Below are 72089 nucleotides of genomic sequence, written 5' to 3'. Positions count from 1 at the left end.
TAGTTCTGCAACATCTGAAGGGCCAGATGTTACAGAATTACAACTCCCAGCATGCCTGAACAGTCTGGTCATGCTGAGAGTTGTGGTTTTGCAACATCTGGAAGGACAGTGGTCTCCAAACTGTGGCCCTCCAGATGTTGCAAAACTACAACTCCCAGCATGCCCAGGCAGCCAAAGGCTGTCTGGGCATTGCTGGGAGTTGTAGTTTTGAAACTCCTAGATACAGCAGTGAAGATAACTTTATGGCAATCTTCACTGCTGCATCTGGGAAGCCGCTGCCTCCACTTGTCTTTGCCTCCTGTCAGCCGGTCCCCGCATGTAACCGGCACTGGCAGTCTCCGCCACATCCACAGGCCCCCCGCATCGCTGCCATCTTCCCCCGCTCTACCCCGACATCCAGGGGCGGGCAGAGCGGGGGAAATGAACGTTCAGGGCATAGGAGGAGGTGTCACCCCTGCCACCTCTCTCCTATCCTTTAGGATGATTGGGGCTGTCTCTGTCTGTCTCTGACCCCCCCCAGGCATTTTCACGGGATGCCTGCTGAATGATTTCAGCAGACATCCCGTTCCGATCACTGTGCGGCTAGCGGCGGGGTTCGAAATTCCCACAGGCGTACAAGTACGCCCTTGGTCCTTAAGTACCAGGACGCAAGAGCGTATCCATACGCCCGTGGTCTCCAACAGGTTAACCTGCTCTATTAGCTCTTTAACATTATTCTTAAGTCTACTCCTTTTTAAAGGATTTGTCTAGAACTTTGTTTTTAATAAACTAGTATTGTATTTACTTCAGCCTTCCTCAGGCTGAACATGATGCCACAGGATGTTTCATCAGGTGGTTGGGAGGCAGGCATCCCTCCCTTAGGCTGGCTGAAATTCCTCTTGAATTTTAGCCCCACCATTAAAGGCACACCTAACATCAGGGTCCAGTGTAAGTGCATCGTGATGTGGAGGAGATCAGTGGCTGATGACTGCCTTGTGGTGGCTTGGTAGCTTAGTGATTATCAATGTTACCTTGTAGAGCTGGAGTTGGTGTGGATTTTATCCCGTACTCTAAAACATAGAATTAGGTAATTTAGGAGTTTAGATTGTGAGCCCCTTTGGGGACAGGGACCAATGTAAGTGTTGACAATCTTTGTGCAGCAGTTTGAAATAAGTTGGCGCTATATAATTAAAGGTATTATTCTTATATTGTAAATATCCACATTGGCAGGGAACTGCTGCCCCTGTCTGTAATATTGAGAGTAGAGATGATACTTTAGCTCTATGCTTGTTAGAACTACATGTTACCATTCTATCTATTTACTGGTAAGGTAAACTTGTGACATAATTTTTGTCATGTAAGCTTGCAAGCCTGAGACTGCTGAAACCCAGCCGCTTTCCAAAACTATTGACAACTTTGGCCGCCGTCAGTAATGCTCTCACAAAGGCTGTACAGAGGTCTCAACCCTGTGCTCCAGAATTACTGTTTATCTACCATTATAGTGTGTATATATTTTTTAGGACTACAACACCTAGCATGCATTTAGGTGGGTATATGTCTAATATGACATTTTTGGGTGCTCCCACCAGATTTTGTGTCCTGGAATCCTACATGTACATGGTTCCTTGACTTTAAACCCTAATTTTTTATAGTCAATTACTTTTAAAGGGGCATGGAGGCAAAGAAGGTTGGAGAAAACAACTACCGGAAAGGGAGGAATTACAAATGATGGTCTTCCAAAAAGAAAAAAGGGTCGGACAACTGCTTTAAGGTGAAAAAGATGAGGTATAGCAGGTTGTATCAGGCTCCATGCCAGCAAGGAAGTGCAGATTATGGCCTCAGATAGCAGTTTAAAGAGTTTCTTCATGCAATTTAAACCCTTGCCACCACAGCCAGGCCATAACTTTTTGTTTCTGAAAAGAAACCAAAATTAGGTACTTTTTGTGGGATTTTATACTTTTATACAATAGAAACACTTACATTTTTTTGTTATATTGTGTCACTATATTCTGAAAGCTATAACTTGCTGTGGGAGGACTTTTTTATTTTTTGTGGAACAAGCTGTAATTTTCATTCTTACCATTTTTGGGTACATATATACTGTATTACTTTTTGATCAACAATGGTCATTGCTTAGCACCAGGGATCAGCGAACTGTTGAAAAATGTGCTTCGGTCGCGGTGAATGTGTAGTAAAAATGGCTATTTGTGGCATACAGTGAGCCTCAATAGGGGTGTAGAACACTTTATATAGGGAGTGTGCTGTGTTAGTAAAATAATACTGTTATTCAGTATGACATGCAGATTACAGGCATCGCTATTAGAATCACTGCCTCAGAGCGTCTGGATGTGGCAGATTTTTAATGTAATTTTTATTTAATTTTAATTTATTTTAATTTTTTGATTCCCCATTCTGGTGAGCATCAAGCTGGCAGTCCATTGCGAGGAGAGCTACCACCTGTTCCAGGCCCTGCCTCTCAGTGCACCCCCATACTCTGAGTGTCCACTTGAAAAGGGAGGGACTGCAGTACCACCAACTTCAACAGGAGCACATTCAGCTTCTGTGCCATTGGATAAGGGGGCGCATCATAAAGCTAGAAGTGGCTACAGTGAAAAAGCTCAAACTTGTATCTTAAAATCGAGCTAGTGGTCCTGTGCCAGTCGAGATACCACCTGTTCCAGCCTCTGCCTCTCAGCGCCCCCCTGACTGTGAAATTGTGAATGTTTCATTTAATCAGTTATGGTTCATTGTTATTGCTCCAAGCTGTTTAATTGGATTCTTGTGATAATTCTACAGGTAATATTACGGCGACGACCATAGGGCCTCAGTCTTGGAAAGATTACATTGATTTTTTTTAAATTTAAGATTTATATTGGATTCCCAAGTTTAATGTTCCTGTGTTTACTTTGAACTAATACTGTATGACCACAAAACCCAAACTAACAAGGATTCACATGGCGGCACAACGACAGAGCCTAGAGGTGGCAGCAGCATGAGGAGACCATAATCTGGCAGAATGAAACAGCCTGGGATTGGTGACAGCAAGAGGAGACCATGTAGTGGCTGAATGACACAGTTAGTGCTACCATAAACATTTGTAGGTAATATCCCAGGCCAAGCAGCATCATTAAACCATATAGTATCTGAATGACACAGCCTGCAGCTCGCGACAGCATGAGGAGTCCATAGGGCCTCACAATCCTTAAAATTAAAAGCGGAATTTTAAAAATGTATTTGAAGATTTATGGTAGCTAGTGCTACCATAAAAACTTGTAGGTATGTCCCAGGTCCAGCAGCATTAGTAAACCATATAGTGGCTAAATTACTCAGCCTGCAGCTATCGGCAGCATGAGGAGACCATAGGGCCTCACAATCCCTAAGATTAAGATGAATTTTAAAATGTAAATTGAAGATTTATGGTAGCGAGTGCTACCATAACAATTTGAAGGTAATGTCCCAGGCCCACCAGGATCAGTAAACCATATAGTGGCTGAAGGTCCCAGCCTGCAGCTCAACGCAGCATGAGGAGACCATAGGGCCTCACAATCCCTAAGATCAAAAGATACATTTTAAAATTTTAATTGAAGATTTATGGTGGCTAGTGCTACCATTAAAATTTGTAGGTAATGTCCCAGGCCCAGCAGCATCATTAAACCATACAGTAGCTGAATGGCACAGCCTGGAGGTGGCGTAAGCATGAGAAAACCAAATAGTGGCTGAATGGCACAGCCTGGAGGTGGCTGAAGCATGAAGAGACCATATAGTGGCTTAATGGCACAGCCCGGGGTTGGGAGAAGCATGAGGTGACCATATAGTGGCTCTATGACAGATCCTGCAGCTCGCAGCAGCATGAGTAGACCATAAGGCCTTACAATCCCTAAGATTAAAAGATGAATTAAAAATTTAAATTGAAGATGTATGGTAGCTAGTGCTACCATGAAAATATGTATGTAATGTCCCAGGCCCAGCAGCATCATTAAACCATATAGTGGCTGAATAGCACAGCCTGGAGGTGGCGAAGCATGAGAACACCATATAGTGGCTGAATGGCACAGCCTGGTGGTGGCTGAAGCATGAGAAGACCCTATAGTGGCTGAATGGCACAGCCTGGAGTTGGCAGAAGCACGAGGAGAACATATAGTGGCTGAATGGCACAGCCTGGAGGTGGCTGAAGCATGAGGAGACCATATAGTGGCTGACTGGCACAGCCTGGAGGTGGCTGAAACATGAGGAGACCATATAGTGGCTGAATGGCACAGCCTGGAGTTGGCTGAAGCATGAGGAAACCATAGAGCCTCACAATCCCTAAGATTTAGAGATGAATTTTAAAATTTAAATTGAAGATTTATGGTAGCTAGTGCTTCCAAAAAAATTTGTAGGTAATATCCCAGGCACAGCAACATCAGTAAACCATATAGTGGCTGAATGACACAGCCTGCAGCTCGCGGCAGCATGAGGAGTCCATAGGGCCTCACAATCCCTAAGATTAAAAGATGAATTTAAAAATTTAAATTGAAGATTTATGGTAGCTAGTGCTACCATGAAAATATGTATGTAATGTCGCAGGCCCAGCAGCATCATTAAACCATATAGTGGCTGAATAGCACAGCCTGGAGGTGGCGAAGCATGAGAACACCATATAGTGGCTGAATGGCACAGCCTGGTGGTGGCTGAAGCATGAGAAGACCCTATAGTGGCTGAATGGCACAGCCTGGAGTTGGCAGAAGCACGAGGAGACCATATAGTGGCTGAATGGCACAGCCTGGAGGTGGCTGAAGCATTAGGGGACAATATAGTGGCTGACTGGCACAGCCTGGAGGTGGCTGAAACATGAGAAGACCATATAGTGGCTGAATGGCACAGTCTGGAGTTGGCTGAAGCATGAGGAAACCATAGAGCCTCACAATCCCTAAGATTTAGAGATGAATTTTAAAATTTAAATTGAAGATTTATGGTAGCTAGTGCTTCCATAAAAAATTGTAGGTAAAATCCCAGGCACAGCAGCATCAGTAAACCATATAGTGGCTGAATGACACAGCCTGCAGCTCGCGGCAGCATGAGGAGTCCATAGGGCCTCACAATCCCTAAGATTAAAAGATGAATTTTAAAAATGTAATTTAAAATTTATGGTAGCTAGTGCTACCATAAAAACTTGTAGTTAATGTCCCAGGCCCAGCAGCATGAGTAAACCATAAAGTGGCTGAATGACACAGCCTGCAGCTATCGGCAGCATGAGGAGAACATGGGGCCTCACAATCTCTAAGATTAAGATATATTTTAAAATTTAAATTGAAGATTTATGGTAGCTAGTGCTACCATGAGAATTTGAAGGTAATGTGCCAGGCCCAGCAGCATCAGAAAACCATACAGTGGCTGAAGGAAAGCCTGGAGTTGGCTGAAGCATGAGGAAACCATATAGAGGCTGAATGGCACAGCCCGGAGTTGGCAGAAGCATGAGGAGACCATATAGTGGCTGACTGGCACAGCCTGCAGGTGGCTGAAACATGAGGAGACCATATAGTGGCTGAATGGCACAGCCTGGAGGTGGCTGAAGCATGAGGAGACCATATAGTGGCTGAATGGCACAGCCTGGAGGTGGCTGAAGCATGAGGAGACCATATAGTGGCTGAATGGCACAGCCTTGAGTTGGCAGAAGCATGAGGAGACTACATAGTGGCTAAATGGGACAGCCTGAAGGTAGCTGAAGCATCAGGAGACCATTTAGTGGCTGAAAGGCACAGCCTGGAGCTGGCAGAAGCATGAGGAGATGGTATAGAGGCTGAATGAGACAGCCTGGGGGTGGAAGCAGCAGCATCAGTAGTCCTGAAAGTGACCCAGTGACAGAGTGGTGCGGTGGGTGGCAATACCAGTACCAGGTGACGAAGGTGGGTGAAAAAAGGTCTAATGTGGAGAAATGTTTGTAACTGGTGAGCAGCGCCTTAAATCTGTTTGGCACTATCCGTATTTATGAAGTGTCTGTGTGGCACCATGGTCAATCTACTCTGATGCATCAGGCATTGGTGGGTGGAAATCCTGGCTTGTCCATGCCTGATTCATCTTCACAAAGGTCAGTCTCTCCACATTTTTGGTGGACAAACGAGTTCTCCTTCGGGTGACTATGGCCCCCACCGCAATAAACACCCCCTCTGATGGCACACTGCTGGCCGGGCGGGACAGCTTTTCCAGAGCAAACTCTGCTAGTTGTGGCCACAAATCAAATTTGGCTGCCCAGAAGTCCAGCGGATCTTCAAGGTGTGTTGGCATGGTCATATCAAGGCATGCCACTACCTGCTGGTTCAGGTCATGCTCCAGGTCTATCAGCTGATGATAAGTTGCTTCATTATGCGGGTGAAGAAAGATACTCATCAGTGACTATAGACTCAGGCTTCTGCTGATGGAGCTGGTACTGCTCCTGCCACCCCTCCCCAGCAGCCCTGGCAGTGGAAGGTGAGCGCGGAGGGCCCCCTGAGTCAGACCTGCGAGAGGATGGACGATGACGCAGATAGGCATCGGCCAACTGACTACGTAGGGTATCTCTGTAGTAGGTCAGTTTGTCCTCACTCTCAGTGGGTGTAAAAAAGGCCCCCATTTTGTGGCGGTAGGGAGGGTCCAATAAGGTGGAGAGCCAGAAGTCATCCCACTGCCGAATGGTGACAATTCGGCGGTCACTACACAAGCAAGTGAGAATGCATCATGACATTTGTGCAAGTGACTTGGAGGGACACCCTGCCTCCATCTCCACTGCATTCTGCCACGGTGTGTCTGGATCCTCTGTCTCGCCTTCCTCATAACCCTCTAGCTCCTCTGGCTGCTCCTGCTCCTCCTTTCCTGTCAGATGACTAGAAAAACTGCTCATTTGGCGAAACCTAAACTGTGCTCCACTGTGCCCCTCTACCTCCTCCTCCTCCAGTTCAGCCCCCCACAGGGCTCATGTGGCCGTGAGATGTAGGTGCCACGTCTCCATTGCCCTGACCAGTCATCATCTCCAACATGTGTTGTAGGAAAGGAAGCAGTGGAGTGACGTTGTTCATACCGTAATCCTGGCGACTTACTAATAATGTGGCTTCCTCAAAGGGTCTGAGCAATCGGCAGGTGTCACGTATGAGCTGCCACTGGTTGACATTAAAGTTACACAGGAATGTACCCCTATCCACTTGGTTCATCATGAAATTGGTGACGGCTTTTCTCTGTTCATATAGTCTGTCCACCATATGGAGGGTGGAATTCCAACGTGTAGCAACGTCGCAAATTAGACTATGTTGGGGGATACCGTTCTGATGCTGCATCTCAAGGAGAGTGTGCTTTGTGGTGTACGAGTGACTGAAGTACATGCAAAGTTTCCTTCCCATTGTTAAGATGCCTTGCAAATGGGGGTATGCTTCTGGAACCGCTTGACAACCAGATTGAACACGTGTTCAGACAAGATGTTTTTCCTGTTGTCAGTCACCATGGTTCCCATTTTCAGTTTTTATGGAGTAAGCCATGCTTTGATTTCTTTATGAATTACTTTTAGCAGTTCCTTCCCTGTTTGACTCCATTTGCCAAGGCAAACCATGTGAAGAACAGCGTGACACCGCCGTGCCCTGCACACATGGTATGCTGAAGGGCCACTGAGACTGGAGGCTGAGGACACAGTGAAGAATGAGGAGGCGGAGTAGCACTCTGTCACAGTACCAACGGCCTGAGAGCGTGGAGGATGAAGCGGCATGACCTTTCCAAGTTGGTGTTGTGGCTGTGCAGAAACCACATTCACCCAGTGTCCCTGGCCATAGTTAGAGCTCCAGACGTCGTCGCTGCCATGCACTTTAGTACACACCGACAGGCTCAAGGACTGGCACACCTTCTCTTCCACAAAAGTGTGCAGAGCTGGTACTGCCTTCTTCGCAAAGAAATGACGGCTCAAACCATCAGTTCTCTGAAAGGCGCAGAGTCTACCACTTGAAAAGGGAGGGATGAGTGGGCGTATACTGTTGTCTCTTGGACATTGCTTCGCTGATGGATTGTTGGCGGAATGACTGACTAAAAGTAGGAGGAGCAGGAGCATCTGGAGCGACAGAAGGAGAGTATGAGACACAGCTTCCTTCGGCTGAGGTGGTGGAGCATTGGCTGGCTGAAAGAGGGAGCGGATGGCCACTGGGTGATGCAGCAGGCTGGACCACTACATCGGAGTCATGGTTCTCCTAGGCCGCTTTATGGTGGCGCAGCATATGTTGACGCAGGGCCGTGATGCCAACATTGGGACCCTGGTCACGCTTCATCTTCTGCCGACACATCTTGCATGTGACTATGTTAACCTCCTCCGGATACTTGCCACACCGCCGAGTAGCTGATTTTCCCACAAACAGTCCACACTAATTGACTGCTACTGCCGCCGTCTCCAGGAACCCCTTTTCCACTACCTCCCGGGAAGGTAGGCTGCTGCAAATCGGGTCGTCTACCACGGGCACGTTTGGCTCCAGAATTTTCCCTTCTGCCACCATGCTGACTGCCAACCATGCTACCACCTTGCTGGCTCAGCTGCTGCCTAGGTAACCTACAACCCTCTTCTCCTGATGATGATAAAGCCCCTTCTGCTCCCAATTGCAATCGGCTTCATCATCATCAACAAGTGTCTGCACCTCACTGATGTCCTCCTCAGGTTCCTCAACAGTGTCTGCTTCAGGACCCTGAACCCTTGCAACACCACCTCCCACGTCACTCTCCTTATTACTACTTGCCCACCTAGCGTAGGAAGCGGTAGATGTCTCCTCCACTTCTTGGCTGGGCAGTAGCTGCTGACTGTCCTCTATTAGATCGTCCTCACTGAATAGTGGAGCTGAACCCACAGCATAAGATACTTCTTTAGAGGAGGGAAAAGCACAGTACAGAGGCAATGGGAGGACAGGGACTACTCCCGGGCCATGCCAACTGAGAGTTGTGTCTGAGGAACCCACCGACTGTTGACTGGGGGTATCAGATGTCACTTGTGAAGAGGTGAATGACCATGTTAACCAATCGATGGCAGCAGATGGGTTGCTGGTCGAGACACAACCGCTTGCTGATAATGGGAGCTCAGACCTTTTGCTGCAAATCCTGCAGCCACTCGCCCCTAGTCTGCTATGGCCTCTGCCACACCTCTGTGCACGTAATGACACTTCTCTGCCTTACATACTATATGAGGGGAGTATAATACGCTTCACTACGCTTAAAACAATATTTGTCTAGAATAGCAGTAGGTGTGTACTTTTGGCTTTCCCTTCACAGTATCTAGGCCCTTGACAGATTAACACGTACAAAATAGTACACTACTTAGATGTAAGTATGTGGCATGCACTTATAAGGGCAGAAAAATTGTATTCATCTTTGATTTACTGACATACTTAGTGCGTATATGAGGGGAGTACAATACGCTTCACTACGCTTAAAACAGTATTTGTCTAGAACAGCAGCAGGTGAGTACTTTTGGCTGTCCTTTCACAGTATCTTGGCCCTTGACAGATTAACAGGTACAAAATAGTACACTAGTTAGATGTAGGTATGTGGTATGCACTTATAAAGGCAGAAAAATTCGATACAGTACGCTTAAAAAAGTATTTGAGTACAACACCAGCCGGTGAGTACTTTTGCCTGGACTTTCACAGTATCTAGGCCCTTGAAAGATTAACAGGTACAAAATAGTGAACTATTTTGATTTATGTATGTGGTATGCAGTTATGAGGGCAGAAAATGCACTACAGTATGCTTAAAAAAAGTAATTTTTGCACAACACCAGCAGTACACAACAGTGCTGCAGCACACAGTCGCTGCGTACTAAAGCCAAAATTGCACTCTCTCAAAAGCTATTAGGAATGAACTGCTAGGTATTATACCATCTACAGACTAGTATAACCAGCAGACCATTTGTTGTGGAACGAAGACACAGAATTGCGCTAAAAAATTATTCCTCCATCCTCTGCTAAGGTTTATGAAGCTGAGGCAGCTTGGTCAAATGTATAAGGCAACATACAGCTCTATGCCCCTCTCTGTAATACAATGCTGTAGAAAGTGATTGGGAGGTTAATGACTGCAGTAAATTTATTTTAAGTGAAAAAAGCACTGCTCTCTGTCCACCAGAACGCTGATGTGACTAGGAGGTGAAATGCTGCTGGAAAAAGCTTTTCTGTGTCACACACACACACACACACACAGGCTGTCCGTCCTATTTCTCTGCAGTGTAATGTGTGAAGTGAATAGCCGGAAAATGGCTGCTGATTATATAGGGCTGTGACATAACAGGGGTCACTGGCTGCTGATAGGCTGCATCCTGCATGTGATTCAGTGTCATCCCGCCTACCCGCCTTACCGCCTTGCCTTCCCAGAGTTCCTTGCCCATGTCCTCACATATGGATCTGCCCTTTTAGATGCCCTGGAGCCTGGACTGCACTAAATGGAGTTTAATGAAGCGTGCTAGATTCGGCTATATTCGAATTCCTTGCAAATTGAATTTTTCCTGAAATTTGTAACAAATTCGGTTTTGTCAGTTTCGATTTGCTCATCACTACTTAGCACCACACCATGGAAACAAATTGCAAAAGCTTACCTTTTTATAATCTCTAAGCCTTGTGACAGACATATTGTATTGGCTACCCTTATGCAGTCTCCTGCTTGTTGAAATCACATAGGCCAAATTGGTAAGTGATGGTTCTACTGACAGGCAGCCTTTTAGAACCTATGAGGACTAAGTAGGCTCCCATACATGATATATGTAGGTGTCATTGTTAGAGACCTTAGCTGCCATGAAAACCAAGTGGCACACCAAAAAACATACTGATGGGCTGACAGGGGAATCCCCTCCTTCTGTTCAACCACCTAGATGCTGAGACCCCCATTAATAGCCAGCTCCTGTTCTGACTGCTGTGGATGATACCTGGATGGACAACCACCTCCTGCTGCGGACCTGTACACCAAGATGGTGAGTTATATCTTTTTTTTTCTTTCTTTCTTGGGAAAGGCTTAAATCAGAGGTCTCAAACCGTGGCCCTCAAGATGTTGTTGAGACAACTGTCTTAATGAATCTGCACCATGTTTCTGTTTACACTGAACCTTCCTAGTTGTAGTTAAATGCAACCAATCATCAGATTTTACCCTATATAATGCTTGGCATTATGGGGGGGGGGGGGGGTAAAATGTTTACCCTCACCATCCCCGGGGGGCGCTTCTGCCCCCAGAGATGGTCAGGATATGAACTTATAAACTGCTCCCCGCCACGCATGTAAGTAGTCTCCTGGGAACTCCTCTCACCTAGTCCTGTGTCTTCAGCTGTCATCGATGCCCCCTCCGCTTGATTGACAGCCCACGTCATCATTCTTCTCCGGCTGTTCAGTGAGCAGAGCCATGACACGGCCCGTCAATCAAGCCGAGGGGGTGTCGCTGCCGACCGAAGACACAGGACTAGGTGAGAGCTCCCCACACCGGCAGGGAGCATCTTATAAGTTCATATCCTGACCATCCCTTGGGGCAGGAGCGTCCCCTGGGGATGTGAGGATAAAGATTTTACCCTATATAACTCTTTGCCAAGCGTTATATAGGGTAAAATCTGATGATTGGTTTCCTTTAAGCAAAAGTAATAAAGTCTCAAGAAACCTCTGAAATATATACTTATTTTGTTTCAAACCCAAGCATGTTTGCAATGATTTCTGTATCTTAATCTCAATACAGATCGGAGTAATGGTCTCGTTATCCAAGGAGATGACCCCATTGTGGTACGGTGAACCTTAGTGCAGAAATGTTTTGCTTCTAGTTGAAGTAAATTCGCAGCTCTCTGGTGATAACAACACAGGAGACCATTCAGGGAATGCCCATGGATACAACATAATGCTTGGTTGTCAGCGTACCTGCAATTATATAAAACACCATCTGACCACACTGCTTTGACTGTCTGCAGCTGCCACTAACATATCAATTGCCTCTTCTAGCCATTGTTTGTATAATTGCAACTGTGAAAATTACATTACCGGGAAGCACACTGAGACTGAAGATCTCTTAGTCTTTCAGCATTATCACAATTTTAACACAAAAGAATCTCCTTCTGTCTTGAAAGCTTTTGAAAGACAATCATTTCTTCTAATATTCATTCATTTATTGGTGTCACAGACTGCTAGTAATTCACTCTTCCCAGGGCTAAGGCGACTCAAAACGGCCTTTAATAAACAGCCTTTCTGTTGCGATAGATAGATTTGTGTGGCCGAATAAGAAACTGGATTAAATAGGTTTATTTTCTGATTGGTCATAATTAATGCGCAAATGAAGCACCGCGTGGATATTATCATGCAAAAACATTGCCTTTTCTGAGCTCATTTTCTACCGCAGTCAGTGTCAGAGTGAAAAAGTGATTTGATCTAGTGAGGCATACACATGACACAGAAGTCATGAGGCAAGCATCCTCATACAACCCAGAGGCCTGCTGTTCCAAAGATACTTTTATCAGCAAAGAGACTCTTTAATGTTGTGTCACTGAAAAAGAATTCTAAAGTTGATGTTTTTTTCGTATGCAGGAACTAAAATAAAGGGCAGTGTGCCACAAACATACTTTGAAATAAAGAGCAAAGAACTTCTCCAGGATCCTCTCCTTTGAATGTGTTGTTTCAATTCTCCAGGGACTGGAACATATGAGACAGTGGATGGCGTTCCACAATGCAGAGGCCACACAAATCTCTTAGATTTATTTCCAGTTTATTTTTCAACATTTGCTTACATGTTGGACAAGTTTTAGAGATAAGTAACCTATGGGAAATATTATATTTTCCACAGTCAATCAATAACAGAAGAGGAATCGAAGCAATATAGTTTAGAAATTCATAATAGTTCGTAAGCTTAGACAGCAACATAAAATTAACCACAATGGGTAACATGGAGGATGCCATATATACCTTTTCCACATATAATTTTATATAATATTGTAATGTCAAATATTTAGAATTTTATTAAATATGATATATTAAAAATAACGATTGAAAGTCATTGTGTTTTTTACCCAGTTTTTAAAAAAGCTGAAAAATTGTGTGTGCAGAAGCCCTATGGGTATTTTTTGGGGTGACTTAAAAGTATGTTCACATATTTTCTGCAAAGTCCATTTCATACACTTGAATGGAGTTGTTTTTGCAGCATATGTAAGGATTTTTTTATTGTACCAAATCTGTAATGTGTAAACTTACCTGAAAGTTACTAAAGGTTATCTACCTAAGAAATTGTATAACATTATTGTGTGTACATACACAATAGGGGAACTTTTTTCAACCATACTAACTATATAACTATTCCTCATGTGCCACATTTTTGTCCAAAAGAGATTGGCAAGGGGCAGGTACACAACATTTCATGTTAACCTATAGTGTTTGGGTGCAAATTTTTCAAGATGTTCATTTTCAGAGTTTTAGTTCTTAAAAAAAGGGGGCATGGCTAGACGGATGTATGTTTTCCCAATTCAAAAAAATCTGAGGCGTAAATAACTCAGCATGTTGCATCCGGACAGAGATGTAATAACCGATGTGCACTAAAATAGTAAATGCTACACACAAAGCAGTATCGTACACTCAGCAAACAATAGTAAATTCCCCCAATACATGTGAATGAAGGGAACCAGCACTGTAAAAAACAGAGAATGGGCACCAGCAAGTCAAGCATTGATCTATAGTCTCCCACCATTTAAAAAACGAAGAAGACAAGATAAGGTTCACACTCTAAAAAAAAGGATGGTTATGCAAGTATAGTAATTAGGGATGAGCGAATAGAATCTGACAAATCCGTATTCGTTACGAATTTCTGGAAATATTTGATTCATAACGAATGCGAATATCGCCATTTAGTGCGGTCCACGGGCCAGGCATCTAAAATGGCAGATCCACATGTGAGGACATGGGCAAGGAATCCTGGGAAGGCGGGAACAAGGGTTGGCAGGATGACCCTGAATCACATGCAGCATGCAGCCTATCAGCAGCCAGCCACACCTGTGATGTCACAGCCGTATATAATCGGCAGCCATCTTGCGGCCAGTCACATCAACATTCTATTACAGAGAGAGAGGGACAGAGAGCAGTGTGTTGCACAGAAAAGCATTTTTACAGCAGCGATTCACCTCCCAGTCACATCCGCATTCTATTGCAGAGGGAGAGAGAGGGACAGAGAGCAGTGTGTGTTGCACAGAAAAGCATTTTTACAGCAGCGATTCACCTCCCAGTCACATCAGTGTTCTGTTGCAGAGAGAGAGGGACAGAGAGCAGTGTGTGTTGCACAGAAAAGCATTTTTACAGCAGCGATTCACCTCCCAGTCACATCAGCGTTCTATTGCAGAGAGAGGGACAGAGAGCAGTGTGTGTTGCACAGAAAAGCTTTTTTACAGCAGCGATTCACCTCAAGCCCAAATCCAGCCTAGAAGCACTGATAGGGAAGGGAGTGAGCAATTTAGCAATTTTGAGCAATTTTGGGTGTAATACACAGCGACTGTGTGCTGCAGCACTGGTGTGTACAACAACTGAAAAGCTAATAGTAGCCAGCCAGTTGGGGTGAGCAGAGCACTAAAAGCATCTTGTCCTCTATTAAGTGTAACCTGTGCATATATCTAAGTGGTGTACCATTTTGTTCCTGTTGAAGTCTTAAGGGCCTAGTAACTATGAAAGGCCAGGCAAAATTACACACCTGCTGGTGTGGTAGACAAATACTGTTTTAAGCGTACTGGAGCACATTGTCCCGCCCTCATAAGTGCATATCACATACGTACATCTAAGTGGTTTACCATTTTGTTCCATTTAAAGTCTTAAAGGCCTAGATAATGGGAAAGACCAGCCAAATGTACACACCTGCTGGTGTTGTAGGCCAATACTGTTTTAAGCGTACTGGAGTGCATTGTCCCCCTACCCATAAGTGCATACCACATAACTACATCTAAGTGGTGTACTATTTTGTTCCTGTTAAAATCTTAAGGGCCTAGATCAGTGATTCCCAACCGGGGTTCCCTGGAACCCTGGTGTTCCGTTGAAAACTGCCAGGGGTTCCACAGGCTGCTTAAATCTCCCACCCCGGCCTGCGCGCCCGTGAATCACGGCAACGCAGAGGGGAAGGGATAAATACAGGGGATGGTGCGCCAGGCCCCGGACTATGTTCCCACTGGCCCCCCCTGGACTATCCTGGTCCCCGGACTATGTTCCCGGCCCCATGGATTATCTTCCTGGTCCGCCTGATTCTTCTCGGCCCATTGATTCTTGCTGACCCCCGTAGAAGCATAGCTCATCTTAATTAAGGTAATGCACCCTCTGTCACCCATGTCCACCCCCCTTTGTCCACCCCTGTCACCCATTTTCACCACCCCTCTGACCACCCCCCTATCACCAATGTCCAACCCCCACTATTTACCCTTCTGTCCCTTTGTCACCCCTGTCCACCCCTCTGTTGCCACCTTGTCACTCCTGTCTCCACCCCTCTTTCACCCCCTACAACCCCTGTCATCCATGTACACACTTCTACACCTCTCTGTCACCCATGTACACCCTCAACACCCCTCGTCACCCATGTACACTCCCAACACCCCTCGTCACCCATGTACACCCCCAACACCCCTTGTTACCCATGTACACCCCTCTGTCACTCATGTACACTCCTTTACACCCCCAACACCCTTCTGTTACCCATGTACACCCCTTGGTCACCCATGTACACTCCTCTAGGCCCCCAACACCCCTGTCACCCATGTACACCCCTCTGTCACCCATGTAGACTACTTTCCACTCCCAACACCCATCTGTCACCCATGTACACCCCTCTGTCACCCATTTACACCCATCTGTCATCCATGTACATCCCTATAAACCCTTCTGTTATCCATGTACATCCCTCTACACACCTGTCACCCATGTACACCTTTCTGCACCCCTTTGTTACCCCTTTACAACTATACACCCCTGTATTTCCCCTCACTTGTAAAAGGGGAATCTGGAGTCTGATGTTTGAAAAGTGCGGAGCCTAGATGAAGGTTGGGAAACAGTGGCCTAGATACTGTGAAAGGCTAGCCAAAAGTACACACCTGTGGTAGACAAATACTGTTTTAAGTGTACTGAAGAGCATTGTCCTCCCCTCATAAGTACATAGCACATTCATACATCTAAGTGGTGTACCATTTTGCTCCTGTTAAAGTCTTAAGGGCCTAGATACCGTGAAGAGCCAGCCAAAAGTACACACCTGCTGGTGTTGTAGACAAATACTGTTTTAAGAGTAGTGGAGGGTATTGTACTCCCCTTATATACGCATATATATATATATATATATATATATATATATATATATGTCAGGCAGAGAAGTGCCAGGACATGCACAGAGGAGTGGCAGAAGCCTAAATTCATCAGGCAGCAGCAGACTAGGGGCGAGTGGCAGCGAGAGGCCTGAGCTCCCGTTATCGGCTATTGGTCATGTCTCGACCAGCAACCCATCTGCCGTCATCGATTGGTTAACACAGTCATCTACTTCATCACAAGTGACATCAGACACCCACCGTCAACATTCGGTGGGTTCCTCAGACACAATCCTTAGTTGGCATGGCCTGGGAACAGTCCCTGTCCTCCGATTGCCTCTGTCCTGTGCTGTTCCCTCCCACACAGAAGTATTTTATGCGGTGAATTCAGCAGCACTATTTAGTGAGGAAGATCTACTAGAGGACAGTTAGCAGCTACTGCCCAGCCAAGAAGTGGAGGAGAGTGGAGTGGGAGGTGGTGTTGCGAGCGTTCAGATTTCTGAAGCAGATACTGTTGAGGAACCTGAGGAGGACATCAGTGACATGAGGACACAACTCGATGATGATGAAGCCAATCGCACTTGGGAGCCGGGTGCAGAAGGGGCTTCTCTGGTAATAGTCAGCAGAACACTGATTAACAACTGGGCGGCTCCCGTGAATTCAAGCCAGGGCTCCTTACTCCCAAGCATAAGTTAAACACAATATGTAGTAAATGAATGCATAACAAATGGGGATTGTGCATATCCAAAATCTTTATCTATAAATTCTTCAACTGTCATACAAAAACAGGCATAGAATGGTTATAACCAGGATAGTCAGCCAGTGATAAAGTAACAAAAATCAGTCTGGCACTTTTAGAAATTCACCAGCCTCTCCAAGGTTTTCTTTTCCTGGTCGTGATTCATTGAATCTCCTGCGGGCTGAAAGTTGAGCTTCTCAAGAGATCCGAGCACCGACCATAATTCAGGCGACGTTTCAGGAGAATGAACTCCCTTTCTCAAGCCTCTCACGTGCACACCCACCACCATGATTAAATACAACATACTTCTTGCGAGAACATTAGTCCTATAACAAAGTAGAAAAGACATAAAAACATCAATAGACAGTGCACATTAAAAACAATACTATGGAGATCAGCAATTTTACAAAAACACATTAAATGAACAATTTTCATTGATCCCGTTCGGGGCTTCTGGATCCAATATACCTCATGCTTCAAAATGATTCTTCTAGCTAACTCTTCCTGTCCTGTACTCCCTAGCCAGACTTGTTTCACCAAAATTATCTTTCTTATCTTCATCTTTTTTCTCACATCTTCTCTTATAATTTCTAATAGAGCTTTCATGTTCATTTAGTCTGATTTTCACATCTCTGGATGTTTGCCCCATGTAACCCATTCCACAAGGGCATTTAATAAAATATATATAGTATTTTTGGTCTCGCATGTAAAAAAAACTTTTGATCATTATCTTTGTGCCCTCCAAAAGTGGTGAGCTCCTGATTAATATTTCATCGGTACAATTGACCAAAATGCAGGAGAAAGTCATGAATAGAAGACTTGGGTTCGTACTTGCAACTAATAATTCTAGTTTTGATTTTCTGGTTGATTTTTATAAGTTTTGCATGAATATACGCCTTAAAATGCATTTTTTTTACATTAACAGCAACAGGAGGCAAAATATAGATATGGAATGTATACCTGATAAACTGAAGAAAAAAAGTAGCTTTGATCCAAATGTGAACAGTAGCCTACTGGATAGTTTTCAACAGCTAGTTATTAGTGAGGTTCCTAAAGAATGGGATAAGGAGAAATATAAATTAAAACCAAATTTTTCTAAAAGTGAAAGGAGTGCACTTAGAGAGAGCACTTAGAGAGATCCAAGAAAAGGAAGAGATTATTGTAAAGAAGGCCGATAAATGGGGGGCTACGGTCATATGGGACCGATCTTTGTATGTGGCAGAGGCAGTTAAACAGTTGCAGGAACACAAGGTGTATTTAATTTAAAAAAATGATCCTACAGAAGAGATTAAAAAAATAGATTTAATGCTGGAAAATGCTACTAATAATGAAATTATATCCCATAAATAAAAAAATGCATTATCTAATGAAGCACCTCGTTTTCCTGTACTCTACTTGCTTCCTAAGGTTCATGAGGATCTGAGTTGTCCGCGGGACGTCCCATAGTCACGGGTGTCTACTTGGTCCTACATCCTCTGGCTGTGTATGTGGATAGTTTTTTTTTTTTTTTACAAAAGGTGGTAAAAAAAACTCCCTAACTGTTTGGCTGACACTAATGAATTTTTGGATCATTTGGAGGGAACTATGTTAGATGAAACATGTCTGTTTTATACTATGGATATAAAAAGTCTGTATACCAATATCCCGGTGGAAGAAGGGATGAATGTGATCAGGGAACAATAGATAAAAGGCAATACTCTGTATAATGCCAAAATAGGATTCCCAATGAGTGTGCTGGAGCTTATACTTACTAGAAATTATTTTAGGTTTGGAGAATAATTTTTTTTTGCAGAAACAAGGTGTTTCTATGGGGTCTCCAGTAGCCCCTAGCATGGCAAATATTTTTATTGCCAAATTTGAAGAGGGGTACGTTCCAGCTCACCCATTGGGAAACAAAATCAGGAAACGACTAAGATATGTGGATGACGTGTACGTCCTATTGATGGGCACGCATCAAGAATTGGATGAATATGTAGGTTACCTAAATCATTGTCATCCGTTAATTGAATTTACCTGTGAGGCAAGTGCTACTTGTATACATTATTTAGATGTGGAAGTTAAAAATGTGAATAATATAGTAGAAACCACACTTTTTGTGAAAGAAAGTGATAGAAATAATTTACTTCATAAAGAGAGTGCACATGCCCCACAGGTTTTCAAAGCGACACCAAAAGGACAAATAATTAGGACTAAGAGGATATGCAGTTCCGAGGATGAATACCAAAAAAATTTAAATTACATGATCGAGAAATTTGTACAGAGGGGTTACAAGAGGTCAGAATTGGAAGAAGTTGCACAGGAGGTAGACAAAATACCAAGGGAACGGTTGAGAAAAAAGAAGGATAAAAAGAAAGCATTTTTGAAAAAGGATAGATTTATGTTTCTAACTACCTATGATGGACATGCTAAACTAACGAAAAAAGTTATTAATAAGTATTTGGAACTATTGAAGGTTGATGAAAAATATGGGACGTTATTTAGAGAGCACCCGAGATGTATCTATAAAAAGGTTAAGTCAATAGCTAATAATTTAGTAAGATCTGATATGCGGCGAAAAAAGAAATCTATACAGGTGTTTTGAAAACAAGCAAAAGGGGCACGTTTCCATGTACAGCGTGCCAAAATTGTAATGGGATTATTAAAGGGGACACTGTGACACATTCCACGAAGGGCACAAAGATAATGATCAAACTTTTTTTTACATGCAAGACCAAAAATGTAATATATTTGATTAAATGCCCTTGTGGAATGGGTTACGTGGGCCAAACATTCAGAAATGTGAAAATCAGACTAAATGAAACAAGTCTGGCTAGACATTTTTCTGAAAATGGACATCAGGTATGTGATGTAAGGTGGATGATACTAGAAGAGGTAGAGAGTACAAGGCAGGAATAGTTAGCTAGAAGAAACCTATTGTAGCGCAAGGTATATTGGATCCAGAAGTTGGGAACGCTAGCCCCGAACGGGATCAATGAAAATTGTTCATTTAATGCAGTGGTTCTTAACCTTGTTGGAGGTACTGAACCCCACCAGTTTCATATGCGCATTCACCAAACCCTTCCTAATTGGAAAAATAAAATAGGATTTTTGCAAATTCAAAACATAGGTATATATTTAAGTATATATTTTTGCTGCCAACGCATGCCTGTGCAGAATACAATGCGTAACAATGATGTGTGGTGCATCGGCTTTCACTAGCGCACCAAAACCAGACCTTCTTCCCAGCATGGCTGGAGCTCCATCCGAGCAAACTGCAGAAACCATATCCCATGAAAGATTGTTGTCTTTGAAGAAGTCATCCACAACTTTCTTCACAACGGCTGCCTTAGTTGTTGTTGTAAGAAAAAATCTTCCTTTATTATGTCGTCTTTCACATAGCGCACGAATACTGCAAGCTAGCTTAGATTGGAAGTGTCTGTGGTCTCGTCGAGTTGAAGGCTAAATTTTGCCGGGCTTGAAATCAGATCTGACAACTACTTGAGCCAAGATGTCTTTGCTCATGTCCTCTATTCTGTCGTTGATGGTGTCATTTAAAAGAGGAATTTGGGATAACTTCAGCCGCTTTTCCCAGTATGATATTCGCCATCTTCAACACAGCTGGTTTTATGAGTGTTTCACCAATGGTGTGTGGTTTGCTCTGCTTTGCGATCAGGTAAGCAACTTCGTACGATGCTATGAGAATCCCATGTTGATGGGGACAAAGCCGAGAACAGGCAGACTAACATTTTCATCGAATCTGGCTCTCCTCATCTAGAATTCACCGAGCGTTGTGTTGAATTTTCCATCTCCATGCAGCTTAAGGAAGTGTTCTCTTAGTTTTGACGGTGCTAGACTAGAATTGCTCAACTTGGCATTTCAAATCATGCAGTTAGGACGCTGACTATTATCACGTTCCGTTATACATGTGAATCCATATTGTATATATTCGTCCGACCACTTTCTTTTTTTGCTCAACATAATTAGTTTGAAGGGATTAAAATATTCAGAAAGAAATCACACGATGTACCATCACGACACTTACAATTCGACTACTGGGCGCACCAAATTCCCTGCAGCACAGATAGGCCAAGCAATGTTGCGTGATCACCTGCAGAGAAATCAAGGACAACATATTCCATATGCAATATATATTTAATGATTAACAGCACTAAATAAAGCAGAGAAATCCCAGTCAGCAAGGGGGGAGTACCAGGTGTAGTGGAGTCCCAGAGATACGTGCTGGGTCCAATTCAGAGTTCCCAGAAGGGGTCCCGGGAGAGACTATAGGGTCCTAGTAGTAAAAGACAGAGGGTATGAGCAAACATGGACAAAATTGCTATATACAATGTGGTAACAGATGAAAAGATAACACCAAAGTAAACTAACTAATAGACCAGATAAGATTAGTCCGTACCGTGTCTAGGGGTGGGGGGTCAATACAAACACTGTCGGATAGAGTGGGGAGATGATGGAGTAAACGGTAATGAATGTACTAGTACTGTTAAGTCGGTAATGGGGGTAGTAGTAATACATTGGTAATGTATTGGATAATATGTGGTGTAGCGTGGGTAATATCCGGTGACAAGGATAAGTGGCCATCCTTGGTATAATATACTACCCATATTGGGTATGGTAAGGTGAACTATAGTAAAATGATGGTGGTGAGAGTAATGTAAAGGAGAAATTATATGGGTGGATATAGCCCAGGTTACACAAACAGTAGAATCTACTGAGTAGATAAAGGCAGTGGTGGTTTAGGTAAGTTACAAGGGCTGGAGGCAGTGATAGCTAGGTAGGGATAGGGTTAAAAAAAGATTATGGGCACAGATAAACAAATATTGAATATAGGCAGTGGTGAATCAGTGTAATGATAGTGTTAACTATGAACAGTTAGCCAGGCATTGAGTGAAGGCAGTGGTGGTTCAAGTGTGTCTACCTGTTCCCGCGGTGTCCGTGCATCCAGGCTGTCCACTTGTCAGAGGGATGTCTGGCTGAACCTGTTTAAGACGCTGCGGGACCGGAAGTGCGTCACGAGAGGCCGCTCCGGAAGTGGTGCGTTCCAGCGTGGGACGCATGCAGGCGATCGCGTAGGAGTGGAGCCACAAAGGATATGAGGCTTCCTTTACAGTAGGGTAAAACAGTACTCTGAGATCTGTTAGGTGGGACATGATCACCTGCAGCCAATGATGGACAAGGGGGGCTTGTCATCACGAATCATATGAGACGAGTGTGTGTCTTGACCTCCGCCGAACCCGTGAGACTGACTCACCGAACCCCTGGGGTTTGATCGAACCCAGGTTAAGAACCACTGCTCTAACAGGTTGGATGGTGAACATTGGTAGACAGCCATTTTAATGATAATAATAATAATCATAATCATAATATCTATTTACATACCGTCAATAACTTATGCAGCATTTGACAATTTTGAGGGTACAAATAAGGGCAAAATCAGACATTACAATTAAATACACTGATTGTTCAAACAAGAGGATTGACGACCCTGCTCGTGAGAGTTTACAGTCTTTGAGGAGTGGGATTGAGACAAATGGTAGTAAGGCTTGAATATTCAATGGTACAGCCATGTTTTATAAATAAGATAAATTAGGTGGGTGAACCAGTCAGAGATTGCTCTTAGGGTTTATTGTGCAAGAAGTCCTGTTTTAGAAAGATCTCATTTGAGAAATAAGGAGGACATAATTTTTGAAGCAGCAAAGAGACAAGTCACTGCTATTTTGGAGGAGTGAAGGAGTGGGTTGGGGACAACCCACTCCTGGTGGGTCTCTCAGGTCTCTGCAGAGATGTTCCATTGTGTTCAAGTCAGGGCTTTGGCTGAGCCATATTCTTTGAGAAGGGGAACCTTTGGCCCAGTCTGAGGTCCAGAGCAATCTGGATCAGGTTTGCCTTAGAAATATATCTGTACTTTGCTCCACTCAGCTTTCTCTTCTCTAAGCCACTGAACAGCCTTCCCCTGGGAATCATGCTACCACCACAACCTCTCTCACAAAGTCCCTTCTCCGATTATTATTTGTGGCTAGCTCTGGGAAGAATTTTTGTTGTTATAAATTCTTCCACTTAAGAATTATGAAGGCCAATGTGCTCTCCAAAACTTTCTAGTGCAGTAATAATTCCAGTTTCCAAATACTTTCTAGATCATGGACTAAAGTAGAGGAATCTATGCTTAATGATCCTTGATTAAATACCAGTATCAAGGAAGTGTGGTCACAGCTGAGATTTAAGTAAGAAAAGCTAGAACAGATAGTCTAGGTCTTCATTTATAATTTTGCTTAGTTTCACTTCACTAACTTCATGGTTTGCTGTGTGAACTCTTTCTTTCTGCACAGCCCATCTGATTCTCCTCTAACACTTGCCTATTGTAAGTCCTCCTTCCCCCAGCCTGTCAGAGCTGCTTTCCAAGGGGTCCATCTGATCGGCCAATGTTTCTCTGAGGAGCAGCTATGATAGAAAATGTTTGATCTATATATAAAACTCAATGTGTGTGTGTGTGTGTGTATGTGTGTGTGTGTGTATGTTTCAGCATCACATCCAAACGGCTAAAGATATTAACATGAAACTTGGCACACATGTTACTTATATGTCAACAATAAACATAGGATAGTTCATTTAACCCTTACTCATCCCCATTTGCCAGGGTCAGGGTTTTTGTTTAAAGTTCCATACAAGTCTATGGGAAATATATGTTACTGCATAACTTCCAAACGGCTGGAGATATTTTGATAATACTTGGTCACATGTTACTTATATATCCACTTATAATATAGGATAGTTAATTTAACCTTTAACTGCCCCCATTTGTGAGGGTTGGGGTTTTCATTTAAAGTCCCATGCAAATCAATGGGAAATGTATGTTCCCACATAACTTCCGTACGGCTGGAGATATTTCAATATCTGGTACACATATTACGGGTCGGGATATGAGGACCAGATATGAGGTCGGGATAGGAGGTCGAGATAGGAGGACGGTATATGAGGATGGGATAGGAGGTCGGGATAGGAGGACGGAATAGGAGGATGGGATAGGACAACAGGATAGGAGGTTGAGATAGGAGGTCGAGATAGAAGGACGGGATAGGAGGACGGGATATGAGGACGGGATAGGAAGTCGGAATAGATGGGTTGAGATAGGAGGTCGAGATAGGAGGACGGGATAGGAGGACGGGATAGGAGGACGGGATAGGAGGTTGGGATGGGAGGTCGGGATATGAGGACAGGATATGAGGACAGGATATGAGGACAGGATAGGTGGACGGGATAGGAAGTCGGGCTCGGAGGTTGAGATAGGAGGTCGAGATAGAAGGACGGGATAGGAGGACGGGATATGAGGACGGGATAGGAAGTCGCAACAGAAGGTCGAGATACGAGGTCGAGATAGGAGGACGGGATAGGAGGATGGGATAGGAGGTCGGGATAGGAGGTCGGGATAGGAGGAAGGGATAGGAGGATGGGATAGGAGGACAGATAGGAGGACGGGATAGGAGGTCGGGATAGGAGGTTGGGATATGAGGTCGGGATATGAGGACGAGATATGGGTTTGGGATATGACAACAATATATGAGGATGGGATATGAAGTCAAAAGCTTCCTTTGTTTATTTTCCTCCACAACAAGGATTAGGAAAGAAAAACCAGGCAACGCCGGGTACTCAGCTAGTAAAAACTATTTGGGAAGTGGCTTTATTTTGCATTTAGCAAACAAACAATAACAAAAGAAGACAAAATCAGCATTCTACCAATTAAAATTATTTTAAATATGCTATTTTAGGGTCTTGCCTCCTGGGCATGAATGTTCTATGTATGTTCCTAATAGGAAGAGAGGAATGCATAACACAAGACATTACTTTCTTTCCTTTTTTTTTTTTTTTGCAGATATCAGGACTGACGTCACACATTATCTGTGTCCGGTCCTCTTCAAGATATTTGTATCATACATCTAATTTCAAACATTTAGCTTCACTGATGGGTTGAGCATTGATATTCCTATTGAAGTTGTTTTTATAAGGTTCTTTATTGGCTTAGGCAGTCTTCAGAGAATTTAAGAGCAGAGAGTTATAGGTGTGCAAACGCCAGTAGCTGTAAAGAGATGTAGTCCAGGTTGAGGAAGACTCAAACTTTACTTTTTCACCTGGGTCCATAAGCCTGTAGCAAATCCCTGATAAAATCCTGATGTTTATTATCTCTAGCTTTCTATGACCCAATGGTCAATACCCATCTACATTAATTTGTTAATAATGCAGTTCCCTGGAGAAATCACTGTTTCTTAGCAATAGAAAAAAAAAATTGGACCAACCAGGGTGGAGCCCACTCTCTCCAAGGGCCCCATAGCTACCTCATGGTTTTCAACTTGTGTACAAACGCCCTTTCCTTTAGTGGTCTTGTGTAGTCGATGCAGATCCTAATTGGAAATCACAATTGATAAGTTAGAGATTCTAACTAGAGATGAGCGAATTGAAATTGATGAACCCGAATTCGTTACGAATTTCATGAAAAATTCGATTTGCAACCAATACGAATATCGCCGCGATTCTATCGCACGAATCGCTTCATTAAACTCCATTTTACAGCGTTCCAGGCTATTGGGGACCTAACATGGTGGATCCACATGTGAGTACATGGGGCAGGGGATTATGGGAGGGCGGGAATGAAGGTAGGCGGGCTGACCCTGAATCACATGTGAGATGCAGCCTATCAGTGTTCACTGACCCCTGTGATGTCACCGCCCCTATATAATCGGCAGCCATCTTGCCTCTCTTCATTTCATCTATGCACTCAGATGGAGAGGACGGGACTGCGTGTGTGTGAATAGCTCATACCACAGCGTTACACTGCAACTGCTAGTCACATCAGCATTAGGGAAAGGCAGGAGTGCAGAGTGCTGTGCTGTTACTGTGAGAAGGATCATTGATAGCTAAACCTCCTATTCACGTTATTGAGCATTGCAGCAGAGAGGGGCAGGTAGCTGTCAGCTGCCTCATACAGATCTCCAAGCTGCCTGAACTTTCTGAAGCATCTTATCTCCCCATTGTTCAGCCCAATTGAGTTTATTTTTATTTGCTCCACAAAACTTCTGCTGCTCAGAATTGTGTGACAGAGTGCAATTTAGGGTTTAATCCCTGGATTTTTTTTGTGGTGCTGCACAGTTCGATCCTGCTGCTGTTCAGAAATACGTGATTGTTCAGTGGACTGTAGTGCATTTGCACCATTTTGTACCTGTTAATCTGTCAAGGGGCTGGGTACATACTGTGCAAGTCCAAAAAATACTATTCACCGGCTGTTTTTTTTTAAAACAGTTTTTTCTGCTAATAGGCATATTACTGCCCTCATCAGTGCATACCGCATATATGTACATCTAAATATTGTACCATTTAGTACCTGTTAAGCTGTCAAGGTCCATACCGTCAAAGTCCAAACAATAGCATCCACCGGCTGGTGTTTTACAAAAAAACTGATTTTTTTTCTGCTAATAGTTAGGCATATTACTACCCTCATCAGTGCATACCGCATAGGTACATCCAAGTATTGTACCATTTAGTACCTGTTAAGCTGTCAAGGTGCTCCATACCGTCAAAGTCCAAACAATAGTATCCACCGGCTGGTGTTTTACAAAAATACAGAGTTTTTCCTGCTAATAGGCATATTACTGCCCTCATCAGTGCCTACCGCATAGGTACATCCAAGTATTGTACCATCTAGTACCTGTTAAGCTGTCAAGGTGCTCCATACCGTCAAAGTCCAAACAATAGTATCCACAGGCTAATGTTTTACAAAAATACAGAGTTTTTTCTGCTAATAGTTAGGCAGATTACTGCCCTCATCAGTGCATACCGCATACATACATCCAAGTATTGTACCATCTAGTACCTGTTAATCTGTCAAGGGCCTACATACTGTTCAAGGACAGCCGTAAGTAATCACCTGCTGCTGCTCTAGACCAATACTGTTTAAAGAGTAGTGTAGCGTATTGTAAAGCCCTCATAAACGCACTAAGTATGTCAGGCAGAGAAGTGCCAGGACGTCCACAGAGGAGTGGCTGAGGCCTAAATACTTCAGGTAGAGTTGGCAGCAGACTTGGGGCGAGTGGCAGCAGGAGTCGCAGCGAGAGGCCTGAGCTCCCGTTATCAGCCAGCGGTCGTGTCTCCACCAGCAACCCATCTGCCGTTGCCGATTGGTTAACACGCTCATCCACATCATCACAAGTGACATCTGACACCCCCAGTCAACAGTCGGTGGGTTCCTCAGACACAACCTTCAGTTGGCATGGCCCGGGAGCAGTCCGTGTCCTCCCATTGCCTTTGTCCTATGGTGTTCCCTCTCCTAAAGAAGTTTCTTATGCTGTGGGTTCAGTTCCACTATTTACTGAGGACGATCCAATAGAGGACAGTCAGCAGCTACTGGACAGCCAAGAAGGGGAGGAGAAATGCGCCGCTTGCTCCGCTAGGTGGCCAAGTAGGGATGCGGAGAGTGACGTGGGAGGCGGTGTTGCAAGTGTTCAGGGTCCTGAAGCAGACACTGTTGGGGAACCTGAGGAGGACATCAGTGACGTGCACACAACTGTTGATGATGATGAAGCCGATCGCAATTGGGAGCCGGGTGCAGAAGGGCTTCATCATCATCAGGAGAAGAGAGTTGCAGGTTGCCCTTGAGGCAGCAAGGCGGTAGCACGGTTGGCAGTCAGCGTGGTGTCAGTAGTGGAAATTCAGGAGCCAAACGTGCCGGGGGGAGACCACCTGCTTCCCGGCATCCTACCTTTCCGGGAGGTAGTGGAACAGGGGTTCCTGGAGACGGAGCCAGTAGCAGTCAATTAGTGCGGACTGCGGGTGGGAAAGTCAGCTACTCGGCGGTGTGGAAGTTTTTCATAAGGCATCCGGAGGAGGTTCACATAGCCACATGCAAGATCTGTCAGCAGAAGGTGAAGCGTGGCCAGGGTCCCAATGTCGGCACCACGGCCCTGCGTCAACACATGCTTCGTCATAACAAAGCGGCCTTGGAGAACCGTGGCTCCGATGTAGTGGTCCAGCCTGCTGCATCACCCAGTGGCCATCCGCTCCCTCCTTCATCCAGCCAAGGCTCCACCACCTCAGCTGAAGGGAGCTGTGTGTCAAACCCTCCTTCTGTCGCTCCAGCTTCTCACACTTTTAGTCAGCCATTACCCCAACAATGTTCAGCCATGTTCAAGAGACAACAGTATGCGCCCACTCATCCAATGGCGCAGAAGTTGAATGTGCTCCTGTCCAAGTTGCTGGTGTTGCAGTCCCTCCCTTTTCAAGTGGTGGACTCTGCACCTTTCAGAGAATTGATGGCTTGTGCCGAGCCGAGGTGGAAAGTCCCAAGCCATCATTTCTTTGCGAAGAAGGCAGTACCAGCTCTGCATACGTTTGTACAAGAGAAGGTGGGCCAGTCCTTGAGCCTGTCGGTGTGTTCAAAAGTGCACGGCAGCGCCGACGTGTGGAGTTGTAACTACGGGCAGGGACAATACTTGTCTTTTACGGCTCACTGGGTAAATGTAGTTCCTGCACATCCACAACAGCAACTTGGACAGGTCACACCGCTTCCTCCTCCACGCTCTCGCTCACAGGCAGTTGGTCCTGTTACAGTGTGCGACGCCGCCTCCTCATCCTCCACCGTGTCCTCGGCCTCCACTGCACGTCCAAATCTCAGTGGCCCTTCCTCGTATCATGTGTGTAGGGCACGGCGGTGTCAAGCTGTTCTTCACATGGTTTGCCTTGTTGAACAGAGTCACACAGGGGAGGAACTGCTAAAGTTTATTCGTAAAGAAATTCGAGTATGGCTTACTCCACGAAATCTGGAAATGGAAACCATGGTGACCGACAACGGGAAGAACATCGTGTCCGCGCTGCGACACGGAAGTGTGAAACATGCACCCTGCATGGCACACGTGTTGAATCTGGTTGTCAAGCGCTTCCTCAAGTCTTCACCCCATTTCACATCCTGAAAATGGCAAAGAAACTGTGCATGCACTTCAGCCACTCATACACCGCCAAGCACACCTTCCTTGAGCTGCAGCGTCAGAACGGTATCCCACAACATAGTCTTATTTGTGACGTTGCCACACGTTGGAATTCCGTCCTCCATATGTTGGACAGACTATACGATCAAAGAAAAGCCATCACCGATTTCTTGATGATCCAAGCAGATAGGAGTACTCCCCTGTGTAACTTCAATGTGAACCAGTGGCAGCTCATACATGACACCTGCCGTTTGCGGAGTCCCTTTGAGGAAGTCAAATTAACAACGTAATTACACTCCTACATTTCCTACAACAAATGATTGAAACCATGGCTGGTCACGGCAATGGAGACCTTGCGCCTACATCTCCAGGCTACATGGGCCCTGTGGGGGCTGAACTGGAGGAGGAGGATGATGAGGGGCAGAGTGGAGCACAGTTTAGGTTGGATGAGATGGCCGGTGTTTCTAGTCTTCGGACAGGAGAGGAGGAGCAGGAGCAGCCAGAGGAGCTGGAGGGTTATGAGGAAGTTAAGACAGAGGACCCAGACACACCGTGGCAGTATGCAGTGAAGATGGAGGCAGGTAGTCCCTCCGAGTCACTGGCGCAAATGGCATGATGCGTGCTCAGTTGCTTGTGTAGTGACCCCCGAATTGTCAAAATTCGTCAGCGGGATGACTTCTGGATCTCCACCTTATTAGACCCTCACTACCATCCCAAAATGGGGGCCTTTTATACACCCACTGAGAGGGAGGACAAACTGACCTACTACAGAGAGAATCTAGGTAGTCAGTTGGCTGATGCCTATCGGTCACATGGTCCATCCACTCGCAGGTCTGACTCGGGGGGCCCTCTGCGCTCACCTTTCACTGCCATGGCTGCTGGGGAGGGGAGGGGTGGCAGGAGCAGTACCAGCTCAATCAGCAGCAGCCCGAGTCTAAAGTCGCTGATGAGTAGCTTTCTTCACCCGCATAGTGAAGCAACTCATCAGCAGCAGGTAGACATGGAGCAGGACCTGAACCAGCAGGTGGTGGCATACCTTGATATGGCCATGCCAACAACCATTGAAGATCCGCTGGACTTCTAGGCAGCTAAACTTGATTTATGGCCACAACTAGCAGAGTTTGCCCTGGAAAAGCTGTCCTGCCCGGCCAGTAGTGTGCCATCAGAGCGGGTGTTTAGTGCGACCGGGGCCATAGTCACCCCAAGGCGAACTCGTCTGTCCACTAAAAATGTAGAGAGACTGACGTTTGTCAAGATGAATCAGGGATGGATCAGCCAGGATTACCAGCTACCAATGCCAGATGGCTCGAAGTAGATTGACCATGCTCCTACAACAAAAATTTCTCAATTATGGTTGGTTATGAAACCCTCTGGGGCAGACCTGGGCATTGTATGGCCCGCTTGCCATATACGGCCCTTTGATTGGCTCTGATCGGCCCGCGCTGACTGGGGGACAACTATGCTGCCTAATCTGGGGGACATCTATGCTGCCTAATCTGTGGGACATCTATGCTGCCTAATCTGGGGGACAAGTATGCTCCTAATCTGGGGGACATCTATGCTGCCTAATCTGGGGGACAACTATGCTCCTAATCTGGGGGACAACTATGCTCCTAATCTGAGGGACATCTATGCTGCCTAATCTGGGGGACAAATATGCTCCTAATATGGGGGAAACTGATGCTTCTGGCCTGGGGCCTATCATTTTTTGAAGTTTAGCAGTAGCTAAATACATGCTTAATCCAAATGTCAACATTGATCTTTAAATATAACGGGTTATGAAACCCTCTTGGGTATTGCAAATGACTGCTCTAGAATCATTCTGTGTCTTTCAGGAACTACTTGCCTCCCTGGTGCCTCAGGCCTTGGGCCTATAATTTTTTGAAGTTTAGCAGTAGCTAAATACATGCTTAATGCAAATTTCAACAGTGATCGTTAAATTCTCGGCGCTCTGCCAGGGCCTTCTCCTACCCCTCCGGGGCCAATCGGAGGACCTAACTAAACCATCCAATTGTTAGTAGAGACATGCAGTGTGTACAAGGGGCAGAGACTTAATGAACCCTAGCTTATGACCCTCACTTAGTTGTGATTCTTCTTTCCTGGCAGCAAAAAATTATCCCTATCGCCAACGGGAGCCGGGTGCAGAAGGGGCTTAATCATCATCAGGAGAAGAGAGTTGCAGGTTGCCCTTGAGTCAGGAAGGCGGTAGCACGGTTGGCAGTCAGCGTGGTTTGGCAGTAGTGGAAATTCAGGAGACAAACGTGCCCGGGGGAGAACACCTGCTTCGAGGCAGCTTACCTTTCAGAGAGGTAGTGGGTTACCCGCACCTGTCGGTGAAAGATAGAGACACGCTAATCCGTTCAGTGGAGCGCTAGTGCAGCCCACACATCTGAGGCCATAACACACCTGTTATTGCTCGATCTCGCAATTGATTGTGCAATGTAAGGGGTTATTAAAGCCTCTTGGGTACTGCTGAGGTCTACTCCTGACTGTTCCTGGTGCAATGCATGGGGTAATTAAACACTCTTGGGTAGTGTTATTTTTAAATTTACTGATAATTTTATCAGTAATAAAATAGAATTTTGCAGAATGCTAACCGTTACACAACGGAACGCTTGTTGCGTGTGATTTTTTAATAAAAAAAATAAATAAAAAATACGGAGAGGGATTAACTCTGCTTAATCATTTTTGGCAAAAAAAACTCCTTTGGTGATCTGATCTTTTAGAGACATGCGCTTACACACATATGTCATAATTTTTTTATTTTTATTTCAAACATTGTGTGGTTTATTATTTTTGAGAAGAAAGTCTTTGGTGGTCCACCGTCCTGCATTATAGAGTCTTCTGAACTGTTGCATATGCGCTTGTTTTTACACAAAGGTATACATTTAAAAAAAAATGATTTTGGGGGGGATTGTGAAGCCCTGTGTGTACTGGTGCATCAGCCAACTCCAGGCTGTGTCCTTGAGCCAATATATGGGTTACTGATGTGGCTGTGGTGGGGCCTGGGTCTGGTAATTTCAAATTTTCTCATAGGTAGCACCCGCTATCCAAATTCTTTTTCAAAAATTTCTAAAATTGTGGTGTTTTTTGTGGGGATTGTGAAGCCCTGGTGTGTACTCGTGCATCAAGCAACTCCAGGCTGTGTCATTCAGGCAATATATGGGTTACTGATGCCACTGTTGGGCCTGGGTCTGGTAATTTCATATTTTCTCATAGGTAGCACCCGCTATCCAAAATCTTTTTCAAAAATTTCTAAAATTGTGGTGTTTTTTTGGGGGGGGATTGTGAAGTCCTGGTATGTACTCGTGCATCAAGCAACTCCAGGCTGTGTCATTCAGGCAATATATGGGTTACTGATGCCGCTGTTGGGCCTGGGTCTGGAAATGTCAAATTTTCTCATAGGTAGCACCCGCTATCTTTTAAACTTAGGGATTGTGAAGGCCTAGTGCCTACTCATGCTACTGGCAACTCAGGGCTGTGCCATTCATCCACTATATGGTGTCCTCATGCTGCCAACACCTCCACGCTGTGTCATTCAGCCACTATATGGTCTCTTCATGCTGCCAACACCTCCACGCTGTGTCATTCAGCCACTATATGGTGTCCTCATGCTGCCAACACCTCCACGCTGTGTAATTCAGCCACTATATGGTCTCCTCATGCTGACAACCTGTCCATGCTGTGTCATTCAGCCACTATATGGTGTCCTCATGCTGCCAACACCTCCACGCTGTGTCATTCAGTCACTATATGGTCTCCTGACACTGATGCCACCACCAGGCTCTGTCATTGTGCTGCTGTGCGGCAGTGATTCTAAGAGCGATGCCGGTAATCTGCATGTTATTCTGAATAACAGTATTATTTCACTAACCCAGCACACTCCATATGCGTTTTAGAACACAGCAAAGTGTTCTATACCCCTATAGAGGCTGTATGTAGGCTAGAAATAGCCTTTTTTAATATAGATTCGCCGCAAAAAAATTAGAAACAAAACAAACTTTTTCGAAAAATTTGGCGAATCGGCCGAATCGAATTTTTGAAAAGTTCGCTCATCTCTAATTCTAACATTGAAAATTTTTTGAGAATGTTTAGAAAAAATAACATCAATAACAAAAGACTTATAAACATGTCTCTGGCCTAAAGATATAAACATTTATTGAGAATATGTAGAATTTTATTCAGTGAATCTTTCAGTTTAGGGAAATCTAGCTGACCATGCATTTCCACATGGATTCTGACTGTAGAATATTATAAGTGATGCAACCTGCCAGGCCTTTTTTCACGTATTCAAGTATTTCAAGTATTTCAGAAGGAGAAAAAAAAGCCTTTCCATAGTCAAGAACAAAAATAGAGAATCTTAGTGCTGCTCAAATGCGGTTCACATTACTGAAATTTTCCAGTGTATTTATATGTAATAATTACATTAGACTTATCTCTTCTCTCCATATGTTCTGTGTCCTTAATTTTGCAGCAGAAGTTAATTAAATTAACTGGTAAAATGCAGTATCATTTTGTGATACTTTTCTTCCCTGAATACATATCAAATCAGCTGTGATAGCCGGACATCAATATAGGCGAATCCTTTCGATACATCTATATTGTCCACAAAAGGTAGCTATGTCTTTCAATGATTTTCTTATCTGTACTATTTGAAGAAGCAGAAATGATAACTAAACTGTATGGTATTGCTTTCTAGATTCAGTGAAAATTGCTATGTGTGGTTACAATACAAGACAGAAAAATGACCTATTTTCACTGAGTTTATTTTTAACTCACACATACACAGGCAGAGGCATGCCCAAAATATGTCAGGAACAGATCTCTGGTTGGATTTTGGTGGGAGTAAATCCACTCACCAGCAAACTACAAAAATAGATGTTAGCAATTTTTAAATGTATGCGGGGGTAGGGTGTAGACAGCTCACAAATGTACTCTAGTGTGCGTCATTATCTTCGTGTGGAGCTTTTATTAAAAAATAAATTTTTATGATAATATGTATGAATTGAACTAGTAACAACATTATAAACCATTGTTTCTGGAGACGCATTGTGCACAACCAGGGTTTTATTTACCATTAGGCACTCAGGGGTCTGTGCCTAGGGCCGCAGTGTTGAGGAAGGCGGGGGGGGTTTGGGGGGCAGCAATTCAGTGAGTAAAAAATCGCCAAAAATGTTGATAAAGCTGCTGTAGCCATGTTGTGGCCTGAGACCCGCTATGTTAGTTAATTATGAGTCAGTCAATCAAATCTGACCTTTTTTGCCACCCAGGAAGTGGAACACAATGCCATGCACTTCCCCAGCTTATAACTAGCAAACGCAGCAGGTTTTAGGAGTGAGACCTGTTGCTATCAAAACATTTGAAATCTCTGGGCAACATTTTATTTTTTAAATATAAGCAACCCTTTCATTGATGTAGCAGGGGGCTTTTGGCCACCCTCACATACTAGGACGAGATGCAACTGCTACTACTATCTGAATTTCCAGTGAGAGCACGCAGAACAACAAATGATGATGTAGGCAATCTGACAAATCTTAACCCAGTGTATGCAACGTGCATTCAGAAAAGAATCGCATCATTTCAAAAAGTTCATTTAAAAGTTGGGGTTTATAAATCCATGTGCATAACAGGCAATGAATAAACAATGAATAAAAGTGTGAATAAACAACATCTTTAACTTGAAATATGCATTCTATGTTATCTCTCTCATATTTAATATAAAATTTAATTACATTTTCCAGCACAACATGTAGCAAAACTGGTGACAGCTCTAATTTGCCACCGGGGAGGGGAAAGTATACACATCTTTTTCAGCGCATTTTAATATCTCAGCCATCAGAGTGAGATGGGGGGGCCTTCTTCCAATCTACCTGTAATGGGAGTGTCTTCAGCCCCGTATGTCACCAGTGATTAATAGTTCTAGCATCCAGTCAGAAAACCAACAGAGCGCTTAATTTTTAGGGAGACCGGGTATGTGCACTCTCCCCTTACCAGTAAAGGAAAAAAAAAATTAAGGAAATCATTACAAAGTACAATTGGTGCCGCAAAAAAACAAGCATTCATGTGTGTAGATGAAAAAAAGTAAAATATTTTTGACTATTAAAGGGTGACGAGGAAAAATGAAAGTGCAAAAATTGGCAAGGTTCTTCAGGTGTTAAGCATGAAGTGCCATTATTCAACAACCTACAGTAACTTCTTTAAAGGGGACCCCATAATCCATGCCTAACACCTTACAGGTGTATGCTCGGCCATTTTTTTTATGCTTTAAAATGATCACCTTGCATACTTAACCTCTCAAGGACCATGGACGTGTATAAATGTCCGAACTATAAAAATATATTGTTAATTAAATTGCACGGTCAATGGCATACGAGCAGAAAAATTCCAAAGTCTAAAATAGTGTTTTTTTGGTCACTTTTTATACCATAAAAAAGGAATAAAAGCGATCAAAAAGTCTTATCAAAACAAAAATGATACCGATTAAAACTTCAGATCACGGTGCAAAAAATTAGCCCTCCTACCGCCCTGTATGCAGAAAAATAAAAAAGATAAAGGGGTTAGAAGAGGACAATTTTAAATGTATTAATTTTCCTGCATGTAGTTATGATTTTTTTCCAAAAGTACGACAAAATCAAACCGATATAAGTTGGGTATCATTTTAATCTTATGGACCTATAGAATAAAGATAAATTGTAATTTTTACCAAAAAATTTACTTCGTAGAAACAAAAGCCCCAAAAATTCACAAAATTTTGTTTTTTCTTAAATTTTTTCGCACAATGATTTTTCCCGTTTCGCCGTAGATTTTTGGGTAAAATGACTGATGCCATTACAAAGTAGAATTGGTGGCGCAAAAAATAAGCGCTCATATGGATTTTTAGGTGCAAAATTGAAAGGGTTATGATTTTTAAAAGGTAAGGAGGAAAAAAAAACAAAAGTGCAAAAACAGAAAAATGCTTGGTCCTTAAGGGGTTAAAGAAGACAGTCTAACAATGCTCCAAATACACTGCTCAAAAAGATAAAGGGAACACTTAAACAACACAATGTAACTCCAAATCAATCACACTTCTGTGAAATCACACTGTCCACTCAGGAAGCAACACTGATTGATAATCAATTTCACATGCTGTTGTACAAATGGAACAGACAATAGGTGGAAATTATAGGCAATTAACAAGACACCCCCAATAAAGGAGTGGTTCTGCAGGTGGTGACCACAGACCACTTCTCAGTTTGTATGCTTCCGGGCTGATGTTCTGGTCACTTTTGAATGCTGGTGGTGCTTTCACTCTAGTGGTAGCATGAGACGGAGTCTACAACCCACACAAGTAGCTCAGATAGTGCCGCTCATCCAGGATGGCACATCAATGTGAGCTGTGGCAGGAAGGTTTGCTGTGTCTGTCAGCATAGTGTCCAGAGCATGGAGGCGCTACCAGGAGACAGGCCAGTACATCAGTAGACGTGGAGAAGGCCATAGAAGGCCAACAACCCAGCAGCAGGACCGCTACCTCTGTCTTTGTGCAAGGAGAAGCACTGCCAAAGCCCTGCAAAATGACCTCCAGCAGGCCATAAATGTGCATGTGTCCGCTCAAACGGTCGGAAACAGACTCCATGAGGGTGGTTTGAGGGTCCGACATCTACAGGTGGGGGTTGTGCTTACAGCCCAACACCATGCAGGACATTTGGCATTTGCCAGAGAACACCAAGATTGGCAAATTCACCACTGGGGCCCTGTGCTCTACACAGATGAAAGCAGGTTCACACTGAGCACATGTGACACATGTGACAGAGTCTGGAGACGCCATGGAGAACATTCTGCTGCCTGCTACATCCTCCAGCATGACCAGTTTGGCGGTGGGTCAGTAATGGTGTGGGGCAGCATTTTCTTTGGGGGAGCTGCACAGCCCTCCATGTGCTTGCCAGAGGTAGCTGGACTGCCATTAGGTACCGAGATGAGGTCCTCAGAGCCCTTGTGAGACCATATGCCGGTGCGGTTAGCCCTGGTTTCCTCCTAATGTAAGACAATGCTAGACCTCATGTGATTGCAGTTTCTGCAAGAGGAAAGCATTGATGCTATGGACTGGCCCGCCCGTTCCCCAGACCTGAATCCGATTGAGCACATCTGGAACATCATGTCTCACTCCATCCACCAATGCCATGTTGCACCACAGACTGTCCAGGAGTTTGGGGATGCTTTAGTCCAGGTATGGGAGGAGATTCCTCAGGAGACCATCCGCCACCTCATCAGGAGCATGCCCAGGCATTGTAGGGAGGTCATACAGGCACGTGAAGGCCACACACACTACTGAGCCTCATTTTGACTTATTTTAAGGACATTACATCAAAGTTGGATCAGCCTGTAGTGTGGTTTTCCATTTTGACTTTGAGTGTGACTCCATATCTAGACCTCCATTGGTTGATAAATTTGATTTCCAGTGATAATTTTTGTGTGATTTTGTTGTCAGCACATTTAACTATGTAAAGATGAAAGTATTTCATACAATTAGTTCATTCATTAAAATCTAGGATGTGTTATCTTAGTGTTCCCTCTATTTTTTTGGCAGTGTATATCACTGTTGTCAGGCTGTTTGATAAATATGGTGACTCTTTATACTGTCTAAGTTTAGACATTCTATTACTTGGTTTACTTTAATCCAAAATTGTGTAGCAATATTTTGGAATTGTAAGCAGGTCATACCCCCTTTTTACCCATGCCTTTTTCTGTAAGCCATGCCTCTTGTTAAGGGAGGTGCAAATGTATCTAAATAGTGTCTAAATCACATAATAAATGTGGTGCATGACATATACACCAAATTTTTGGTGCACTTCAGTAAAAACACCTAAAAAATGCCACATTTGATGCTTATCCTTTTTTATGGGAATTATGAAATGCCAAATCCACTTGATGTTTTTTTTTTTGTTTTTTTTTACTGTTCTTGGTCATGTTTTCCTTTCTGATAGCTTTTATAAAATCATAGCATGCTGAGATTTGTTTTTAGAAATAAAAGTTGCCATTTTTCTCTCATAGAAGTCTAAAGAATGCAAAAAACACCATCAAAAATGCCATGTGGGTTTAACATTGGTGTTTTTTCTGGTGCCGCTCCCCCCTCCCCAAATTATTTAATAGATATCCTTGAGTCACCTAGTGAAAAAATCCAAAGACTTGCCATGAGAAAAAATGCATGGGAAAAACCACCAAGACTAAAAACTAACTATTTAAAAAACAAAAGCCACATAAACAGCATCTGCAAAGTGACGGGGCCATTTCTTTTTGGCCTTTTTTCATGTAAAGGGGGGAGGGACACAATTGAACTAGCCAAAAGCTATTTTATTTAAATAGCCAGCTTTAAAGTGCAAACTCGATTTTACATTTAACCCTTATTTAATTTCAATGAAGTGTTTCCTGCATTTGGTATGTTTATATTTCTATCACTTCCTGTTGTGTCTGTGGCAATAACGGTTTAGTGGACTTATCATCCATAATTGTTGTTATGTTCATTTTAATCCCACTGCAATGGTTTTATGGATGATACAAGGAAAGGGAAACTCACTTCTATGTGGAGGTATCATACACATCAATGTTATGAGCAATTTGCAGTGAATTAGAACCTTATAGGAACACGTGTAAAAGAGATTAGCACAAGCCATAATTCTATAGGTTTTGGTGAGTTTTTGTTGCAGTGTAGATTGTGGACCAAATTGCAGGATGTTAGTGCTTAGGGAATTACTGTGTTGGGGGAACCTTGCCCTTGTTAAAGTTCATCTCTTTTCAGTGCAGAGGTCAAATCTTAGTAAAAGGTTCATGCTCTTGAACTGTGACATCCCCCTGAGGCCTGTTATGGAACAGAGTGGGGGATGAATGTCGAAATACCATTCTCCAATGTATAAAATCTTTTTTAGTTTTATTGTATGGCTAGGACTGCTCAGCTACAATTAGTCCTCTATCCTTCCAGTAGGCGCAGTAGAACAGCTGGAAATGTATCACTCTGAGAGAGGTATAGTTGTAGGCGATTAATGATAAACACCCTAACAGCATCGTAAGTGTTTCACTTTGCTAGGCTAATCTATGGTGTTTGCGGATCAATACAGTTATTTCAGAGGAACTCATTTACACCTTGTTAATACAAGATTCAATGAGTGGCAGTATATCATCCAATACATATTACATGCACTCCAACCTATTCCTCTCCAGAATTATTCTTGGAAGCTAACTGCAGATGTATGACATGTTTAAAAAGATAGGTGTAGTATTTAGGAACACACTGACTGACTGACTTTTAGAATTATTTAGAATTCTGGATATCTAATTGAATAGCTGTAAATGGTAAGGAATTTGATCTAATTTATTTTAATTTAATTTTAATTTAATTTTATAAAATTATTAGTCATTTATTATTGTCTATTTAAATAAGAAGATAAGCACACAGGTTAGGATTCTCCAAATGACTGCAAAAAGCAAAAAAAATAACTAAAGGGGTATTTCTGCAATTAGAAATGTATCCCCTATACACAGGTTAGGGAATAAGTGACTGATTAGGAGGTATCCGACCTGAGCCTCTCACCCGATCATTGCCGGGTTTGCGTTCCATGCATTGTCTATGGCTCATCAGTCCATAGGATGGCTGTCTATGAAAGAGCAAATGATGATACATGTCATTCTATCTCATGCATTGTGCTTGCTCTCCTCACTTTTATGCAGTGTAATTCTATGAAGGAGGCAGAGTGACGTATATTATCAAGTGCTCTAACATAGACAGCCATCTTATGGATGAACGAGCCATCTGGCCACCACACAAGGATGGGGAATGAGGAGTGAAGCTGCATGATAATAAAAATGGGGGTTGCAGAACTAAGGTAACCTACTTACTCATTGAACCTAACTTCTGGGGGGACCTACCTACTGGGGGACCTATCTTCCTACTAGAGGGAACCTACCTACATATTAGGGGTACCTACCTGCCTAATGGTGGTGGGAGGACCTACCTATCAGGCAAAATATATATTTTTATAATACCTAGTGATGCCACTAGTGGTGCCTGGATGTCAATTCCCTTTCAGTAGTGTCCACATGTCAGTGAGGGTCTCACAGCGCTGAGTGGAATCATATGGCTGCAAACAGATTTGATTCTGCCTACATACAAATAGTAGGTTAGCAAGAGGTAGAGGACACGTGGAAGAGGGTGAGACTGCAGACTACATCAGACTTTGCGTGTTGTCTGTTATCTTGGAGACATGTAAATCTGTATAGGAGCTGTAGGCATAAAAAGGAAAGACATTTTTCATAAAGATGTCATTAAATCATTTAATAGTAGATTAAATAGAAGAATAAAAAATGGTTATAAAGTATTAATATTAAAAACAACAATGTATATTTAATATAATTTTACATGTTATTGATATGCAGCACTTTATGTAGACAAATACAAACTTATGTAAAAAAAAAAACTGCTTAGCTAAACTGTTTGGAGCCCTTTAATATTTACTGAAATTTACCGTACATTTATGCCACTTAAAGTCAGGGTCTTGGCAGTTAGGCAAGTGTGACATCTACTGCAACAAAATGAGCCTTGTTTAGTTACCTTACACATTTAAGTTTGTTTAATGTGGCAATGATTATCACTGAGAATATAATATCCAATAATACACTGGGAGAAGACATACTTTACTGAGAGTCTAATAGGTTCATAAAATTACCTTCAAATTTAGAGGCTAAACCGTGTTGATCTTTTTTCTGTTTAATTCACAGGCCTCTTACTGGTAAAACAGTGGAAAGAAATTGGTGCTGTGGAGAAGCTAAGTGCTCAGATAATTATTTATGTGTGTTTTAAGTTGCATTTAATAGTTCTGTCTTTGACATCATCCTTGAGCAGTTCGAACTGAATAATACTTATTTTATTCATATAGATCTGGAAATGTGAATCTTGTTTTGCATATGTTTAGAAGGAAAACATATATTTGTCATTTGCAAACTTTATTGCATTTATATGCTTTAACTGGAACTGGAAATTTTTATTTTTTGTAAATTACAGATTTGTAAATAACTTCTAATTACTATTTAAAAAATCTTAATCCTTTCAGTACTTATCAGCTGCTATATTCTCCACAGGAAGTTCTTTTCTTTTTGAATTTCCTTTCTGCCTGACCACAGTGCTCTCTGCTGACACCTCTTTCCATTTTAGGATCTGTCTTTCCATTTTAGGAACTGTGCATCCCGTGCATGGAGCTGCGGTGTGCGGTGCGGTCTCTTTACAAGTTCTGCCGATGCGCAGTGCAGGGGTGAATTCCTGCTTGCGATGGGAGCCTAGACAATGATGTCTGTAGAGCTTGCGGTCTGTGGTATAGTACCGGGTCTGTGCAGTGACAAGTAATTTCCCCTCCTATTCTCTGGTAACCCCTGCTGTACAGGTGTGAGAGGGTTACCTCCTTGTGGTTCTGTGGCGGGAATCCTGGTTTGTAATCACTGGCTGAGTGATATCAGTGTGATATTAACCCTTAGATGTACACGTTTCAGGATAAGAATCCTTTCCTCAGCAGCTTCAAATGAATTTAAAAGTAAAGATTACTTTTGATTACTTTTACTTTTAAATCCATTATTCCTGGACTGGAATATTATTTTTATTTTCTTTATCAAACATTCCTGGGGTATTGGAGTTTACCTTTCCAGTAACCTTGGTTATATATAGGCAAAGTGAGCTGCCCCCAACCTTGGCTTAAATTGTCTACAATGTACCAATAAAGGAAGCAATTTGGTAATATTTACATTGTAAGAAATGGATTTGGAGTAATAACTCTTACAGATTTAATAATAGGTGGGTCACTCAAATAGTATGGATGGTGATGCGTACACTGGGTGGCTTGACATATGCAAATCAATTTCTTCCGTTATTTAAGAAAAGAAAAGTTTCTACAACAACAAATCTATTCTTCAAATGTATCATGACTTAGATTTGCAGGGTTTTGAACAGGTACAACCATCACAGGAGGAGACGACAGACATAATCTGCTATGCACTGAGGCACACTAGTGTGAATGAGTATGAAGTGTCTAAAGGGTTAAAGGAGTTATGTGGTGTAGGACACCTTATACCCTATCCAAAGGATAGGGGGAAAGTGTCTGATCGCAGGGAGTCTGACTGCACTAAGCAGGTGACAACACCCCCCTCCAAAATGCTGTATCTCTGCCTCTCCATACAAGTACTTGGAGGCCAGAAGGATATGCAGCTAAACAACAGACCAAACTATAATGGAAGCATCATGCAGACAAACAACATACCAAATTTTCTGAAAGCATCATGCAGATAAACAACAGACCAGACTATATTGGCAGCATCATGCAGATAAACCAAAGGTGAAGGTAAAATCAAAGGACATCAAGCCAGTGATCGCACGGACGCCAGTGTGTTCTGCCGGGTGACAATTGTTATGCGCAAAATTGCGCTTCCACAGACCATCCCTTTCTTGCTCAGGTGCGCCACCTTTATACACCTATTCCCAGTGACGTCCGGAGCAGGGCTGGGATAACAGGCAGCGGTTTAAAATATACAAAAAATCACATACATTTAAAACCAAATACAATTAAAGGAACATAGCCATATCAATACGGTCATTAAGACCCGCTGCCTCCTGTGCATTAGTCCTCAGGATCCAGCGGGCCTCAATTTCCCGGAGTACTTTCTCTGAATGTGACCCATTTTGGCAGGTTACTCTTTTGGCAGGTATCTCATGCAGGTATCTCATGCAGATAAACAACAGAACAAACTATACTGGAAGAGTAATGCAGATAAATAGAGATGAGCAAATTTTAGAAAAATTTGATTTGGCCGATTCACCGAATCTTCTGAAAAAATTAGGTTTGGACCGAATTTATTTGCGACGAATTGCAATAAAAAACAGCTATTTCTGGGCTAGAGAGAACCTCAATAGGGGTGTAGAACACTTTGCCTTGTCGTAACACTCATAGGGAGTGTGCTGTGTTAGTGAAATAACAATTCTTATTCAGTATGACATGCGGATTAGAGGCACCGCTATTAGAATCACTGTCGCATAGTGGCACAATGACAGAGCCTAAAGGTGGCATCAGTATGAGGAGACCATAGAGTGGCTGAATGACACAGCGTGGAGGTGGCAGCAGTATGAGGAGACCATATAGTGCCTGAATAACCCAGCCTGGAGGTGGCAACAGCCTGACGAGACCATAGGGCCTCACAATTAAAAAGATTAAAGATTTAAATTGAAGATTTCAAATAGTTGAACCTGAAAAGTTTTTTTTTTATGTGCCAGCAGCATGAGGTGACCACATGGCGGCACAATGACACAGCCTGGAGGTGGCAGCAGCATGAGAAGACAATAATCTGGCAGAATAACACAGCCTGGAGTTGGCAGCAGCAAGAGGAGACCATATAGTGGCTGAATGACACAGCATGGAGTTGGCGGCAGCAAGAGGAGACCATATAGTGGCTAAATGACACAGCCTGGAGTTGGCGGCAGCATGAGGAGACCATATAGTGGCTGAATGACACAGCCTGGAGGTGGTATCAGCATGAGGAGAACATATGATGGCAGTATGAGACAGCCTGGAGCTGGCATCAACATGAGGAGAACATATGGTGGCAGTATGAGACAGCCTGTAGGTGGCATCAGCATAAGGAGAACATATGGTGGCAGACTGAGACAGCCTGGAGCTGGCATCAGCATGAGAACATATGGTGGCAGTATGAGACAGCCTGGAGGTGGCATCAGTATGAGAACATATGGTGGCAGAATGAGACAGCCTGGAGCTCGCATCATCATGAGGAGAACATATAGTGGCAGTATGAGACAGCCTGGAGCTGGTATCAGCATCAGGAGAACATATGGTGGCAGTATGAGACCGCCTGGAGCTGGCATCAGCATGAGGAGAACATATGGTGGCTGAATGAGACAGCAGCATCAGGAGTACTAAAAGTGACCCGGTGACAGAGTGGGGTGGTGAGTGGCAATACCATGCTGCATGTGATTCATAGTCATCCCGCCTACCCATGTTCCCGCCTTCCCAGAGTTCCTTGCCCCATGTCCTGACATGTGAAGCTGCCATCTTAGATGCCCTGGAGCTTGAACCGCACTAAATGGAGTTTAATGAAGTAATTCATGCGATCGAATCGTGGCAATATTTGGATTTGTTGCTAAGCAAATTTTTCCTGAAATTTGTAACAATTTCGGATTCGTCAGATTCGATTCGCTCTTCCCTACAGATAAACAACAGAACAAACTATACTGGAAGCACAAGGCAGATAAAAAAAACATAAACTATACTGGCAGCATAATGCAGATAAACAACAGAACAAACTATACGGGAAGCACAATGCAGATAAACAACAGAACAAACTATACTGGAAGCACTGTTGCTGTGCAGCACTGGTCTCCTGGGTTTGAATCTGACCAAGATCAACATCTGTACAATATTTGCATGGTTTCCATGTGTTAGTATGAGTTTGCTCCTAAACAAAGTTGAAAATCATATTGTGTGCTCCAATGGCGACAATAATTGATAACAATCTCTGTTCGGCAGTAGGAAATAAGTTGGTGCTATATGATAAATATTCCAAATAAAGGTTTATACTACCTTACAAATAAGCATACAGGCTTCAGAGAAGTAAAATGACCTGCCACTACACGGATACTTCAGAAATGCTACACAGTCATACTAAGCAACCCCTAAGACACCAATAACCTGAGCCTCAAAGCTATACTTTACCTAACACCACTCTGTCTGTGCCATCAAATGAAGTCTCTTTGTCTGTTCTTCCAATGCTCTCTGCCAGAAAGAAGAATGCCATCACATGTAAACTAAAACACAACCTGTGGGATGTTGGTGGATTTTAGTTCCAGAGGAATGGTAAAACATCGGGCAGGGGAGAGTGCAAACTAAGTCTCACCCATACCTCTGTTGCTGCCTATTAGACAGTCTGCCTGAAGTGATGGACTCTCAACTGGGTGAGGTTCCCTGGAATGGTAAAGTGCAGGGTGTAACACCAGGTTAATTAATCACAATAAATCACAAAACAAAGTCAACACATCAGAGAACAAAGTCAAAATTATAATAAGGCAAAAAAGCAAGAACATATTAAACAAGATAAACAAACACAGACGTAGGTCAGGAATTCAAGGATCAAAACCTGGAGAAGGAAGGCAGTACAGAATCATCAGGCAAAGAATAGTCAGATAACAGAAGCAGAGATCCAAGAAACAACTAAATAAATTGAGGAATGCTAATGAGAGGATGTGGGCATAGAAAATGCCTACAGCCATGTTAAAATAACCGGCCAGTGGGGTGTATGCAACAGCTCCAGACCTAATTGGCCCAGAACACCTGCAGGGAATAGGACACTGGAAGCTGTCACTCACCAGCATCCAGCCTCCGGTATGCAGGAAGGAAGATGTGGATCGGATCATTACAAATATAGAAGCTTAACCTCTGTCAACTAAGCCAGTGGGAGAAAGTAATTCGACAAATATGTATTATTAAAGGCTTATGTATGTAAAATTCCAAAATATCAAATGTTTACATGAAAGAAAAGTATACAGACAATAAGAATTTGAGTGTATAAGTTGATAGAAAATCCATTGCTAAAACATCTATCTCTGTCCTAAATATTGAAAAACTACCTTGTAAACTTATTAATCAATTTGTATCTTAGGAGTGTGCATTACAATTAATGTGCAATTTGTACATCATCAATCATAAGATTGTCAGAGGGAAATGGTAATCATTTTAACTTTCACAGGATGGGAGGTTGATTAGACCTTGCCAAGATCTGAACTTGCGACCTTCATGTCATAAGGTTAAGACAAGTCTTTAGAATATGGATCGGCCCTTTTCGAAAACTACAAGATTGTCAAACGTTATGTTAGTATGAATAGCTGAGACCATTTCTGTACTTGGGCAGATGGGAAATACATGTTACACTGTTAATATTAGATTTTACTAGTTATTAATATCATTTGTAAAACAGTTTCATTTTACCCTTTTTAGGGAACTATTATTGTTACATTATTATAGTTAAATTATATCACATAGACTTTGTAGGGTGTATTAATAATAAAGCACCATGCAGAGTTAAATACTGCAGATGACTTGTAAATAAAATGTATAGATTTGTCTCATGACATTTATAAATACTGATCTTACTAAAAGGGAAAGATGCTACAGTACTCTGAAATGACTGATCTACAGATACGCTTTATGTACTTAAAGCCTTTGTGGATTTCATATTCAGCTACTTACAGTGTTTACCTTGGCACAAGGTCAGCTTAGTGCGGTACACATACATATACATAATAAATATGGAGACAAACATTTAGAACAAAAAAGAAACATTGTGGCCAATTTACAATGACCCAAGTTGATAGGATCTGCACCCATATTCAAAAACATTTGATGGAAAAGTACTAAGTTTAACTGAAAAATTATTACAAATTTAAAGGGAATGTGTCACAAAAAATACAGTCCAATCTGCAGGTAGCATGTTTTATAGCAAGTGATGCTGAATGACTTTATATAATTTTGTGGGGAAAAAGTTACAGGATAAGTTGTAATTTATTTATGGAAATCTGTGCTCATTCTGGGCAAAGTAGTCATGTGGGTTGTCCTAATCAGTGATTGACAGCTCTCATTATATGCACACATGTACACAGATAACCGTAAATCACTGATTAGAGCAGCCTAACTGACTACAAAGCTGTAGGTCACTAAAGAGATATGTGTAAGTAGAGGGACCCTTGTTCGGCTTCATTTTTCTCTGACAGCACAATACTCCTTCTTGGAGCTAGCAACAGCACTGTGCATTCACAAAGTGGATTGGAAAGGATCTTTTGGACAAATCTTCGAACCTTTATACAGTACTATTATCACTATACATGTGATCTAGATCTGTCTCAGGCAATAGAACTTATAACTAGAACTGGAACAGAACCTATGACTTGAAGCAGGCTTCACTTCAACTGGATGCAGGACACTGAAAAGGTTTTAACTACTCCTAGAAGAAACACTACTAGAGGCTAGGGGTTCTCACACTCTCTCTTTTTTGCCTTGACTTTTACGGAACCTAAGACAAACACTATAAACTAGGTACAGACACTTTTCACTAACTGACTAACTGGTCTTTCCAGCAGGAGCAAAGCTGGAAGACATGTGACTTTGGTAAAAGACAGACTAGAACTCATTTGTATCCAGCCCTGCTGGAGAGGGGGTTGGACTATAGACTTATCCCACAGCTATTCTGTAAACTTCTTTATAAAAAGCTCACATGAGGAACGTCTTGTAACCAATGCATCACCTATTCTTACAAAGCATTATGGAAATGTTCAACCTGTAAACGCCTGGAATATCACAGTGTCTGCTAATAGAGCGAATCTGACAGCCGTATCACCTGCACTGACCTGAATATACAGAGTAATAGTGAGGGTATTGCTGATTCAAACAAAGTTTACCTTATAAAAATCTGTGCTGCTGTCTGTTGTAATCCTTAGAAACCAATATATGCAAATCAGCCTTTCTGATCAACGGAGGCAGTCTCTATACTGTACTAGCAATGTCTCTCCTGCCCCTTCAAAGAGGTTCTGAGGATAAATGGATAAATATTATTGAAGAGGGCAGAGTTAGCATCTGAGGGGGATAGAGTTAGCAGCCGGAATGGGTGGGAGGAGCATTACTAGTACAGGACAACAATGTCATTGCTCATAAAGGACAATAAGCATATTCAGGTTAGTGCTGTGATGCTGCTGTCATGCAACCTTTGAGGCAATATACAAAAACAGTTAAACACAGATACACAGTCATACACAAATACACAGATTTATGCAGGCAGATAAGGGTTTCTTCCAGTCACATGACAACTACTAATAAATATCCGCTGGAGCACAGGTACCAGTACGCTGCACTTACATGCTAAATTGTATGTTAAAATCCACATGGTAAAACTTGAAAATGAATGAATGAAAATGAATTAAAAATATAATAAAAAAAAAAATTGTCAGATACTGCCAGAGGTAGAGGTCACTTAGAACATTTGTTGACTTATTTTATTTTATGCACAGATTTTCATCTGTAATTGGTGGGAAAAACGTAGCAGCAATTGCCCATTGTTTGCGGCCATTTCTTTGCCAATTACGAACACAAATCAGTGTGTAAAATAAAATAATTTTTCTGCTTTGTGAACTTAAAGGGGTTATCCAGGAAAAAACTTTTTTTTTATATATCAACTGGCTGCAGAAAGTTAAACAGATTTGTAAATTATAAAAATATATTAACCACACCTCAAGGATCTCACGATACCAGATGGTACACAGTAATAATTGGAGACATTATGTTTGAAAAAATCATAGAGTTTATTAAACAATTAGACCATTAATTTTAAATAAGACATAAAAAAGCAAATCTGATTAAAAGAATTTTGCACTGATCTTATAAACATTTAACCATTGGGCCCTAATGGTAAATGAATTACTGCCTATAATTGTAAAAACGCTCATAGGATAGTGATGGTATCTGTTGGTTCAGAATTCCGATAGTCCAGCAATTGACATATATATAATGCACAATAGAGCTTAACAGTCTCTTCAATATTGGTTTAAACAATCCTCTAGAATAATTATGGTAAGCTGCCTTATGTGTAATAGTTGGAATCATATATCTCACATATATCTCACCGGTTTCCGGCCACTGGTCTCGTACTGTGACGGCCCATGAATGAAGTCCTGCGGATGTTCGTACGAGCGCAGTGATCCTCCAGATAACGGTGATTGCAGACTCTGTGTGTGCTGTACGGGGTCAAACTCCGGCATAGGCCGAATAGATGAAACCCACAACTCAGCGAGTAAAGTACTTTCAGTTTAATGTTCTTTAGACACAAACAGAGGATTTCTCCTGGATCAAACAAGCTGCATGCCCGATGGTAAAATGGAGAGCCAGGTGAGGTAGACGGATCTGTTTAGTGAAAACCAGCTTGCATATAGGTTATCAGCGATTGGCAGTGCGTTTTCTTTGGTGCTTAATTCAGATTATAAAAAACTCTAAACGCGTTTCAGGGTGCTTAATCCGACCCCTTCTTCAGTAGATGATTTATATGATCATATACTGAAGAAGGGGTCGGATAAAGCACCCTAAAACGGGTTTAGAGTTTTTTATAATCTGAATTAAGCACCAAAGAAAACGCGCTGCCAATCGCTGATAACCTATATGCAAGCTGGTTTTCACTAAACAGATCCACCTCCCTCACCTGGCTCTCCATTTTACCATCGGGCATGCAGCTTGTTTGATCCAGGAGAAATCCTCTGTTTGTGTCTAAAGAACATTGAACTGAAAGTACTTAACTCGCTGAGTTGCGGGCTTCATCTGCCGGAGTTTGGCCCCGCACAGCACATACAGAGTCTGCAATCACCGTTATCTGGAGGATCACTGCGCTCGTATGAACAGCCGCAGGACTTCATTCATGGTCCGTCGCAGTACGAGACCAGCGGCCGGAGACCGGTGAGATATATGTGAGATATACGATTCCAACTATTACACATAAGGCGGCTTATCATAATTATTCTAGAGGACTGTTTAAACCAATATTGCAGAGACTGTTTAGATCTATTGTGCATTATATATATGTCAATTGCCGGACTATCAGAATTCTGAACCAACAGATACCATCACTATCCTATGAGCGTTTTTAAAATTATAGGCAGTAATTCATTTACCATTAGGGCCCAATGGTTAAATGTTTATAAGATCAGTGCTAAATTCTTTTAATTACATTTGTTTTTTTACGTCTTATTTAAAATTAATGGTCTAATTGTTTAATAAACTCTATGATTTTTTTCAAACATATTGTCTCCAATTATTATTGTGTACCATCTGGTATGGTGAGATCCTTGAGGTGTAGTTGATATATTTTTATAGTTCCTTTTAACTTTGGGTCGGTAGGGATCCTTCTTTTAACCACTTATACCTCGGATCCTCGGTTGTGAGCTGCACACTTATTTTCTAGATTTGTAAATTACTTCTATTAAAAAATCTTAATCCTTTCAGTACTTCTGAGCGGCTGAAGTTGAGTTGTTCTTTTCTGTCTCTGATGACAATGCCGTTCCCGTGCAGTTCCCGAGACAAGCAGAGATGTCAGCAGAGAGCACTGTTGCCAGACAGAAAAGAACAACTCAACTTCAGCAGCTGATAATTATTAGAAGGATTAAGATTTTTTAATAGAAATAATTTACAAATCTAGAAAATAAGTGTGCAGCTCACAACCGAGGATCTAGTTGATATAAATAAAAAAGTTTTTTTTCCCTGGAATACCCCTTTAAGTATTTATTGATACATGCAAAATTATTGCATTTATACTGTATGTAATATCTTGAGGACTCACCTGAATGACATATATGGTATACAGTTATTTATGATGACCACACAGTCCTCTGTCGTACATGTAAAATACGGAAGTAGGGATGTAAGCAGTGAATGTTTTAAGACTCTCAATATACTGACAGTTCTGGTAGGTGAGATAGGCAGAGGGATGCATACCAGCGTAGGAAGAAGTCATGCAGTTACTTATATTTGTTGATCCAGCAGTAAATTGCATAGTGTCTTAAAGTCATCACTAGTAAGAACAGCATCAAGTGTTAATGACGATGTGTTATATAGCCAGTCATTGGATACTTACAATTCAGCAGAATGTATAAATTGGCGCAGAGCTGCAGGTGATTTAAATTCATTTACGTCCATCTCACTTCCCATTCAATAACACCAGTTGTGTATAACATACATTGCTGGTCTCAGTGTTTAGGAGATCTTCAGCTCTGTATTTAACAGGAAGGAAATGATTATTTTCATTTTGCCAAGATAAACAGAAGTAAATGCATTCTGTGGTGAGCTGAGTTATTTGAAAATACTTTGAGGAATCTGTACTGGCCAGCTTGTCCTCAACACTGCAAGGTATTAGTGGTCAGAAAGAGGATTGTGGTCTTTGAGGACATGGGGACTAACATGTCTGTAGAGGAGTCTGGCAGATAGTATACACCTTGACTATGCTGAGCAGAATTTATGGGATCTGTTTATGGGGCATCTGCCAGCAAAAACAAGCTTGTTTCATAATGGTGGAGAGATCAGAATATACTGTAGTTGCAAAATAGTTCTTCATACAAAAATGTATATGTTTAAAGGGACTAATTTAGATTAAAACCTCAACTTTTGAAAACAAATAAACTTATTCCAATGAACGGCCAACTATGTAATACAAAGCTTCTATGTAAGCTCTCACAGGGTTTCAGGATTGTAACGTCTAGTCATATAGTGTAATAATCCCTCACTCTATTGTTATACAGTGGCATACCTATGCTTTGGCGAACCCTGCCTCCTCCAGGAGTGAATGTTCGGAAAGGGGGCAGGGGGGGGGGGAGGGGGGGATGGTTTGGCTGCACATGCGAAAAGTGTAAGCAGGACACAGGGACCCGTCCAGCATAGGCAGGGAATTGGAAATCAAGGACACTTGGGCCAGATCCCAGGCGGGCAAGCGCTGCTTTCACAAGTACGCACACACGTGCAAACAGTTGAAAGCTTTCTCATAGAATGAGTTGCAGAACCTGCAGCCAACACTGAGAGGGGACAGTGACCTCTGCTCTCATGTCACTCATCAGCATCTGTACTGTTGAGGATTGTAGATGTGGACAGAATGTACTGTGGTGGAGATTGCTGCATAAAAAATTAGGTAAACATTATTTTTTTCATCCTGGTATCTTGGGGGAAGGGAGGCGGGCTGGCTGTCTACCTACATAGCTAACCTACCAACCTACATAGATGTGGCACAATAGAGATAGGACGGAAAACGCACTCACCACTTGCTTGATCACAGGGGGTGTGCAGGGGGCGGCAACTAGTTTCGCGCACGTGGGCGCTTCCTCTGGCTCGCACTCGAGCCAGAGGAATCGCCCACGTGCGCAAAACTAGTTGCAGCCCCCTGCACACCCCCTGCCTGTGTCCATCTCCAGCTCCCTGTGCACGTTTGTACCTGAAGCCAGTGTCAGAAGATTTTATGATATACATGCTGCAATAAAGACTTTTTCATCCGATCAAACAAGTCGTGAGTGCGTTTTCCGTCCTCTTTCTATTGTGCCACATTTGATTACTGCTATCTTTGGGAATTCTGCACCTCCTTTTGGAGAATCGTCACATGCACGCTCCATTGGTAAACCATCAGCCGTACTGACACTGCTCATTGCGGTCTCCTTTTATTAGCGGTGCCAGACATACATTTTCTACTATATTTGGACAACCTACAGAGATACCTGCCTACATAACTATCTTCCAAGCTACCTGGGTACCTACCTAACTAACTACCTAGCTACTTACATACCTAGCTGCATAACTACCAACATATCTGGATACCTACCTGCCTACCTATTTACCTATCTAATTATTTTCCTACCTACTCACGTACAAGGCTACCTACCTACCTTGCTACTGCCTACCTATGTACTTATCTATATACATAGCTACTTACTTAGATACCTGGCTACCTACCTACATAGCTACCTATCTACCTACTTACCTAACTAGCTAGCTATCTACATACCCTCATACCTACAAAGTTAGCTAAATATCTACCAACATATTTCCCTATTTGGGCGGTTTGGTGGGAGAATCAATCTACCTATCTAAGGATGTATTTACCGTCCTGCCTATATACCTGTTTATGGATGGGGGGGGCTACCTAATAAGGTAACTAAAGGCTGTGGGACATACCTACCTTCCTACTGTGGGGGTATATACCTACTATTCTACCCACTTTTACTATGCAGGATACCAAGGGGGGCATTATTACAGTTTGGGAACTATAGTGGGGAGATAATCTAGAGGAGGGAAGAACACTGGAAAAATGGAAGTCTAAGGTGTTAATACACGGCAGTGTAACGGGCGTCAAGGGAGCTGGTGGGAATAGCAGGAGATAAATTACTGCAAGAGATGTCTTCTTCTTCCTCTATTCCCATAAAAAAAACAATGGGTCCCGCTGGGACCCGTTGTAAATGGGAGCTGCTGGGAAACGTTGTTGCCCATTGCTTCCCGTCACGAGAATGGCTGTTAAAGTCACACACACACACAAAAAAAACGGGGAGCAACGGCAGTGTGAAAGGGGCCTAAGATGTCTGTCCTGCAGATGCTGAAGAAAGGGGTTTTAGATGAACGAAGTCATCATGGGGATCTAAGCCGGATGGAGAAGAAAAGGAAAGAGGACGCAGCTAATTAGTAAAAACGTTAATTGTGATTCCCGTAATTTAACTGTATTGTAAGAGGGGGAGGGAATTGATGAATGCGTACAAGGGGAAAGGGAGGAGGGGGTTGGGCACTGATACATCAACTCACCAGGGGTGCAAGAGGCAGTAGGTATGCCTCTGCTGGTATATAAGCTACATATCTTGTTACCATGTATAGAAAATAAAGTGCCAAGGCCATACCTTAATTTTTATACAGTTACAGTTGTTTTTTTTGCCAGATCTGAAAATGGATCCAAAGGAGATGTACAGGGAAGTCTTTGTGCGTCCAACTCTGGTTTTTCATAGGCGTATAGTTATATAGAGGGACATTTATCAATGTTTGCTTATGTATTTATTTTTTAGTAATTTTTTCCTTACTTTTTTTTTGCTTATGTGTGACTTATTTACCAACTGCTTTCAGCCTGTTGATAATTTTCTTTCACGTAAGCAATTTTTCCTTTTTTACTTTGGTAGTAGCTTTTTCTGCTCCATGTTTGAGCTGGAGTAAATTTAGTAAATTTTTAACGCTGTTGCGACTTTTTTTTGCGCAGTTGTGACTGTCGCAGTTGATAAATACCCGACTAAAGCAAATCCATTTTGAAAAATTTACTACGTAAGCAAGTTTGAATGTTCTTGCTTTTCTTGTTCTTCATGCAAATTGTCGCACGAAAACACACGTAGTCGCAGTTGCGACAATTTTGCGACAATTATAGTAAAGAAAACCTGACTAAAACCGTTGATAAATGTCCATCATAGTTCTTACATTGGTACAAAAAAAATGGCACTGATATAGGAGGCACCAACAACACATACAGATACATGTTTATTAAATAAACATGATTACATAAAAACATAAATAAAAAAGCATGAGAAAAATAACACAGTCCCTATGCTTGGGGAGAGGGAAATAAACGATGACAAAACAATGTAAAGCAGAAGCGTAAACCAGTGAGGCATAGAACATCGGCTGCACATAAATTAAATCAGAAGAAACATACTGTATATAAGAAGAAAAGTGCAGTAAAAATAGACAAATACATGGCCATTGGAAATAGGAAAAACTAAAAAGGATCTAACCAAAGATAATACCAGCCATGTATAGTGCCGAAACTCCTACCACATACTGTACATGCCCCAATATACGTTTCACTTCCTGACCAAGTGAGTAGGAAGCAAAATGTACATTGGGGAACGTATGTGGTGGGAGCTGATGTTCTATGCCTTAATGGTTCTTCTTTACATTATTTTGCTATTATTTATTTCCCCCTTCTCCTGCATTTTCTTCTCTGAGTGTACCGTGGTGTCTACATGATTTTTTCTTAGGCTATTACTGTATATTCATGCTTTTATGTAATCATGTTATATAATTACTGTTTCTTTGCCCCAGCAGCTAAGCTTTGTATTGGTTGACTTGTCTTTTGGAGACATAGGTAGAAAAAAAAAGAAAAATGTCCAGGAAGTAGACACATTCTTAATTCGTGTCCATTCAAGAGACTGCTGCTTATGGGCTTACTGACCTTTGTCCACTGCAGAAAGCACCTATGTGAACTTCCAAACTGGACAATGGAGCAATGGATAAGGGTGGCCTGGTCTGATGGGTCATGTTTTGTTTTACATCATGATGCCAGGTGTGTGTGCATTGCTTGCCAGGGAAAAAGATGTAATCACACTGTACTATAGTAAGTAGCCAAGCTAGTGAAGGCATTGTGATGCTCTGAGGAAAGTTCTGATAGAAAACCTTGGTGGCTGGCATTCAGATGGATTTTAATGGTTCCACCTACCTAAGCAGTGTTGCAGACTATGTACACTACTTTCTGGTAATGACAGTATAATGCATCCTGCATAGATGCCTAGGTACATTGTGGCCAACACTGGAAATATTAGGGGATACTCTTTTTAAAGAATCCCTTAACTTGAAACCGCAGTAATGCAGATTCTTTTCTGGGTGCCAATGACTCATCAACATTATATTTTCACTACCTATGCAGAGTTCTACTGTGCTGGTTCTCTGCCAACACAGATAGTTACTGTTCCTTATAGCTCCACTAGTCAACTGACAAACTGGCCCCTCATTAAAGGGGAACTTAGCCGAAAAACATCTTATCCCCTATCCAAAGGATGGGGATTAGATGTCTGATCGCAGGGATCCCCCCGCTGGGGACCCCAGTGATCTCCGGGCCGGCAGTGGCATCGTCCAGAACACGGAAACTTAGAGCTTCTGCGTTCGTGACATCACGCCCCCTCCCATAGACATGAATGGAGGGGGCATGATGGCAAGTACGTAACTGTCATGCCTCCTCCCATAGACTGGCTGTAGTCGCCAGTCATCTGGCACTGAGCAGAGTTTGCTCCATGCACGGACGACTGGGGTGCCGTGCCAGTGGCGGGACCCCTGCAATCATATATCTTATCCTTTGGATAGGGGATAATATGTTTTTTGTACCCCTTTAACCCCTTAAGGGCACAGTCCATTTTGGCCTTAAAGGGGTATTCCGCTTAAAATGTTTTTTTTTTTTTAAATCAACTGGTGCCAGACAGTTAAACAGATTTGTAAAGGACTTCTATTAAAAAAACTTTGTAAATTACTTCTATTAAAAAATCTTTAACCCTTCCAGTACTTTTTAGCAGCTGTATGCTACAGAGGAAATTCTTCTCTTTTTTAATTTCTTTTTTGTCTTGTCCACAGTGTTCTCTACTAACACTTCTGTCCATATCAGGAACTGCCCAGAGCAGGAGAAAATGCCCATTGCAAACCTATGCTGCTCTGGACAGGTTCTGACACGGACAGAGGTGTCAGCAGAGAGCACTGCGGACAAGACAAAAAAGAAATTCAAAAAGAGAAGAATTTCCTCTGTAGCATAGAGCTGCTAAAAAGTACTGGAAGGGTTAAAGTCATTTACAAATCTGTTTAACTTTCTGGCACCAGTTGATAAAAAAAAAAAAAATGTTTTCCAGCGGAGTACCCCTTTAAGGACACAGCCAATTTTATTTTTACATTTTCAAATCATAAATTCTTTTATAGTTCCATCCACAGACCCATATGAGGGTTTTTTTTTGCATGACCAATTGTTCTTCATAATGTCATTAACAATTTTACCATAAAATGTATAGTGAAACCAAAAAAATATTATTTTTGTGGGGAGTTTGAAAAGAAAACCGCAATTTAGAAAATTTTGGAAGGATTCGTTTACATGCTGTACACTTTAAGATAAACATGACATGTTTTCTTTATTCTGTTGGTAAATACGATGAAAATAATACCCATGATAACATAATTTATAGTGTGGCTTTAAAAAAATCTCAAACTTTTTATACAAAATTTGTATGTTTAAAATCACTCTATTTTGATTACCTGTAACTTTCTCATTTTTCCTTCCTTATACAGGACTGTATGAGGGCTAATTTTTTGTAACATGATCTGTACTTTTTATCGGTACCACATTTGTGTATATGAAACCTTTTATTTGCTTGTTATAAAAAAAGTTTTGGAATGTGATAAAAACGCAGCAATTATGGAATTTTCATTTATTTACATTTATGCCATTCAGATTTTTAACATTGTACAGGATCATTAACATTATATTTTGATAGTTTAGACATTTACACACCGGCAATACCAAATATGTTTATTAATTATTTTCTGAAATGATATTTTTTATGCTTTTTGGGATAAAATGGGAAAAAAGGGCCATTTAAATTTTTATTGGGGAGGGGCTTTTCCAAATGTTTTTAAAACTTTTTATTTTTATTTATTTTTTAAACACTTTTTATGTCCCCATAGGGGACTATTTACAGCAATAATTAGATTGCATATACCGAACAGTGCTATGCATAGGCACAGCACTGATCATTATTATTGGTGATCTTCTGCTCTGGTCTTACAGCCGGAGCAGGTAAAGGGACCTCCAGCTGCCATGTTGCCATGATCAGATGCCTGCAGAAGTGCTGCGGGCAATCCGATCATCCAGTTTAACGACCGCATTTCAGCAGATGCCATGATCTGTGTTGATCACAGCATCTGAGGGGTTAATTGCAGACATCAGCGTGATCGCTGATAGCAGCCGGGACCTGCAGTGCATGATACGAGCACTGGTCCAGGGCTCGTATCTTAAAGGATGTAAATGTATGTCCTGGTGCGTTAAGTAAAAGGACATCAGGACATACATTTACTTCCTATGTCATTAGGGGTTAAGTCTCCCATTGTTTACAACCCTGTAAACCCTACCATAATCCACACCCAGTAATGGCTGGCAACATCTATAAATTTGAAGCACAGATAGTACAGAAATGAAAGTACTCTGTGGAATGTTTGGGACTTGTAGTCCTCCGCCAGTTGTGGTCTTTATCATGCTGGTTACAATGGTTCCAGGGCTTCCACAAGGACTTCTCATGCCTTGTGGGCTGGCACAGTGATGAGTGACCGGCACAGCAGATGATGGTACTTGTAATTCCAGGTGCAGGCAAAAAGGTGGCTGAACATAGTAGTAACTTTAACAAATTGAGGCTCAATCTTTCAGATACCACCAATAGGTAATGGCTGGTGCAGAGGGCACTCACAAAGCCGATTGTCTATGAGCTCATGCAAAAGTCTCTGCTCACAAAATGGTGATGCAGTTCTTTACTATGAGGTGCAGGTTTGGATGACCTTTAGCTTGGCAGCCTATACCTCACCAGAAGTCTTCTGAGGTCCTAGTGGGATGCTATGCGACTCTTGTAGTGCTTTTCCCAAAAAGGCTTGTCTATTTATTCTTTGTTTTATTGTGTAGTTTCTCTGTCTCTCTGCCTTCAGTCATTTCACCAAGCTTTCCTAGATCTATCACTAATTCTCAAAAGGAGGTAGGCTATTGTGCTCCTCTCTCTTCCCCACTCTACACTACTGACAATTTCTAGTTGCTTTCAGCAGAGAGGCAGGCCCAGAGCAAGCTCCTCCTCTCTTCTATCTAGAAGGCTCCCTGGCTAAGTCCATGTGTATGCATGTGTGCATGTATTAACTTTCTAGCTGCCAGCCACACCTAGTACCATCACAGTTACAGCGTACAATATGGCAAAAACAATGTAAAACAGTACATATATAGTGTACCTATGAAATTAGGCAGATGGATAAAAAGGCGCCACAGAGATCTCAACTGGACTGTACCGCTAAACTTGGGCCTTGCTGCACGTCAACTCTCATCCCTTCCAGTTCTCCTGGTCTCAGTTCTTAATCCAGTTGCTACCTCATGGCAGCAATATACTGTTTTGAGGCCCTCCTATGGTATGTGCTTAATGAGGAATATCCGCCCAGAAGGACATTTCATGTGCAGCAGACACTGCCGTTATTAAATCAGCACTAGGACAGCCCAGGAATACAATGTCCCCATTGATGGAGTACCCTTATTTCTCTTCCTCTAGCCTCCTGGTTTCTCTCACTGCTGCTGTACTCTGTTCTGCGCAGACACAGAAGGCCGTTCTGCCACTACATGCAGTCACTCTGTGCACTCACCAAACTCACCATTTTATGCTCTTTTGTTCCCTCCCAGTCTTAGCACAATACCGAATGTCTCTATGCTTACCAGAACTTAATGCTGGCCTCTCTCCTGACTCATCTCTTCTACCTGCAAGCTTGCAGCCAGGAATCTATGCAGTCCGTCAGCCTCTAGCACCAAAAGGGCAAAGTGGAACCATGAAAACACAAAAAACTTACCAACAACAAACCGGTAATATCTTGGCACTTAATATTTCAGGCCAAGTCTGACTAATCTTAATGGCATGAGGGGAACCTACATAAGGTTAGACAGGTGGTAATAATGTTAAAGCTGATCTGTGTAAGTACATATGATGCAATAATAAAATCAATAATATGTAACTCGGATAACATTCACAATGAAAAACAAACAGTATGGCAACAGAGACTTAAAGTTGATATTGACCTATATAGTTGTATAATGCAAAAAGACCTGTACTTTGAAGAAAAGGCTCATATTGATCAGACATGGGCACAAAGTAATGTATGCATAATTACCAAATGTCCCAGTTCCAGGTTTTGAAGATTTGCCCTCCCTGGAAATGTCCTTGTTTTGTTAGCATTGATCAACTACATAGAGATATCCTTCCTTTTCTATATGTTTCATTAAGTACTTTATCAGTTCACAGCTAAAATAGGTTTTAACCAAGTTTGATAATGATATAATTGTAAGAACAGGCTGGCGATATTGGTTAATGCTATAATGTTTTGCTTAGACGTTTTAATGAAGAAAGTTGAACCTGATTAAATAAAATGCTTTAATTGTCCTATATGTGGTAGTCCCAAATTATTTCCAGATGTATCATGGGAACTCCGTATCTTAATTGTTCAGCAAAATGCAAGCCATAGACTCTTTAATTGGTGTTAGCGGAATGGTATTCGGGCTCAAATGGGAAACAATGAAGAGAATCAATGATAGTGTACAGCTGCATTGATGGCAGTGATAACATTTCAAATACTTGGTGGCAGCCAAAGAAAGGCGAATATCTCACTGACAAGAACACATGCATGTGCCAAGTAAGATTTAAAGGGGTAATCTGCCCCTAGACATCTTATTCCCTATCCAACGGTCAGGGGATAAGATGTCTGATCTCAGGGGTCCCACCGCTGGGGACCCCGTGATCTCGGCTGCAGCACCCCGCTGTCGTCACTGCACAGAGCAAACTCGCTCTGTGCGCAATGATGGGCGATACAGGGGCGCATCATGACATCCCGACTCCGTACCCTCAGTACAAGTCTATGGGAGGGGGCGTGATGGCCACCATGCCCCCTCCCATAGACTTGTATTGAGGGACGGAGCCGTGAAGTCACAATGCTCCAGCCCCTGTATGACCCGTCATTACGCACAGAGGGAGTTTGCTCTTTGCAGTGATGACAGCGGGGTGCCGCAGCCAAGATCACGGGGGTCCCCAGCTGCGGGACCCCCGCGATCAGACATCTTATCCCCTATCCAATGGAGCAGAGTACCCCTTTAACCCCTTAAGGACTCAGACATTTTGGCCGTAAGGACTCAGACAATTTAATTTTTACGTTTTCATTTTTTCCTCCTCGCCTTCTAAAAATCATAACTCTTTTATATTTTCATCCACAGACTAGTATGAGGGCTTGTTTTTTGCGCGACCAGTTGTCCTTTGTAATGACATAACTCATTATATTATAAAATGTATGGCGCAACCAAAAAACACTATTTTTGTGGGGAAATTAAAACGAAAAACGCAATTTTGCTAATTTTGGAAGGTTTAGTTTTCACGCCGTATAATTTATGGTAAAAATGACGTGTTTTCTTAATCCTGAGGGTCAATACGATTAAAATGATACCCATTATTACATACTTTTATATTATTGTTGCACTTAAAAAAAATCACAAACTTTTTAACCAAATTAGTACGTTTATAATCCCTTTATTTTGATGACCTCTAACTTTTTTATTTTTCCGTATAAGCGGCGGTATGGGGGCTCATTTTTTGCTCCATGATCTGTACTTTTTTTTATACTACATTTGCATATAAAAAACTTTTAATACATTTTTTATAATTTTTTTTTAATAAAATGTATTAAAAAAGTAGGAATTTTGGACTTTTTTTTTTTCGTTCACGCCGTTCACCGTACGGGATCATTAACATTTTATTTTAATAGTTCGGACATTTACGCACGCGGCATTACCAAATATGTCTATAAAAAAAAAATTGTACGCTTTTTGGGGGTAAAATAGGAAAAAACGGACGTTTTACTTTTTTATTGGGGGAGGGGATTTTTCACTTTTTTTTACTTTTACATTTTTTTACATTTTTTTTTACACTTGAATAGTCCCCATAGGGGACTATTCATAGCAATACCATGATTGCTAATACTGATCTGTTCTATGTACAGGACATAGAACAGATCAGTGTTATCGGCTATCTTCTGCTCTGGTCTGCTCGATCACAGACCAGAGCAGGAGACGCCGGGAGCTGCACGGAGGAAGGAGAGGGGACCTCCGTGCGGCGTTCTGAATGATCGGATCCCCGCAGCAGCGCTGCGGGCGATCCGATCACTCATACAAATCGCGCACTGCCGCAGATGCAGGGATCTGTATTGATCCCGGCACCTGAGGGGTTCATGGCGGACGCCCGCGAGATCGCGGGCGTCGGCCATTGCCGGCGGGTCCCTGGCTGCGATCAGCAGCCGGGATCAGCCGCGCATGACACGGGCATCGTTCCGATGCCCGCGGTTATGCAAAGGACGTAAATGTGCGTCCTGGTGCGTTAAGTACCACCGCACCAGGACGTACATTTACGTCCTGCGTCCTTAAGGGGTTAAAGAAGTAGGAAGCCTTCCTTAGACCCTGTAACAGCTGCCTATCTGTAATACACAGTACTAGAGATGAGCGAATTTTTGAAAAAATCGATTCGGCCGATTCGCCGAATTTTCCCCAAAAATGTGTTTCGTTCTGAATTTATTTGCGATGAATCACTATTAAAAACAGCTATTTCTTGCCTACAGAGAGCCTCAATAGGGGTTTAGAACACTTTGCCTTTCTGTAACACGCATAGGGTGTGTGCTGGGTTAGTGAAATAATACTGTTATTCAGTATGACGTGCAGATTCTTTTGGAAATGTCCTTCATGCCATGAGAATGTAGGGACGAGAGTTACCTTCCATTCTGGACTTCTTACCTGGCTTTTATGGATAAAAATTATTTATTTAAATTCTGTAAAATGTTATTATAAATATCATAAATTATTAAAAGTCTTTAAGCAAAGTCTGCAAACTACAAGGCGATCAGATAAGTGCTAAACATTGTTACATAATGTGCATTACAGATAGAGCTGTAGCTAGCTCTTTTTGCTCCTGAGACGAGAACAGAAACTTACCCCCTATCCTTAGGATAGGGGATAAATTTTTCAATCCCGTAGTTCTTCTTTAAATTTACAAGTCACTTTTTATAAATTATAAAAAATCTTTAAATAAAGTCTGCAAACTACAAGGCTCTTATAACCAGCCTTACCCCAAACAGTGGCAGCGGGGTGTACATGGGAGACAGGGGTGTAGAGGGGAGTACATGGGTGACAGAGGGGCATACAGGAGTGACAGAGGGGTGTACGGGGTAACCATGGAGTGTACAGGGGTGACAGAAGGATGTAGAGGGGTGACAGAGGGGTATACGGCAGGAGGGGTGACAGAGAGGTGTAGAGGAGTGAAAGAAGGGTGGGAGTGCACTACCTGAAGCTGAGTAGGCCTCTGTCAGTGCTGCCCCTGCTCCTTCCCTCTATCCACATCATTCTGCTGAGGGACCAGGGAGAATCCAGAGTCCAGAGCTGCTCCACAGGAGAGGGAGGATACACGAGGATTGGAGCTGCAGCATAAACCGCCCCGGCAGTGACTCACAAGTGTGCAGGCCTGGCGAAAAATTAAAAAATGTTAGCGCCATATTTCCCACCAGAGTGTCCTGGCACCCTGGTTGGGAATCAATGCCTCAGAGTAATGTGTGCTGAACCCCCTTGCGCCCCCTTGCAACTGCGCACCTGAGGCGATCGTCTCACTCGCCTCATCGGAGCTACAACCCTGATTACAGAACAAGCAAGTGCAAAAGACACAAACTTAAAAAAACTAAAATCTGTGATAAAAGTGCTATAAAAAAATGGCAGTTTTATATGTGACAAGGTCATCAAGGGTGGATTTAAAAGGGGCAGTTTAAGTTGTAGAAATTTCAGCAACAGTCCGTTTCATAAACCTGAGTGAGGGCAACTTGGTTTCAAAATTTTTTATCCAGATTTGTAATTTTCTTCTATTTAAAATCTTAACCCTTCCACTACTTGGAGCTGGAATAACTGAGGCTGCTGGCACCAGACTTGCTATCCAATGGGTCTTCAAAAAAGGATAAAAAAAAAATTTAAAATTTAATTAAATAACATTTTAATTAAAAAATCTCTTTAATCTCTTCAATTGTGATGCCATATGGTCTCCCGACCCTGCTGCCACATCCGGATGCTTTGCGGCAGTGATTCTAATAACGACGTCTGTAAACTGCTTGTGACTTGTCAATTTGTAAATAATATTTAGTATAATTTAAACTAATAATTGCTATACAACCCACTGACTGTTGACTGGGGGTGTCAGATGTCACTTGGGATGAAGTGGATGACCGAGTTAACCAATTAGTCGACAGATGGGTTGCTGGTCGAGACATGACCGCTAGCTGATACCGAGAGCCCAGGCCACTCGCCCCCTGCTGCGACCTCTGCCTGATGAATTTAAACCTCTGCAACTCCTCTGTGCACATCCTGGCACTTCTCTGCCTGACATACTTATATGTGCGTGTATGAGGGGAGTACAATATGCTCCACTACATTTAAAACAGCATTTGTGTACAACACCAGCAGGTCAGTACTTTTGCCTGGCATTTTACAGTATCTAGGCCCTTGAGACTTTAACAGGAACAAAATAGTACACCACTTGGATGTACGTATGTGGTATGCACTTATGAGGGGAGAAAAATGCTCTACAGTATGCTTAAAAAAGTATTTGTGTACAACACCGGCCGGTGTGTACTTTTGCCTGACCTTTCACAGTATCTAGGCCCTTGAGACTTTAAAAGGAACAAAATTGTACACCACTTAGATGTATGCATGTGGTATGCACTTATGAGGGGAGAAAAATGTGCTACAGTACGCTTAAAAAAGTATTTGTGTACAACACCAGCCGTTGAGTACTTTTGCCTGGCCTTTCACAGTACCTAGGCCCTTGAGAATTTGTGCTTGAGCTGAATCACTGCTGTTCTGTGCAACACACTGCTCTCTGTCCCTCTCTGTAATAGAACGCTGTAGACAGTGACTGGGAGGTGAATCGATGCCGTAAGAATGCATTTCTGTGTAAAACACACTGCTCTATGTCCCTCTCTCTGTGCAACAGAACCGTGACTTGACTAGGAGGTGCTGCTGGTAAAATGCTTTTCTGTGCAACATACAGATCTGTCTGTCCCTATCTATCTCTCTGCAGTGATAGGCTGAACTGACTGGCCACAATATGGCTGCCGATTATATAGGGCTGTGACATCACTGCTGATATGCTTAAAGGGGTACTCCGCCCCTAGACATCTTATCCCCTATCCAAAGGATAGGGGATAAGATGTCAGATTGCAGGGGTACCACCGCTGGGGACCCCCGGGATCTCGGCTGCAGCATCACGACCAAAGGTGGCGTGAGATCGTGACGCCCCGCCCCCTCAATGCAAGTCTATGGGAGGGGGTGTGACGGCTGTCACGCCCCCTCCCATAGACTTGCATTGAGGGACGGGGCGTGATGTCACATGGGGCGGAGTCGTGAAGTCACAATTTCACGTCACCGTGATCGGGAGCCGAAACCTCCAGCGTTTCCGGAAGCCGCAACAGGTGGGTGCTGCAGCTGAGATCCCGGGGGTCCCCAGCAGTGGGACCCCCCGTGATCTGACATCTTATCCCCTATCCTTTGGATAGGGAATAAAATGTCTAGGGGCGAAGTACCCCTTTAATGTTGCATGTGATTCAGGGTCATCCCGCCTACCCTTGTTCCCACCTTCCCATGATTCCTTACCCCATGTCCTCACATGTGGATCCACCATTTTAGATGCACTGGAGCCAGGATCGCACTAAATGGAGTTTAATGAAATTCATAAGGAATTCGGATTTGTCAGATTCGATCTGCTGATCCCTACACAGTACATTCTAATTCCTTGCTTACTAGCTTTATTCATACTAGTTAGTCATTTTCATACAAAAGCTATTACCATCCTTAAGCTTAGCTTTCTAACATATCCTACTTGGATCTTACTTGTAGTTTACTGAGGACCATGAGAATTTTCCCTACTAAAATACTTTCTGGATTTTGCTAATTATAATTATTTTTGTTTTCAAATTTATTATTAAATCACAACTCTAAAACACAAATCATTAAATCTATGTAATTCTTTTTAACTACACAGAAATAAGCAAAGTGGTAAGGTGATATGACAATACTTTAAAGGTAAAGCTATTTTTTTCCTGAACATATCACTTGGATTTCTTTATAGAATTAGCATAATTTAAATTAAAATTTTTATTTTAATTTGTGTCATTTAACCCCTTAAGGACTCAAGGTTTTTCCCTTTTTGCACTTTCGTTTTTTCCTCCTTACCTTTAAAAAATCATAACCCTTTCAATTTTGCACCTAATGATGGCTTAATTTGCATCCATATGATGGCTTATTTTTTGCGCCACTATTTATACTTTGTAATGACATCAGTCATTTTACCCAAAAATCTACGGCAAAACGGAAAAAAAAAATCATAGTGCAACAAAATTTAAGAAAAAACGCCATTTTGTAATTTTTGGGGGCTTCCGTTTCTACACAGTAAATTTTTCAGTAAAAATGACACCTTCTCTTTATTCTGTAGGTCCATTAAAATAATACCCTACTTATGTAGGTTTGATTTTGTCGTACTTCTGAAAAAAAATCATAACTACATGCAGGAAATTTTTTTCGTTTAAAATTGTCATCTTCTGACCCCTATAACTTTTTAATTTTTCCACATATGGGGCGGTAGGAGTGCTCATTTATTTTTGCGCCGTGATTTGACGTTTTTAGTTGTACCATTTTTGTATTGAACTGACTTATTGATTGCTTTTTATTCATTTTTTCATTATATAAAAAGTTACCAAAAATACGCAATTTTAGACTTTGGAATTTTTTTGCGCATGCGCCATTGACCGTGCAGTTTAATTAATAATATATTTTTATAATTCGGACATTTCTGCATGCGGCGATACCACATATATTTATTTTTATTTACACTGTTAAACTGAAAAGGGGGGTGATTCAAACTTTTATTAGGGAAGGGGTTAAATGATCTTTATTAATTTTTTTCACTTTTTTTCATGCAATTTTATAGCTCCCATAGGGGGCTAGAACACTGCACACACTGATCTTTTATCATAGGAAACCATTGATCATTGATTCTGTCTGGATCTCAGGCACTGAGCAGTCATTTGGCGATTGGACAACAGGAGGCAATGTAAGGGACCCTCCTGCTGTCCTAGAGCTGTTCGGGATGCCGCAATTTCGCCGCGGCGATCCCGAACAGCCCCCTGAGCTAACCGGCAATGTTTTACTTTCATTTTATACAAAGGTAAGGATTACTGTAAAGAGTGCACACCACAAGATCAATATTCATATATATAACAAATTTTATTAGGTATCACATAAATAATGCAAAAAAGACAAAAAGGGCTAAAATCACTTAAAAAGCTCTAAATCGAGCAACCTCTACAACATGGGAGAGGGGCCATGAACCCCCTTCTCACCAAAGTCCCGTCCCTCTGTAATAAGGTATAATGGCTCAAATAGTGGTGCTAACTGAAAAAATGATACACATGCAACATTAATCTTCTCACCAAATCAAATAAAATTAACACTGTTGTGTTAATTTTATTTGATTTGGTGATAAGATTAATGTTGCATGTGTATAATTTTTCAGTTAGCACCACTATTTGAGCCATTATACCTTATTACAGAGGGACGGGACTTTGGTGAGAAGGGGGTTCATGGCCCCTCTCCCATGTTGTAGAGGTTGCTCGATTTAGAGCTTTTTAAGTGATTTTAGACCTTTTTGTCTTTTTTGCATTATTTATGTGATACCTAATCAAATTTGTTATATATATGAATATTGATGTTGTGGTTTGCACTCTTTACAGTAATCCTTACCTTTGTATAGCAAGTTTTTTGCTTACTGAGCAGTAGCACCCACTGTATGATTTGGTGAGCCCCCCTCTTTTTGTACTATTTACTTTCATTTTAGACGCGGCATTCAACGCGTCTAAAGGGTTAATGGGACGGCACTGCGATCAGTGCCGCGTGCTATTAGCCACAGGTCCCAGCCGTTGTTAGAGGCCGGACCCGACCAGCGTGGCCCCGCGTTATAGAACGGGTGCAGACTCAGGACGTACAGGTACGCCCTGAGCCCTTTAAGGAGTTAAATGTTCAAAAAAGCAGGGGTGAAGAAAAGAAGCATTTCCTACTTTTGTGAAGTCATATGCCAGCTCTATATGGGGCATAGACTCCACAACCAAGACATGAACCTGACTTAGATCTGATCGTGGCACTGTGCTAAATTTCAGGAGATTTAATTCAAGACTGTCTGCAATTCCTGCTGAGAGGCAAGTTATCTCCAAAATCCTGTTCCTATTCTGAAACGTAGAATCATCAATCAGAAGAGGGAAATAGCTGAGCAAAGACGATGTCCAATGCTAGAAATGTATCACCTATCTGCAGAATAGGGGATAAATATCTGATCGCCGGGGTCCACCCGCTGGCACCCCCACCCTCTCCCGAACAGGTCCCTGACTCTGCCCTGGTTGAACTTCTGTGTGTGAAGTTTCGCACACAGCAGGTCAGCCGGTACAAACACGCCCCCTGCATTCATCTCTATGGGAGAGACAGAAATAGTGTTCCTGTGTCTCCGCCTCTACCATAGAGATGAATGGAAGGGGCGCATTTCGACTAGCTGAAGTGCTGTGTACAAAGCGCTTTCTAGCAGCGCAGAGAAAGATCGAGGAGAGTCCCAGTGGTCAGATCCCCCGTAATCAGACATTTATCCCCTATCCTGCGGATAGGGGATACATTTCTTAGCACTGGACAGCTTCTTTAAACCTTTCTTGGCTTCCAGGCATAGTTAGTTCTTCCATTTGATATTCTAAATTAGCGCATATGCCTTGTTATAGGGAACCGTGTGACGCACAACCGTGAGTATAGTCAAGTTCAAGTATATACACCAAAGTGAGCCAACACTACAGTACAGATTTAAATAATTGGAATATAATATATAATATAGATAATATATCTCTAATAACAATAAAGTGCTAAAGGCATACAAGTATCACTGTTCCGGGCTGTATTAACTATTAGGCCCACATGACATGTGCCTAGGGCAGCAGTGTTGAGGGGGGTAGCAATTTAGTGAGTAAAAAAATGAAAAAATACTTCAGACGTAGCTGCTACTATGGCCTGCAATAAAATTCTACATGGGACAGAACAGCTACAAAATGTACCTGCAGCTACTCATTATGTTGTGGATTTGTGATTGATTAATCATTTGTTGTGCAAAGGGGGAGGTCTAGGGTGAATCTGCAACAAAATCCACATGTTGTTTTTGCTGATTATTTGTGTCAAATCTGTCTTAATTGATTTCTACTATATTTTAAAGTCAATGTGTGATTATTTTTTTAATTAATTTATTCTAATTTGGTTTTGCATTCTACATTTCTAGCTTTTTTTTTTTTTTACATTTTTGTGCTGTATTGTTTATGAGCTATTACTTCTGCAAACATATAAGTTAACATTTAATTAAAATTCATCTATATTATTGTATAGAGGCAATTCCGAATAAAACAGATTCTGCCGTTGACTCACTTACCAATTCAATTATAATATTGACCTTTATTTGAGGCTGTTGTGCCTGGAATTGCACAAATACACCAAAACATACCACACAAAACACATAAGTTAGTGTGCTGTTCCGCTTTTGTACTTTTCAAGATCAGTGGGTAAAAAAATTACACACAAACTGCCACACCTACAGATGGCTTTTTTTCTTTTTAATGGGCAATGCATAAAACATTACATGTGTGAATGAGAAATTAATAACCAAAGGACAATAATAAAATTTCTATATCATTTTTCAAAAAAAATTTTTGTGCTTGAAATAACTCATATATTGTTTGGCTGATAAATTGTCAGGTAGATGTTGAAATGCAGTTTTATACTGTGTACTTTTAACATGTTAACTGGAAATAAACCAGTTAAAGCCAGCATTTACCAACATTCCCTATTGCTGTTGGCTAATCCTTCTCAGGAAATATCACTGGTGAATACAGTTCTATGCAAGCGTAATGGCCTTCCATGGAGCATTTGCTCAGGTTACTTAATGCTAATAAGCATATCCTGCCACCCCGAAGCATGTTATAAATCTTAGATGATAACAATAGCTTTGAGTTCACCATCTGATCAGATTGTACAAACCAGTGGAATACATAATGATGCCGAAGCTACTAATTTACATACAGTATATATAGCCCTATATATCAATAAGATGTAGGGCTTCATTTGTGGAGGAGTGCCTCTCATTTATTGTCTTTTGAATACTATCATGCAGAGCAGCTAGTATCTTGCACTCCCCACAAATTATCATTAGATTCTGGCAATATAAGAAACCACTAGCCATTAGATTAGATGATAGTGATTCTTAGTGCATTTTGACACTATAATGCATACATACGTTAAACTGTGTTCCTTTTGAAACATTTTTAAATGTGGTGCATCTTCTCAAAGGTTTTAGACTTTTAAATCTACTACTGCTATGAGGGAGAGTAGAATAGCATACACCAATTTCTTGCGTGGCGCCTCCTGCTAAGTTTCACCCAAAGGAGACATATACATTGTACATTTTTTAAAATATTTAAGTACATCAGAAAACTGAAAAATAAGAGTTTGATACATTTTTCCTTAAAATGTGAAAAATTTATTAAAACGTTCCTGTCATTGAAATATTTTTTTTTACATGTCACATATGTGCAGCCCAGAGTAAACCCACCTCCACCCTTATCTATTTGACAATCCTAAGCCTCCACCCCTGTCTATTTGACAATCAGAGATAACGGCGCAATACAAAAACAATAAGTACAAAGAGTAGTCAGAGAACAAGCCAAGAATAAATGCAGGTGAACCAGGAGATAAAATTACACTAAAGGATCGAGATATTACTGGCAAGAAATCCTGGAGTGAGTGGAGTATAAATAGCCAGCCTAGAGAGGTGTAAACAACATGACCAAACACTGTTGGACTAGACTCCACAGGGGTGTGGAAATAAAAAAAAAAAATACTTGTCCAAGGGCCTAAAACGGAGCACAATCTACTTGTCTCTCATGACAATCCACTTGTCCCGGTACACAAAATAATTTTAACCAAAATACCGTAGTCTGTAAATAAGGTCTTTATTAGTTTATTTATTTGGTTCTTGCACTTTAGTTTTTCCCTCCTTGCCCTATAATAGCCATAACTCTTATTTTTCCAGCTAGAGACCCATATAAAGGCTTGTTTTTTTTATGTGGAACCAATTGTACTTTTTAATGACACCTTTAAATTTTCCATAATATATGCTCCTAAATCAAAAATAATAATTGGTGTTGTGAAAAAGAATGCAATTTTGCAAATTTTTTTTTTTTTTTTTTAAACAGCATTCACCTTGTGGTCAAACTAACATGTTGTTTTGATACTTTAGGTCGTCCTGATTACAGCAATACCAAATTTGGAAAGTTTGTGTCATGTTTGAATAATTTAAAATAATTCTAAATTTTATAGAATTTTTATCTTTAAATTGCCATTTCCGACTCCTATAACATTTTTATTTTTCCATATACTTTTTAGGGGTCAATTTTTTTGCACTGTAATCTGCTGTGTGAATTGGTACAATTTTTGTATCGCTTGGACTTTTTAATCACTTTTTACTGGAATATGATGTTAAAGAAAATGCAATTCTGGGGTTCGGTATTTTTACATAAATGCCGTTGATGTTATATTTTGATAGTTTGGACAATTACGCAAGCGCCAATAACAAATATGTTTATTTTTATCATGCTGTGAACTTTTAATAATAATGTGTGTTTTTTTTTACTTTTATTAAACTTTTTTTTTTTTTTACACTTTCTTAGTCCTTTATCTTAGTCCCTTAGAGCACTTTTAGGAGAAATCATTAGATTTCTCATACAGATCAAAGCGGTTCCATATAACTCCATTGATCTATGCTCATTTGGTTGAGCCTGGGGGACGATCCACTACACTGGACCACCAGGGATGGTTAAAAGGTACCCTTTAGATCGCCACGGTCTAAGCTGACAGGAGGATCTAAAGGGTTAATAGTCAGCCACGGCAGGCTATTAGCTGCAGCCTACAGCTACACCAATCAGATGTGGGCTGCCAGGTATGGAGCGGGTTCGAGTCAAATGCCCGCTCCATACACCCTGCCCAAAGCAGGGTTAAAAAGTTACATGCCTGGCGCCTGTAACTGCATGTCCCGGGAGTAGGGTTACAGGATTTCCACATTCCTGCTCCATACCCTATGTTAGGTCTGGGAGCATCACAGCTAAAGAGGCATCATCGTCGTAATGAACGACGCCTGCTGCGTGCACAGGAGGATTTAGTCAGGTCAGGTTTAATCGGTCAGGCTCTTAGTGCCGAGACTAGTGTTGCTCGCGAATATTCGCAATTCGAATTTTATTCACGAATATCGCATATTCGCGAATTCGCGAATATTCGCAAATATAGCGCTATATATTCATAATTACGAATATTCGTTATTTTTTTTTTTTTTTTTTTCACAGTACACATCACAGTGATCCCTCTCTGTTTCCAGCTTATGTGGTGTAAGAAGGCTCTAATACTACTGTGTGAGACTGGTGTGCGATTTTTCGCATATGCTAATTTTCGCATATGCGATTTTTCGCTTATGTTAATTTTTGTATATGCAAATTTTCGCATATGTTAATTTTCGTACGCGCGAATATTCGCATATGCGAAAATAAAACGAGAATATTACGAATATGCGAATATTCGCGAATATGACGAGTATTCGTCCATATATTCGCGAATATTCGCGAATTCGAATATGGCCTATCCCGCTCAACACTAGCCGAGACCCCCACCAATCATTAGAACAAAGGGTCAAAGTGCACAACAGTATGCTTTACTCCCTGGTAAACTGTAATCTCTGTTCAGTTCCACTAGACAGGCTCTATTTTAAGTCTAAGGGGGTGCTCAATGAAGCTGCGATTGGGGAAATAAGGCACCTAAGCACTGAGACCACGACATCTCAAAACATTTGACACGTCTGTGTGACTTGTCAAAAGTTTTTTGTTTTTTT

General features: G+C 42.1%; 1 long non-coding RNA gene across 2 annotated transcripts; it reads right to left on the bottom strand.

Moving 5' to 3' along the window:
- Window positions 1-16959: 16959 nt before the first annotated feature.
- On the bottom strand, window positions 16960-50668 carry LOC130357782 (uncharacterized). Of its 2 annotated transcripts, none has more exons than XR_008889261.1 (3): window positions 50597-50668; window positions 20977-21042; window positions 16960-17281 (listed from the first exon to the last, which is right to left on the bottom strand). It is a non-coding gene; the product is annotated as an uncharacterized LOC130357782 (long non-coding RNA). The 2 variants fall into 2 exon arrangements; XR_008889262.1 differs by lacking the exon at window positions 50597-50668 and adding an exon at window positions 21145-21210.
- Between the last annotated feature and the right edge of the window lie 21421 nt (window positions 50669-72089).

Source organism: Hyla sarda, chromosome 2 (assembly GCF_029499605.1).
Source record: "Hyla sarda isolate aHylSar1 chromosome 2, aHylSar1.hap1, whole genome shotgun sequence".
Lineage (NCBI taxonomy): Eukaryota > Metazoa > Chordata > Amphibia > Anura > Hylidae > Hyla > Hyla sarda.
This window is presented reverse-complemented; position numbering and strand designations above follow the sequence as displayed.